Source organism: Martes martes (assembly GCF_963455335.1).
Source record: "Martes martes genome assembly, chromosome: 4".
Taxonomy (NCBI): Eukaryota; Metazoa; Chordata; class Mammalia; order Carnivora; family Mustelidae; genus Martes; species Martes martes.
Window position 1 is genome coordinate 86,216,343 of NC_137891.1, and position 60,948 is coordinate 86,277,290.

The 60,948-nt window shown below is 49.8% G+C and overlaps 4 protein-coding genes across 10 annotated transcripts; 2 read left to right on the plus strand and 2 right to left on the minus strand.

The window, feature by feature from the left end:
- The first annotated feature begins 6,061 nt into the window (after positions 1-6,061).
- RFX5 (regulatory factor X5) lies at positions 6,062-12,462 on the plus strand. 5 transcript variants are annotated; one of them, XM_080802042.1, is made up of 10 exons: positions 6,062-6,143; positions 7,028-7,156; positions 7,431-7,464; positions 7,895-7,977; positions 8,284-8,403; positions 8,601-8,720; positions 8,859-8,940; positions 9,202-9,403; positions 9,645-9,745; positions 9,888-12,462. In XM_080802042.1, exons 2-10 carry the CDS (start codon positions 7,041-7,043, stop codon positions 10,887-10,889), a joined length of 1,860 nt encoding a protein of 619 aa, XP_080658168.1. In that variant the 5' UTR covers positions 6,062-6,143; positions 7,028-7,040; the 3' UTR covers positions 10,890-12,462. The 5 variants fall into 5 exon arrangements, with proteins under 5 accessions (XP_080658168.1, XP_080658171.1, XP_080658169.1 ...); XM_080802043.1 differs by having other exon boundaries at positions 6,101-6,203; XM_080802045.1 differs by lacking the exon at positions 8,601-8,720.
- Positions 12,463-21,245: 8,783 nt separating this feature from the next.
- On the plus strand, positions 21,246-49,244 carry PI4KB (phosphatidylinositol 4-kinase beta). Of its 2 annotated transcripts, XM_080800838.1 has the most exons (12): positions 21,246-21,628; positions 30,400-31,336; positions 35,772-35,816; positions 38,398-38,625; positions 40,091-40,318; positions 41,908-42,017; positions 42,535-42,639; positions 42,839-42,962; positions 43,715-43,980; positions 46,737-46,869; positions 47,115-47,235; positions 48,380-49,244. In XM_080800838.1, the coding sequence occupies exons 2-12, from the start codon at positions 30,428-30,430 to the stop codon at positions 48,559-48,561; spliced, it is 2,451 nt and encodes an 816-aa protein (XP_080656964.1). In that variant the 5' UTR covers positions 21,246-21,628; positions 30,400-30,427; the 3' UTR covers positions 48,562-49,244. The 2 variants fall into 2 exon arrangements, with proteins under 2 accessions (XP_080656964.1, XP_080656965.1); XM_080800839.1 differs by lacking the exon at positions 35,772-35,816 and having other exon boundaries at positions 21,491-21,628.
- Positions 23,817-24,668, minus strand: LOC308341997 (small ribosomal subunit protein eS4-like). The gene has a single exon (XM_080802174.1). It carries the CDS (start codon positions 24,645-24,647, stop codon positions 23,985-23,987), a length of 663 nt encoding a protein of 220 aa, XP_080658300.1. The 5' UTR covers positions 24,648-24,668; the 3' UTR covers positions 23,817-23,984.
- On the minus strand, positions 49,240-58,153 carry ZNF687 (zinc finger protein 687). 2 transcript variants are annotated; one of them, XM_080800836.1, is made up of 10 exons: positions 58,025-58,153; positions 55,403-55,511; positions 52,920-55,048; positions 52,615-52,793; positions 52,065-52,241; positions 51,814-51,976; positions 51,327-51,659; positions 51,125-51,237; positions 50,744-50,885; positions 49,240-50,610 (listed from the first exon to the last, which is right to left on the minus strand). In XM_080800836.1, exons 3-10 carry the CDS (start codon positions 55,029-55,031, stop codon positions 50,113-50,115), a joined length of 3,717 nt encoding a protein of 1,238 aa, XP_080656962.1. In that variant the 5' UTR covers positions 55,032-55,048; positions 55,403-55,511; positions 58,025-58,153; the 3' UTR covers positions 49,240-50,112. The 2 variants fall into 2 exon arrangements, with proteins under 2 accessions (XP_080656962.1, XP_080656963.1); XM_080800837.1 differs by lacking the exon at positions 55,403-55,511 and having other exon boundaries at positions 58,025-58,099.
- Positions 58,154-60,948: the final 2,795 nt, after the last annotated feature.

Consider the following 60,948-nt stretch of genomic DNA (forward strand, 5'->3'; position numbering starts at 1 on the left):
GTATGTGACTCAAACTTCCCTAATTCCTGCCGTATCAATTCTGACCCATCTCTGTTGTACACACACAGATTCCTCCCCATGCCCCAGCCCCAGGCTAGAGGAGTATGAGGAGCAAAACTGAGCTTACTGTGCCAAAGTCTAGTGTGGCACTAGCTGCTTCTTCTAACACCATGGTCACCTCCATAAGTTGGCTTAGGACACTATCTAGAAAGTTCTAGAGAGTTTGCTGAGCTCAGGGGCATCCCCAGAAAAGCTGTAGCCCCCGTACACATGACAAAGGATTGATAGAATCTTGGAAAGTGTCCACCCATCACTGGTCCTTTTAGCATGGTTATCCCTCCTGCCATTGCGATTGGGTAAGTCTTTAAGGATAACCTCAGGTAATTGCATTTATCCCAGGAATTATTGAGGATCACTCTCCTTGCATCTTCCAAGCATTGGATTGCCCCACTCCATGTCCTAAATATCTGCTTCTGGCCATTCTCTGGCACACCATTAGGAGTCCCTTTCCTGACTTACTGATTTTTAAGGCCTAGCAAACTCTCTGATCTATAAACATTACCTGACTTAGAGGAATACGTACAACAGTATGTTAAGTAAACAAATTAAGTTGCAGAGTTATATATATAAGAGAATAGTATAATCCCCATTTTTAAGAAAAAATTGAACAAAAACTTCTGGTTAGGTGGACTTGTGTTTGTATGAACAGGGAAATGGGCATGGAGGATACTTACCAGAAATGTTACCCTAGAGGGGTAGAGGATTTTTTAGGAAACCTCTAAGCTGTTTCTAAAACTAACCTGGAAAAGTAAATTCACAGTGTTTCAGTTATCTCTTGCTGTGTAACAAACCACCCCTAAAACTTAGTGGCTTAAAGCAATGGCAACACTACATTTGTTCACAAATCTGTAATTTGGGCAGGGCTCTATGGGAACCCTGTTCGGTGTCAGCTGGAGCAGCTTAAAGACTAGAGGCTAGAATCGTCCAATGGCTCACTCACTCACAAGCCCAGTGATTGATGCTGGCTGTCACTAGCAACCTACACATGATCTTTCCATGTGGCTGCTTGGCCTCCTAACAACATGGTGGCTGGGTTCCAAGGGTGAGTGTCCTGAGAGAGAGCAAAGAGGAAACTGTATCACTTATTCTAACCCAGACTTGGAAGTCATACAGCATCACATCCACTGCATTCCATTCACTGAGATAGTTACAAAGACCTTCTGGGCTTCAAGGGGACAGGACATAGATTCCATCTCTTGATGGGGAAGTGGCAAAATTCTGGAATAGTCTGTGAAACCAGAAATACTTTTGTGGCTACATGTGAAAAATACAATCTTCTATATGTAGAAACTCATAATGGAAAATGTCCAGCATTAGACATCAAAACACAATTACATTAATTAAAACAGTGTGGGGGGTGCCTGGGCGGCTCAGTGGGTTAAGCCTCTGCCTTCGGCTCGGGTCATGATCTCAGGGTCCTGGGATAGAGTCCCACATCAGGCTCTCTGCTCAGCGGGGAGCCTGTTTCTCCTCTCTCTCTCTGCCTGCCTCTCTGCCTACTTGTGATCTCTCTCTGTCAAATAAATAAATAAAATCTTAAAAAAAAAAAAAAAAACCAATGTGGGGTGGGGGTGCCTGGGTGGCTCAGTCGTTAAGCATCTGCCTTCTACTCAGGTCGTGATCCCAGGGTCCTGGGACCGAGCCCCACATTGGGCTCCCTGCTCTGCAGGAAACCTGCTTCTCCCTCTCCCACCCCACCTACTTGTGTTCTCTCTCTCACTGTGTCTCTCTCTGTCAAATAAATAAATAAAATCATAAAAACAAAACAAAACAAAACAGTGTGGGGTGGAGGAATGGATAAATAGAATCAACAGGAGAGCAGAAGGTCCAGAAACAGACGCAACTATAAAAGGGAACTTAGCATATGATAAAAGTATGAAAGGAAACAACCATAATAAGGAGGAAGAGAGGGGCACCTGGCTGACTCAATCAGTGGAGCTGACTCTTGATCTTTAGGTTGTGAGTTCGAGCCCTACATTGGGTGTAGCTATTACTTAAAAAAAATTTTTTTTAAAGATTTTATTTATTTATTTGATAGACAGAGATGACAAGCAGTCAGAGAGGCAGGCAGAGAGAGAGGAGGGAAGCAGGCTCCCTGCTGAGCACAGAGTCCGAGGCACGGCTGGATCCCAGGACCCTGGGACCATGACCTGAGCTGAAAGCAGAGGCTTTAACCCACTGAGCCACCCAGGCGCCCCTCCCAAAAAAATATTTTTTTTTTTTAAAGAAGAAGGAAATGATAAATATTTTGAAAAGACTGGCCAAAAAAAGAAAAGAAAAGACAGGCCATCCATTTGGAAAACAAACAAATTAAATTAGATCCTATGGAAGATGTTATTGAGGGGCACCTGGGTGGCTCAGTCGTTAGGGTCTGCCTTCGGCTCAGGTCATGATCTCAGGGTCCTCTGATGGAGCCCTGCACCAGGCTCCCTGCTTCTCCCTCTCCCACACCCCCTGCTTGTATTCCCTCTCTCACTCTCTCTCCCTGTCAAGTAAATAAAATCTTAAAAAAAAAAAAAAAGACATTATTGATTGACTGAGCAACCATTCCCAAAACTTTTTCCCTTGTTCACCAGAAGTAACTTACATCTTTAATTTTATGGTAATAATTCTATTACTTTTACTCTTTAGCACATATGTATTTATCCATAAACAATATATTGTTCAGTTTTGCCTGCCATTAAATATTTATACATTGCATTGCACTGTGTGTTTTCTTCTGTTATAGTTCCTTCACTGTTTCTAAAGTTCATCTGTGTAGATGCATGTAACTGTGGCTCATTCATTCCCACTGCCCTATGACATTCCATCATATAAAGATACCACCGCTTATCACTCTGCTCCTGATGGACATTGGGATTTCCAGTTTTTGCTAATGCACACAGTGAGACTATAAACCTTACTGCCTCTATCTTCAGGGCATGTCTGTAGGAGTAGGATTGTTGAATCATAGAATATTCACATATTCAACATTATCAAGTAATTCCAAACTCTTTTCCAAAATTATAGCAAATTGCATCCCCACCAGCAGTGGGTGAGGGCTCCTGTTGGCTCACAGCCCTGTCAGCTCTCAGCACTGCCAGACTTTGTAATTGTTGCCAATTTAGTGGGTATGAAATGGTATCTCATTGTGGTTTTAACTTGCATTTGCTTGATTACTATAGAGAGAGAACAACTTTTCATATGTTTATGAGCCATTTCTGCTTCTTTTATGAAATACCTGTTGATTTCCTCTGCCCATTTCTCTAGTTGGGTGTTTATCTTTTCATTGGTAGAAGGCCTTTATAAATTTCACATGATAATCCTTTGTCAGTTATGTGTCTTGAAAATATCATCTTCCAGTCTGTGGCTCGATTTTACATTCTTTTCATAGTGCTTTTTAAAGTAAATTTAGGGGGCGCCTGGGTGGCTCAGTGGGTTAGGGCCTCTGCCTTCGGCTCAGGTCATGATCCCGGGGTCCTGGGATCGAGCCCCGCATCGGGCTCTCTGCTCTGTGGAGAGCCTGCTTTCTCCTCTCTCTCTGCCTGCTTCTCTGCCTACTTGTGATCTCTGTCTGTCAAATAAATAAATTAAATCTTTTTTTAAAAAAAAAGTAAATTTAGGTTTTTAATATTAATTATCTAAATTTTTAAAATATTTATTTATTTATTTATTTATTTATTTATTTGACAGACGGAGATCACAAGTAGGCAGAGAAGCAGGTAGAGAGAGAGGGGGGAAGCAGGCTCCCTGCTGAGCAGAGAGTCTAATGTGGGGCTTGATCCCAGGACCCTGAGATCATGACCCGAGCCGAAGGCAGAGGCTTTAACCCACTGAGCCACCCAGGCGCCCCTAATTATCTAAATTTATCAATACTGTCTTTCATGGTTTGTTTTATTGTGTTTAAGAATTCACTCCCAATAGGCATTGTACAATAGTTTCTAGAGCATATTCTGAATCCAGAATATGGATTCCCTCACTTACTGTGTAACACTGGGCAAATTATTAACCTCTCAATGCCTTTGCCTTCTCATCTGTCAAATAGGGATAATCACAGTACTTCTCTAACAGAGTTGCTATGAGATAAAGTGGCAACATTTGTGAGGTCTTTAGAGAAATCCTCACCACATATTAAACTCTAGATAAATACTTGCTGTTATTGTGGTGATATTTATCAGATCATTTTTATTGTTACTCCTCAGGGCAAGGTACATTATACCTTATTCAGCGCTATATTCCCCCCCCCCCCGCCCCCGCTCTTAACACAATGCCTGGCATAAATGAATACTTGCCTGCTTTTCCCTTCTTGAGCCTTTCACCCCATGCAACCTCACCTTCTTACAGTGCTGTCAAAATAATGTCCCTTACATAGCTATGATACCTTTTCTCCCTTTACTGAAGTTTCCATTTATTCCCTGCCACCTGCAAATTCCTAAACCAGCATAATTTATCCCAATCTCTTTTTCTAATCAAAGTGCCCTATATCTCCCTTCATACCAAACAGTGGTGGTTGGGGGTATCTTTCCACCAGTCTGTAGCTACCTTTGTGTATTAGTGTCTACAAGTATGTATACACCCAGTCTCGGGCAGTGTTCAAGGGAATGGGCTCTGAAGGCAGACTGCCTCTCTTTGGATCCTGATTCTAGCACTTACTACATATGTAACTGTGGACAAGTCCCTTCATCTCTTGGAATCTCAGTTTCTTTGCCTGTAAAGCAGAAACAATAACTACCTATTTCAAAGAGCTGCCATGAGCATTAAATGAGTTAGGTGCTCAGCATTCAGGATGGTGTCTAGCACACAGTAAACACCAATAAATTTTTGCTGTTATTAGAAAACCTTTTCCAGTATATCCTTATTCCCCCAAACTCTGCAATTCCTTGGGTTCTCCCTGTATCCACAGAAGCCAGTTGCAGGTAATTAGAGGCTATCAAGGCCAAAGGTGACCAGATCTGAAGTGTTGCTGTCCTCTTTACAAAAGTACACTGATGATGAGACTAGAGGATGTATTAGAAGTCAGGACTGCAAATATACTTTTAGGTGTCACAAATACACATTTAGGTGATGTGCAAAGCAAAATATATCCACTCAAAAGAATGTTAACCTGCAGTCCCTGACCTCTGAAATCAGATGCAAAACTTGGCCTGCGTATGCATTTTTCATGGCAAAGGATTCATTGCTTTCATTGGATTCATGACCTTAAAAAAATCCTTAACGAAAAGGGTTAAGAACCCATGACCTATACAGGACAATGTTCTCTAAGAGCAAAGAGTTCCTGTGGGCATCCAGCACCCCCTGGGGGTGTCAGTCAAAATTCCAGTGTTTGCTGAGTGCAGAACTGTGGGGATCCAGATACATTAGCAACTCTGTGGAAGGACATAAAGTATCCACAGAAACCCAGAAACGCTTGGCATTTTAACTAAATGTGGTCCAGCTGCGGAGGTTTTGAGGCCTCCATCAGAGAGGAACGTAAGCCTGTGTTTACAGATTTGTTGTGGAGTGCCAGTATGCTGTGATGACGGCGGGGGGCGGGGGTAGAGCGCTCAACTTGTTTTTCATCAAAAGGAGGTTATGTGAGCTTACAGAGAAACTCCATCACTACTACCCATAATTTTCTAGCTTTTTTTTTTTTTTTAATCATCCGTTGATTTTCTTCCAGTAGCTCTGACGACCGAAGGCAAAACAGAAACCCGGAAGGAGAGGGCAAAGGAAAAGAAAGCTCCAAAGGGAGCCCTAGCGCCCGGTCTTTCGTCCTGCGGTCCCTTTAAGAGAAGAATCTCTTGGGACCGGCAGTCCCAACCGACCCCAGTTTTAACCGAAACCTAACCCGGACTTCCCCCTCTTCACTCAAATAAGACCAACTTTGGATTTTCCCTCCCCTATTGACCAATCAGAATCTGTTACCAGGCAGACTTTAGCTGCCGCCGGTGCGAGCCCGGCGCCTTCTGTCTCCGGGTGGCAGCAATGACCAATGAGAGAGCAGGTCGTCCGAGTATCTAGGCAGATCGGGACTGTTCCAGCCATTCAGAAAAAAGAAAATAAAGCAACGCACGAGCCGGCTGGGCCAGGACCGTGGGCTGGGCTGGAGTGAAGGTGGCTACGAGGTAGTTTCTCTTTCTCCCTCACCTTTATTGTTGCTTGTGTTGGAAGGCGACTGTTCAAAGGTAGGGAGGGGGCAGTATGAGTTGGGAGGAGAGCAGAAAAAGATTTTGGCTGTATTTTCAACAGCTCCTTCACCCATGTGCACGTGCCCCGAATTTGGGACGCCGTTCCCCCAACCGGGTTTCCTACGCCCAGCCCAGGAGTTCGCCGCCCTGAGCCCCCCACCTTGTAGCAACGCGGGACTGATTGCAGGGGGAAGGGAGGGAGGTGGGGGTGCGCCTCAGGATGGGAGGTTGAGGGAGATGACGTAGGGACCGGCGACGTGGGGAGGGGGAGCGGCGGGGGAAGCCGTGGCGAGATTAAGTAATGAGAATTTGGGCCCAGTGTTTTCCAAGGCTGTAAGGGCAGAATGTGTTCGTATCCTTTCTGACCGCCCAGGAAAATTCAGGCGTGAGGAGTAGCTTAGAGAATTGAAGAACTTTGCTTTGTGGTTGTTATTGTTTTTATTTTTATTATTTTTTTTAAGGGGATGAGGGCAGCGGGGGGCAGAGGCAGAAATGGACCTGTCTAACATCGACTTCCATTCCCCCTATCTCTTCCTTTACAGTTTTCCATATTTAGGAGACTGCAGAAAGGTGGGGCAGATAGAATGGGGATGGCAAAGATCTCTTTGGGTATACGTGGGCATGGAGAAGTAATGGGATAATTTCTAATTTTTGGAGAAGGCAAGTGGTGAGAAAAAAAAAAAAAACACAAAAACTCTGAGACAATTCAGAGCCTTTCTTTCTGTTTCTCTGTGTTTCTGAGTAGGGAGATGAGGAGTGCCCTTGGGGCCTCCAGGGAAAGGGAGGTTAAATCTTCATGCCTGGTCTCCTCTCAATTCTAGCCCTCATGCCGGGATGGCAGAAGATGAACCCGATCCTAAGAGCCCCAAGACTGGGGGAAGGGCCCCCTCAGGTAGTACTGAGGCGGGAGAACCCACCACCCTTCTTCAGAGGCTCCGAGGTACCATTTCGTAAGTACTCATCTCCACCTCCAAATCTTGCTCCAGAACGGTAGCACTTCCTCTGTAGATGAATTTCCTCTCCCTGAGCAAGTGCATCTGAGCACTTCATTCTTCATGAGTGATTCTTCATCATTCTGGAAGATTCACCATTCATGAAAGATTCTCCATCATGGGAATTGTTTCTGAGCACCCATTAAGCATCTCATCCCTCTTCCTCTCCCTAATAATAAGACACCAGAGAAAATCTTGTGTATGACCTCCAGCTTTTTCCTCTTTTCCACAGCAAGGCTGTGCAGAACAAAGTCGAGGGAATCCTGGTAAGTGTTTTTGGGCAGAGGGCAGTAGAGAGGTGGACTTGCAGGGGAATGAGGATGATGAAGATAGGAGTAACTGAAAGGCTTATGTGGGACAGGCAGTATAGTCTTCCCCTTCAGAAGGTAACTGGCTTTGCAACTTGTTGCCAGTTTGACCTTGAGCATCTTACTTCATCTCTCTGTGACCTGTTGTGTAGATGCTCAGTAGGCATAATATCAAAGCAGATCCCTGCCACTCCTCCTCTCAACGCGGTAGCTCATAAGAGCACTCCTTGCGCACAGTGAACACAGAGCCCCAAATCACTTCTAAGGTCCTTTTTTAAGTCTGATGGTCTCTAAGGCAGCTAGACTTTGGGGGAAGGATTAGAAGATCCTATCTTGCATCCTTCTTGACCTCATTTTTCTTCTGCCTCTCTCTTCCTCCCTACCTCAGCAAGATGTGCAGAAATTCTCAGACAACGACAAGCTGTATCTCTACCTTCAGCTCCCCTCAGGGCCTAGTACTGGAGACAAAAGGTAGGTTTGGTGCTGGAGTTTAAGATAGCAGAGGGTTCTGTGCTCGCTTCGGCAGCACATATACTAAGATAGCAGAGGGTTCTGGTTCTTAAAGGGAGGCTCACTGGGATGGGGCTGAGTGAATAGGAATCCTCACGACAGCTGTCTTTGGTGAGAAGAGTAGTCCCTATCCTGCCCTGGTTTACCAGGAAAAGCTGGATTCTGGGCAAAGTGATTTGGTCCAGCACTGCTGAAGCGGTGGTCTGGATAGAACCACGACAACCCTTAGGATCTGAGTAAAGCTTGTCCCTTTCACTTCTCTTGCAGCTCAGAGCCAAGTACACTCAGCAATGAGGAGTACATGTATGCCTACAGGTGGATCCGCAACCACCTAGAGGAGCATACTGACACCTGTTTGCCAAAGCAAAGTGTTTATGATGCCTATCGGTGGGTGAATGGGGTGGTGGTGTGTGGGTTGGCGGGCATAGGACTACCCCCTCACCTCTGGAGAGCTCCCTGCCTTGACAGAGTCTGACTTCTTAAAGGGTTTCCCAAACCTGATGCCAGGGACCCTCCAAATCTAACCATGACCTCCCTCTCTGAGTGTCTTCCCACTGTGCACCCCCCGCCAACCACTCACTCAGGAAGTACTGTGAGAGCCTCGCCTGTTGCCGCCCACTCAGCACAGCCAACTTTGGCAAAATCATCAGAGAGATCTTCCCTGACATCAAGGCCCGAAGGCTTGGTGGCCGGGGCCAGTCCAAGTATCCTTGAATGGAGAGGTGGGATTGGAGGACCCAGGGAAGAAAACTTAGGGTGTGGAGGGCCAGGAGTGGGAACAGCCTAGCCTTCCCATGGGACTTCGAGATCCCCACTGTTGGCTGCTCTTTAACTTGCCTCAGATATTGCTACAGTGGCATACGAAGGAAGACCTTGGTTTCAATGCCACCCTTGCCTGGACTTGACCTGAAGGGCTCTGACAGTGTAAGTAACAACCAACCCTCCCATCGCACTCTTCTCTCCAAGGTGGAGGGCTGACACAGCCTAGGTCATTCTGCACATAACTTCTGGTATATAAGATATGCCCTTCCACGTACCCTATGGCTCAGGCAGAGGACGAATAGAATTTGTGGGTTTCTGGGATGAGTCACTCCCATCTCCAGTCTAGTCTTAACTAGGGTTGCCCCTGCTGTCTGAAGGGGGCCAAATTTGGAGTGTGAGTGGGCATGTCCTTCCCCACTGCAGCCAGAAATGGGCCCAGAAGTAACCCCAGCACCTCGGGATGAGCTGGTGGAGGCAGCCTGCGCTCTGACCTGTGACTGGGCAGAACGGATCCTGAAACGGTCCTTCAGTTCCATCGTTGAGGTCGCCCGCTTCCTGCTACAGCAGCATCTCATCTCTGCCCGATCTGCGCATGCCCACGTGCTCAAGGCCATGGGGCTCACTGGTGGGTGGAGACCCTCACATGTCCCAAGAAACTCTCAGCCACTTTCAGCCTCATAGGCCCTCCCACCTACTCGGACAGAGACACCTTGCATTTGTCTTCTGTTCCTAGTGACCCTCATGGGAATTGGGATGTGCCTTAAACCACCTTCTTCCCCCTTCTCCACCCGTCAGCCAGGGTGTCCTCCCTTGGCCATTGTTTCCTCCTCACCCTCGCCCTATTACCTTTTCCCGCACCTCTGCAGAAGACGATGAACATGCTCCTCGGGAGCGATCATCTAAATCCAAGAATGGTGTGGAGAGCCTAGAAGGTGGAGCCCCTAAGAAACCAGAGAGAGCAGCCCAGGTAAGGAGGTTAATGCCCCTGACCTTACTGCCCTGGGCTGGGGGCTTGGTATCCCCTTTCCTGTATTTTCTTACCCTCCTGTGTCTGTGTTAGATCCAACATCTAGGCTTCCCACTTACTGTGTCCTCTCTTTACCTTTTAGCCCCCTAGGGAACTGGAAGCCCGGGCTGGGGCCAGCACCCCTGCACGCGGTGAGCGGAAGAAGAGTGTAGTGGAGAGCCCAGCCCCAGCAGCCAATAACCCACAGGTTAATGCCCTGGTGGCCCGGCTGCCTCTGCTCCTTCCCCGGGCCCCTCGCTCACTTGTTCCACCAGTCAGAGTCTCTCCACCTATCCTGGCCCCCAAGCTTTCTTCAGGCCTGAAAGTGGCTACGTTGCCTCTGCCTAGTAGGGCCGGGGGGCCCCAGGCAGCTATGCCGATCATTAACATGATCTTACCGACTGTTCCTGCTTTGCCTGGACCCGGACCCGGACCCGGACCCGGACCCGGGCAAGCCCTGCCTGGGGCACTCGCTCAGCCGCAGGGCCCAGAGAACAGGGAAGCAGGCATAGGTGGTGACCTGGGACCCCATGACAAGGGTGTCAAGAGGACAGCTGAAGTACCTGTGAGTGAGGCCATTGGGCAAGATCCACCTGCTAAAACCGCAAAGCAGGATAGAGAGGATACAGGAAGCGATGCCAAAAGAAAACGGGGGCGCCCTCGAAAAAAATCAGGTGGAAGTAAGGAAAGGAACTCCCCCCCTGACAAATCACCAGCTGCCATGGACTCAGCCCAGTCCCCGAGGTTACCACAGGAGACGTGGGCCTCTGGAGGGGAAAGCAACTCAGCTGGAGGGTCAGGGAGGCCAGGGCCAGTGGGAGAGGCTGAGAAGGGGATGGTGCTTGCCCAGGGTCAGGAAGAGGGTGCTGTTGCCAGAGGAGGAAGGGGCCCCAGTTCCCGGCATGCCAAAGAAGCAGAAGATAAAATTCCTCTGGTCACCTCAAAAGTGAGTGTCATCAAGGGCAGTAGAAGCCAAAAGGAAGCTCTTCATTTGGTGAAGGGCGAGGTAGACACCACAACGCAGGGTAATAATGACTTAAAGGGGCACGGGCTTCAAAATTCCTTATTCCACGAGGGGAAAGACCCCAAAGCAACACCCCCATGATAGGTATGTGGGGGAGAGTGTTTATAAACACACTAACTCTGCCTGCCTAGTAGAGGCCCCTCTCTGCACTTGCTTCTCGTTTGGCTCTCCTTTTCCTAAGAGAATTCATTCTCATGTCCAGACAGCTGAGGCACTCTGTCTTGCACAGTGTCCGGCTCCTGCTTCTGACCTTTTCAGCTCAATACCCTTGGCTTTAGAGTCACTGATAAATCTGTCGTGACTGTCTTAACCTGGATCTCTGGGCTATCCTGCGGAAAGATAGGGATGGAGTTAAGTATGATGAATGTATAGGCTAGGAATCTTTTTGTTTTAAATCATAAAAAAAAAGAAAAGAACAACCTAACTCAAACTGGCTTAAAAATAAAGACTTACGGGCTCAACCTAACTGGAAAGTCCAGAGTGGTACTGGCTCCCAGAAAAGCTGATGCCTGGCTCAGTGCGTCTCTAAACACCTGATTGATTTCCCCTCCCTGCTGCTACCTTCTCTAGGATCATCTTAAACCTGGGCCACCTAGTGGCTGCCAGAACTCCTGGGGTTACACGTTTTCTCGTTTATATCCAACCAGAAAGGGGATGGGCGGGGGGAGGGAGATCTTTGTGCCAGGCATCCTAGCATAGCCTTAAAATGGACTCTGATTAGGCCAGCCTGGGTCACATGCTGATCCATAACCAATCACTGTGGCCAGAAGGATGGGGTATGCTAATTTGCTCTTTCTACATCAGGGGCAGGCTGGGATCAGCCTCCTCAGCATCACACAGGTCTCTAAAATGACAACTGTCACGGGCAGTTCCTGGGGAGACAGCTGACCCCTGGCCAATACCAGGAAGTCCGTGTGGTTTTAGCTTGCAAGGTTGGGATCAGCTACACCTGTTTACGTTTCCCCTCACTGTCTTGCATTTTCCTTACTGCAGCTGTAGCCTCTTTCCTCTTGCAGGCTCAGAAGGAGTGAGAGGGAAGTCACTCTCCTTTTGGGACTATCTCTTTCATCTCTTTTAGATGACTGTCCCTTACATTTCAGAGATGGAGATCCTTCCCTTTCCTGTTTCTGAATGTTAGTTTTCTCCTCTTTCTGCTTCCCTATCCCCTGACTCTACGGCCACTTTCACCAAGTGGAGTGAAAGATTTCTTTCCTAGTCATTTTATTAAATCCATTCTTTATCCACCAGGTGTCAGTCTTTTGTCATACATGTGTCAGGATTTCAGCCAGGGTTGTGGGGCTTAGGCTAGGTATGCGGCAGGAGGGAGCTCTGCACAGCAGTCGGCACCAGGAAGAAGGGAACCCAGACGTTATCCTTCGAAAAGCAGTAAACCAACCGATATTTACTGAGGACCTACGTGGTCTTCTGCATAAAGGTAGCTTCCGTCAGGGAATCGGCTCTGCCCTGGAAACAGGTTTGCTTTCAGGGAGGCTGCACTCATTTGTTTCCACCACAGCAGATTTTTAAAGATTATAATATGTAATATTTGGTATCTATAAAGAATATATTTAACATGAATAAATTATGAAACATAATATTAAATGAATACCTTTGGCCCATCACCCAACTTATACATTAAAACATTAGAAATACCATTGAGTTTCTTGTGTTCATAACCCCGGTCCTATCCCACTGCCTCTCCCTAGCGGTAACCACTGTCCTTAATTTTGTGTTAAGTTGCCTGCATTTTACACACACACACACACACGTGTGTATATATTTAACCATATATGTATAATATTATTTAAAAATTGTTCAGTTTTGGGACGCCTGGGTGGCCCAGTTGGTTAAGCAGCTGCCTTCGGCTCAGGTCATGATCCCAGCGTCCTGGGATCGAGTCCCACATCGGGCTCCTTGCTCGGCGGGGAGCCTGCTTCTCCCTCTGCCTCTGCCTACCACTCTGTCTGCCTGTGCTTGCTTGCTCTCTCTCTAACAAATAAATAAATTAAAAAAAAAAATAAAAAAAAATAAAATAAAAATTGTTCAGTTTTGCTTTAGCTTTACAAAAATTTTATGCTCTAATAGTGCCCTGAAGTTTTCTTTTTTTCACTTAACATTATTTCTAAGATTCATCTATGTTGTAAGTAGCTGTAATCCGTTCATTTTCCCCTGTGTAATACTCCAGCAAGTACATATGCCACAAGTTATTTATGCATTCACCTATGAATGGACATTTGGGTTGTTTCCAATTTCCTGCTATTCCAAACAATGCTGCTATGAACATTCTTGTACCTGTTAGTGCCTTTTTTGAAGGAAGATTTCTAAAAAGGTTTCCAAGATGGTTCATTTAGTCTATACACCCTTTGAATTGGGGACTGTTCCCTCTTATTCTCTGGAAGAGTTGACATCAGATGAGATGAGCTGTCCCTTGACAGTTTGGCAAAATAGCTGTCAAACCCATCTTTGCCTAGCATTTCTTTTTGAGAAAGACTTTAATCATCGATTCAATTTCTTTAATAATTATAGGCTGTCTGGCCTTCCTGTTTCTTTTGAGTCAATTTAGGTTGTTTTTCTAGGATTTTGAGCATTTCTTGTCTTTCTTTTTTAATGAAATTTTATTTGTTTTATTTATTTATTTATTTATTTTTTTGCCTCTGCTCTCTGGATAGTCATGTGTGTCTTTTCATTTCTACTATTTACTTCTACCTTATTTCCTCCTCATCAATTGCACCAGAAATGGGCTATTTTACTTGTTTATGTAGCTACTACTTTGGACTTTGTCAATCTTCTCCCTTGTGTATTGTTTTCCATTTTATTAACTATGGATATTATCTATAATATTTCCTTCTTCTGCTTTCTTTAGATTAATTTTATGTTCTTCCATAACATCTTAATTTTGACACCTATCTAATTTTCAAGCTCTGTTTTTTTACTGTAAGTTTTTAAGGACCTGTTTCTCTACATTCCCCCAATATATTTTTTCGCTGTATTTTGATTATAATTTCACCCTAAGAATATTTAAATTACCTGTATGATTTTTTAAATTTATGAGTTATTTAGAAAAGTTTTATGAATTTCCAAGTGTCTGGTTATTTAAAATTCTATCTTTTTTATATCCATTTTCAGCTTAACCCATTTGTGCTCAGAGATGTGGTGCTCTGATACTAAACCTTTGAAATTTTTTGGGATTATATTTCTGTAATTCCTGCTCGATATCTAAATGGTTTGTTTTCTGCTCACTCTTGCCTGTGGTAGTTCATTTCCTTATATATTCTCCATTTGGGGATTTTGAGCTTATATTTTGTTAAACTTAATCTATGGTAATTCAGAGAGCCTAAATTGGGGGTACTTTCCTCCAAAGAGGATCTGCATTTGCTTGTGCCAGGAGTCAAATGATGCTCCTGACCTGGGACTGTGTGAGCCCCTCAGGAATCTCAGTTCAATCCGGAAATCTCAGGTTTTCTCCTGTTCCGTGGCTAGGCCCAGGGCCTAGCGCCTGTTCACAAAACTGATATTGGCATTTGTCCCCAAGGCAAACTTATTGCTCCTCCTGCATGTTGCTCGTCTTTCCTATAGGTTTCAGCTTAATGTTATTTTTTTCCTCCTTTCGTGATTTCTCTTACTTTCTAATAAGCCCAGCAATGTGTTAAACATTATGTTTCCTGTAATTTATCCAGGATCCCCTTGTATTTTAATGGGAGAGCCCTTTCTCTTCCCCAGGCTGCCAGAAATAGGCACTACTGCAGTTTTTATGTTTTCCTTCTTGTTTTTTAAGTTCCAGGAACTTATTAGAAGCCAACTGACATAGGCTTGACTTCAAGTCAATAATGATCACAACACAGTGGCAACCTAACAGTTATGTTAGCATTAAGCACAGAGAGCTGTGGGGGCCCAGATGAATAGTATACGGGTTGGACGGGGATCAGGGATGTCTTCCAGTAGAGATGAGTAGGAGTTAGCTAGACAAATCTAACTCATAAGCAAAGACAGGACAACATAAGACATGGTAAAAAGAGTTAAATCATAGTACTCATTCTGCGTAAGAGCTATAGTTCAGAGAGATCACTTTGGGCTGAATAATTTGGGAAGGTTTCATGGAAAAGACATGCTTGAATTAAGCCTTTAAGGTATGTGGAACTTAGGTGAAAAAGGGGAAGACATTCCAGGAAAAGCAGGGGTCAGGGGATGTGAGATGTAGAGATGTGACTAAAGGCATAGCAGAACAACTCCCCCACCCCAGGATGGAGACCTGGCAGGCAGAAGGGGTGTCTATGAACAACACTGAGAAGTCAACTTGAAGAACACACAACTATTATTATAGGTATCTGTTGACTGAATGAATGTTGTAAGGTATAAAGTCTCCATTAGAGGATGAAGTAACTGGAATCAGAAGGAACCAGGCAGGCAGATGGTTCCATGTGGAAGGAGAAGAGGGACTGGGCCAGGCTGCTGACACATTAGAAGTGACAGACATACAGGAAAATAAACCACTGGTGTTAGAATAGATGGAAGCATCCAAGGAAACATAGTCCTTACCTTGGTTGAGCCTGAGGATGTATCCATTCATTCTGGGAGACCAGCCCACCCGAGGATTTGAAATTTACATGTTGGGTGGGGTTTTTTTTTAAGTTTATTTTTTATTTTTTTAGTAATCTCTGCACCCAGTGTGGGGCTCAAACTCATAACCCCAAGATCAAGAGCTGCATGCTCTGCTGACTGAGCCAGTCAGTACCTGCGCCCCTACCATGAGGTTTTTTTTGTTTGTTTTTTAAAATTATTTATTTATTTATTTGACAGACAGAGATCACAAGTAGGCAGAGAGAGAGGGGAAGGGAAGCAGGCTCCCCGCTAAGCAGAGAGCCCGGTGCGGGCCTCGATCCCAGAACCCTGGGATCATGACCTGAGCCGAAGGCAGAGGCTTTAACCCACCGAGCCACCCAGGCGCCCTACCATGAGGTTTTTAAGTAACCTATTTTTAAAACCTATTTTAAAAATCTAACATGAGGGGCGCCTGGCTGGCTCAGTTGGAAAAGTATGCAACTCTTGACCTTGGGGTTTTGAGCTCAACTCCCACACTGGGTGTAGAGATTACTTAAATTATGTAAGTAAATAAAACTTGAAAGAAATGTAATATGAAACAAGTTATAGTTTAGGCAGTCTTCAATTTACTAGATTAAAGGTTTAGGGACTACCTGCTGCTTCCTCTCTACCATTCCTTATTCTCTCCCCAGGACCCTACTCTGTACTTCCATGACCTCACCCACCAAGTGTCATATTTTTTTTATTTTAGCCCTATCATAAGTTGAAGATAATTTATAACTTACTAAAATTGAAATAATCATTTATTAAACCAAGACAAGCTATACATGTCTAGTCTATGGCCCCAAATAAATGAACTCACTGTTTATTTTTGTGGCTAATAAGCAACTTTCTTCAGAAATGAAAGCAAATGCCACATTCACTCATATACTAAACAGGGGACTAATGTCATTTTATATTTGTCTAAATGTTTCATCTCACGTTATGGTTCCTCAGTAGGCCTATCCCTTCTTTGCCTAGGATTGTCCTGCTGGCTCTATACCATGAGATAAAGCTAAGCTCAACATATATAATGTATTATTTAAGAAACGTTCATGAGAAGGTATTTGTTTGCTGGAAAGAGCATGAATTCAGTTCACATCTTCGCTTTACTACTTATGATTTTGAACATTTATTTAGTCGTTTTTCAAACTGTAGATTGCAACCTATTCGTGGGTTGTGACACTGATTTCGCAGGATGCAAAATGTATTTTTTCTTCCCCAAAAAAGGGAAGAAAAAATACATGTTTTCAAAAAAGGAAATTAAATAGAATAGAAAATATTAGAATGCATTGCATATAGTTAGGGTATTATTTCATGAAACCTTTATTTCAGTGAAGACACATTTGTGTGTTCCTCAGTGATCATGATATAAGATGTATTTTTTATTGTGGGTTGAAATAAAAAAAAAAAAAAACGACGACCATTCTGAAGCTCAGATAAAGCCCTCCATAAAATGAAGCTCTCCATAAAATGGTATATCTCTTTCACAGGATTGTAACAAGAAATAAATGAAGTAATGTTTGTTTTCATACACAGTAGAGGGTTGGGCAGTAACTGCTGGCTTCTTATCTTTTCTCTGAAAAAAACTCCAGGGGCGCCTGGGCGACTCAGTCAGTTAAGCGTTGGACTCTTGATTTCAGCTCAGATCAGGATCTCAGGGTCCTTAGATGGAGACGGTGTTGAGCTCTGTACTCAGTGCAGAGTCTGCTTGTCCCTCACTCTCTCTGCTTCTCCCCCAGCCCCCCGCTGCTCACACTCTCTAAAACAAATAAATAAAATCTTTAAAAAATAAATAAAAATAGGTTCAGCGTGGTGAGGAGTTTTAGAGAATATCATAAATATCATGCTTTTAATTTAATATGGGGAACAAAGATAGCATTCAGTGTTATAATCTGACAATTGAGATCAAGAAAAGAAAAGCAAGTAGGAAGGAAAAAAACTAGTCAAAATATTTACTTGTTAATATTTTTAATTTATTAATTCATTTATGAAAAATTCATTTATGAAAAATAAAGTCAGTAAGACAGTTGGCATTGTTTTACATTTTTGGAAATCCCTTTAATGCCCCACTGGATTCTCATATCTGCTTCTGCATTCCATCTGTTGCTATATCAACAAACATAATTTTTTCTCCATGTGGCAGAAACTAAGGATATGGCTAGAATACGAAGATGAATCCTATCCTGTCTTGAGTTTAGACCAGAGGGGTTTGGAGACTTCTAGAAACAAAGAATGAGTGAGTGAGTAAATAAATAAATGAGTGAATCAATCTCTAGAAAAAGTCAGAAAGACCAAGTCATACAGAGATGCAAAGAAACTCACACTTGAGCCCTTAGAGCTATAAACACAGAAGCTCAATACTCTTTTGCTTAATATTGTGTTTGTGAGGGGAGGGCAGGGGAGGTCTCACTTGGTTAATAAAGGTCTTAATAGGTGCACATGGGTGATTCATGTGGTTAATCATCTAACTCTTTTTAAGGTTTATTTATTTAATTGACAGAGAGAGAAACACAGCAAGAGAGGGAACACAAGCAGGGGGAATGGGAGAGGGAGAAGCAGGCTTCCCTAATGCACGGCTTGATCCCAGGATCTGGGGATTATGACCCGAGCTGAAGGCAGATGCTTAATGACTGAACTACCCAGATGCTCCAGCATCCAACTTTTGATTTCAGCTCAGGTTGTGATCTCAGGATTGTGAGATCAAATCCGCATAGGGCTCTGCACTGGGCATGGAGCCTGCCTAAGATTTTTTTCTCTCCCTGTCCCTCTACCCCTCCACCATGCTTCTCCCCCTCTAAAAAAACAATAAAGGACTTAATAACTATCTGTAGCCATAAAAAGTTCCTACTTAAAGTTTCAGCAGAGATGTTCCTGAAATCTTTTGTTGTCGTTGTTGGAAAATAGACAACTTCCTACTATAAAAAGTAGGGCTTTCCCATCCCTTTCCACAATGTTTCAAAAACTGGCCTTAAGGGACACCTGGGTGGCTCAGTCCCTTAAGTGTCTGACTTCCACTGGGGTCATGGTCTTGGGGTCCTGGAATCGAGCCCCATGTCCAGCTCCACACTCAGCAGGGAGTCTACTTCTCCCTCTGTCTCCCCCCGGCCCCCACTCATTCTCTCACTCTCTCTCAAATAAAAAAATAAAATCTTATTTTAAAAAGATTTTATTTATTTATTTGTCAGAGAGAGAGAGAGACAGAGTACAAGCAGGGGGAGCAGCAGGCAGAGGGAGAAGCAGGCTCCCCACTGAACAGTGAGCCTCATGCAGGATTCAATCCCAGGACCACCACCTGAGCCGAAGGCAGATGCTTAACTGACTGAGCCAGTCAGTTAAAAAAAGAAAGAAAGAAAGAAAAAGAAAGAAAGAAAGAAAGAGCGGGCCTTAAGGCCCTTGGGAATCCTCCCCTGAAAGGGAGGAATATGTGACACTTTAAAATCTAGGCTAAAGCAGGATCATCATCTCTTGACCCTTGCCTGACAGCAGATTGGGAGCTGGCCACGAGGTATAGGACCTGACAGGTGGACTGGTGATTTCCCGCTCCAGACCAGTGGTGACAAATTCAAACTATCTTTGGCACTCTTGGCCTCTTTCTCTGCTCATCTTTCGCTACTGTACTCCCGCTTTAACCTAGTTTATCAGCTTGCCCTCTCCTCATGATTCAAGCAAATTCCCATATTTCTATTCTTCAACATACAGTTTTTTAGTCTTCAGAATGCTCTCTCCTCTTTTTTGTTCTGCTGGATCCTGCCCAATATCTCTTCTAATACTTGGTTTGCAGTATTTTTCAGAGGTCTACCACACATTCATTCGCCATATACTGAGTGGCTAGTGGCTAGTGTATTAATTAATCATGCTACTTCTTTTTTTTTAAAAGATTTTATTTATTTATTTGACTGAGAGAGAGAGAGAGATCACAAGTAGGCAGAGAGGCAGGCAGACAGGGGCGCACGGCGGGGGGTGGGGGGCAGGGTGGTGGGGGTGGTGGGGAACAGGCTCCCCGCTGAGCAGAGAGCCGGATGTGGGGCTCTATCTCAGGACCCTGAGATCATGACCTGAGCGGAAGGCAGAGGCTCAACCCACTGAGCCACCCAGGTGCCCCTAAGCATGCTACTACTTTTTATTCTACCTCCCTTTTGCCTCCATGTATTTTTTTTTTAAGATTTTATTTATTTGACAGAGATCACAAGATCACAAGTAGGCAGAGGGGCAGGTGGGGCGTGGGGGAGGGGGAGGGGGAGGGGGAGGGGGAGCAGGCTCCCTGCTGAGCACAGAGCCCGAGGCACAGCTGGATCCCAGGACCATGGGATCATGACCTGAGCAGAAGGCAGAGGCTTTAACTCGCTGAGCCACCCAGGTGCCCTGCTTCCATGTATTCTTAAAATTTCTTCTTTAATTTCCTGATTATTCTGGAAATTCATTCTATTCTTCCTTCCCATTAAACACAAAAGCAGGGACGCCTACGTGGCTCAGTCCGTTGAGCCGCTGCCTTCAGCTCAGGCCATGATCCCAGCGTCCTGAGATCAAGTTCCCCTTCGGGCTCCTTGCTTGACAGGGAGCCTGCTTCTCTCTCTGCCTCTGCCTGCCACTCTGCAGCTTGTGTGCGCGCTCTCTCTCCGACAAATAAATACATAAATAAATAGAATCTTAAAAAAAAAAAAAGCAGGATGTATGACATCCTTGTCTTCAAAAAACAAAACACAAAAGCAGTGACCCTTTTATTTCATCGTCCTATATTATTGTCCCAATAATAGTAATGTAGTGCTATGGTTGTAAAGTGCTATGGCTGTAATTTGCACTCCCTTTTAATCCTCACAAAACCCTGTAAAGTGTTAATATTCCTGGATCCACTTTGCAGACATAGAAACTGAGGTTCAAAGAAGTTACTTCAGTCCTCCCAAATCAAACAGACCTTAAGTGGCAGGGAAGGTGGCATCCAAGATCTGGGCTAGCCTCAGAAATCTAGCCTCAACGACAGTATTAAGTAAGGCCCTATGAGGATTGGGACAGAGGTTCTGAGGGAGAGGGCTCCCAATCAATAATACTGACAAACACACAAAATCCAAACCACAGGTCCAGCTTCAGGGCGTGTTTTTATTTGTTTAGTTGTACATGGTTTGTTCTTGTTTGGAAGAAGGGGTTACGGTCACTCACCTCTCCGGACCTGGCTCTGTCCAGCCCCTCCCTGGAGGAATCGACGTCCGGAGGCTTGAGGCCAAAGCCTACCCAGGCAGACGGTGACCTCGGAGGAAGGACCACGGCCTTGAGTCGCGCTGCTAACGGCGAAAGACTGACGCGGTTGCACCGCGCCATTCCCGAAGCGATAATGGGTGTAATCTTGGCAGCGTTCTTAAACATGAATAGGAAAAGGGTGGTGAGGGTGACCATCTTCCCCGCCCGCTTTCTCTTTCTCCGCTCCCCGCCGGGCCCGCCATCGCACAGCCTAATTCACTAAAAGAGTCTTGTGGAATACAGGGAGAGGGGGAAAGCCACTCACAGCAATTACGGTAACTCGGTCGCTAACACAAACGGGCTCATTTACATATAATTTGCATGTTCAGGTACTTATGGAAGTACCCGACGTGTCTGTACTTCCTTTCTAACAGGGCACCCGCACCCGCCTACGGACCTGCCGCTCTCCGCTCTAGGACAGGAACCCCTTCCCTTATCCAGTAAATTTTACTACCTTCTCGGTTCCCTAGCCTCGCAAACGCTACCTCTTAGCCTCACGAACATTGGCCCCTCCTCCCACCCGTAGGATCCTCCCTTCGTCCTCTCCTCCCTCCCGAGCTTCCAAACGCGTCTTCCCCGCCCCCTTTTCTATTTCTGAACAGGCATGTTTCAGGCAGCTTACCCGACTCCTTAGATTGCTATGGGATTGGTAGGGTCCTGAGCGTCGGAGAAGCAGGAAGGCATATCCCAACAAGGGCTGCTGGGACTCACAAGAATTGAGCCCTCCTGGGATTTTTTTTTTGGGGGGGGGGCGGGGAGGGTCTTGCTTTTGCGGAGGGAAGGCGAGGAAGTTGGGCGGCCCGGTCCAACTTGAGGCAGTGCGAAGGCCCCCTCAGGCGGCGCCGAGGGCAGCCCCTAAGCCGGGGCCTGGCTCAGCCGCCGCGGCCGCTGTCAGGGAAGCGCAGGCGGCCAATGGAACCCGGGAGCGGCCGCTGCTGCTGAGGCGGCGGTGTCGGCAGCCCGACCCCGACCGCCCGCACCCCCTCCGTGGAGGGAGTCCCCAGGAGGTAAGCGACCCCTACCCCGTGAGTCCTCCTGGCCCTGTGAGTTGTGGGGGGGAGTCCCTCTCCCACCCTGTCCCACGCAGCCTGCCCCCGCCCCCACACTTGGGTTTGACTACAGAACTGCCCCCTGGGTGGCAGCTGCACCCCGGGTGCCTTCTCCACCCTTTCTCCTCAAGTCTAGGGTCTCCTCTGCTTTTTTGGCTTCCTCTTCTGTTTAGCTCCTCCCTTCGCCCCGGGATCTCCCCCTCCCCCTTATCCCTGTTGCCTCCGTCCCGAATTATTTTCTCCTAAGTCACTAACCCTTTTCACATCAGGGTACCTCTTGTAATGTCCATCCTTGTTTGCCCTTCCTCATTATCTGTGTTCCTGCCCCAAACCTTTGCCACAGCCTTCGCCTTCATCCCTTTTCCTAATTTTGCCCCTCTCCTCTTGTCTCCGTGCAGCGCCAGCACTGGATTCCCATTTCCCTGAGCTCTCTCTTCCCTGTGGCCCTCAATTCCTCTGTTTCTGATTCCATTACCTCACCGCCACCCACCCAGCTTCTAGCTTCCAAGAATTGCCTGTTCTCCTCCCCTTAAGGAATCTCAGGCCCTCATTGTCATTCCCAAAGTAACACTGGCACTGTACTTTGACCTTAATCCTTACCTTACCCTTCTCTAGAGTGCTTTATGATCCCGGTAACTTTCTTTAGCTTCCCTTTCCCCCGTACCCCAACCTCTGGAGGTTTGTTCCTATAGAAAAGATCTGACAGTGCCTCTTCCCATTCAGGATTTCCATCTCTGGCACCTTCTCTCTTGAGTTTCAAGGATTTTGCTATTCCTGTGACCCTTGGTTCTGCTTTCCCTGTGGTCTTTATGTGTTTTCTGTCACATTCATTATCTCTGCATGCTACTTATTTCAGGATCAGCTAAACCTTGAACTAAGAAGAAAATGTGTTGAGAGGACAGACAGGGGGAGGGGGAAGCCTCAGCTGTTTCACTCAGGTTTTTCTGGACAGAAGTGTGTTTCTGAAAGATGGAGTTAAGTTTTGAAGTTCATATCAGATTACACTTTGTTGACTACCCAGGATCAGCCACTAGGAGGGATGAACAGGCCTGCATGGAAACTGTGTGAGATTGTGAGAAATTTTGTTTTGGATTATTTGATTTTAGGCTTGTACTTAAGAGATCACTGAGTAGAGTGTCTTCCAGATCTACAAGGAGTCAATTTACTGTCTGTGGCTTACTGGAATAGTTTTGGTTGATTCCATAAGGCCTTAGGCCTAGGGTGGGGTTGGGGGTAACTGGAGAAAGAATATGAGACATTAGAAAGAGCTTGGACATTCAGAATCAGGACTCCTGGGTTCAGCATGTGACTTCCTCAGTTGACCTCTAGAGTGACCTTTTTGGGAGAAGGGCCCACTCTGTAGGCATCAGTGCATAATAGGCTACTTGTAGGATGTGGGTTGGGAGAAAATTAGACTTGGTTTATTTGTTTACAAAACATTCTGAGTTTCACAGACAAAAGACATTTTTTTTAAAAGATTTTATTTATTTATTTGACAGAGAGAGAGAGAGCACAAATAGGCAGAGAGGCAGGCAGAGAGAGGGGGAAGCAGGCTCCCCGCTGAGCAGAGAGCCCCACGCGGGACTCTATCCCAGGACCCCGAGATCATGACCTGAGCTGAAGGCAGAGGCTTTAACCAGCCACCCAGGCACCTGCAAAAGGCATTTCTTAGTAGTGGTTTAGCTGACCTGAGAGGTTTTCCTTAATTGTGATCTCTCTGTTGGGTCTTTCTAGTGGACATCTGTGGTAGTAAGGCCATTTGAAAGACAAGCTCCAGGTCTGCTTCCTTTGTCTGCCTTGCCTTTTTTCTCCACTACATGAAGTTGATGACCACCTGTGCTGTTTCTCTTGGACTTGATCCATAACTCCAGATTCTGTGGGTGGAAAGCATGTTTGTGGGAAAGCCTTTTGAGGAAAAGGACTGGAAAAGAGAACTTGGAGTGAAGTGGGGTTCAGGAAACTAGTTGCTCTCTGGTATGCCATGTCTTTCTTGGCCTGTGATAGTGAAGAGGGCATGTGAAGTTGCACTTGTCTTCCAACTCTAGGTCTTTTTGGAAGTAATCATACTTCCTCTTCCCACTTCTCCCTTGTCTCTCTCTCTCTCTCTCTCTTTTTTTTTTTTAATCGTGCTGTATGACCTTTAATTAGGTATAAAGACTTCCAGTCACGTCACCTAGGGACCATTCTACCCGCTGCTCTGTTTGGCCGCCAGTCTCTTGTCTCTCTCTTCAGCAATGGTGAAGCGGATACTCTTTCCATGGGGAAGAGAAATCCATGGTTTGTTGCCTTTGCCAGTAACAAAAATGTTGGAGAGTCAGGTGGCAAAGCTGTTGCCATTGGCATCTTTCACGTGAACCACATCAAACGAACCAGGGTGTCTCTCTCTGTTGGTGATCACACCAATTCGTCCCAGGTTAGCACCCCCAGTCACCATACACAGATTACCAGTGTCAAACTTGATGAAATCAGTAATCTTTCCGGTTTCCAAATCAATCTGAGTGGTATCATTGACCTTGATGAGGGGATCAGAATAGCGGATGGTGCTAGCATCGTGAGTCACCAGATGGGGGATTCCTTTTGTCCCCACAAAGATCTTTCTCACTTTGCACAACTTGTACTTGGCCTCCTCGAGTGTAATCCGATGAACAGCAAAGCGACCCTTGGTATCATAGATCAGACGGAAATTCTCTCCGGTCTTGTCAATGCTGATGACATCCATAAAACCAGCAGGGTATGTTATGTCATTTCGGACCTTGCCATCAATCTTAATAAAACGCTGCATACAGATCTTCTTTACTTCATCTCCTGTTAGGGCATACTTAAGTCTGTTCCTTAGGAAAATGATGAGAGGAAGACACTCTCTCAGCTTACGGGGACCAGTAGATGGGCGAGAAGCAAACACACCAGTCAATTTATCCAGCATCCAATGCTTTGGAGCTGCTACACGCTTCAGATGTTTCTTGGGACCACGAGCCATGGCTGCGCTAGGAACAAAGAGAGACCCTTGTCTCTCTCTCAACTGTTACCCAGAGTACAGTCTCCTCATCCTCCTTTTTAGGAGCAGTTTCACTCCTTGGAAACACCCCCAAAGAGAAATTATATTTCCCCTAGTTTCCCTGCTTCATTCTCAGAGCTGGGTCCACACTGCATGAGAACATGTTTCCTGAATGCCATCCAAAGCAGCAAATTGAGATTCTTTGATTTGGGGAAGAAGTTTGGGAGGAACCTTTCAGTAATTGGCATGAGACAAGAGAGGGCCTAGTCCAAGCACATTTGGGGCTTGCTGTGGGGAGGAATAGTTCAGAGCGAGGTGAATGCACAGGTTACTTTCTTTGCCATCTCTCTGTTTCAGCAGGGGCTCCCATAGCTGGCTTGGGCTGTCTGACTGGATCTGCTTATACCAGCTCCTGTGGCCCTGCACAGAGACTTCTCAGCTTGATTCAATATTGACTTAACTACCCTGAGACCACTGCCTTCTCTACTTTTCTGCTGCTAGCTCTAGAATGCCCTCTTCCCTGTTGCCAGTCCCCCACTGGGGTCTCGGGGAAGCATTCACATGATTCCTGCTAGGACCTGAGCCTACTTCACTATTTGGCCTCAAGTTTCTATGAGGAAAAAGTAGTACTTGATCTTCACTTTGTCCATTGAGGTCAAGGGGGAAAAATGAGCTGAGACCCTTTTAACAAAAGGTTTGAGTTAGACTTTAAGATACGAGGAGGAACTTCTCAACAGCCGAACAAGCAGCCTAAGGTGATGTGGTATCTCTTTGGAAGAGCAGCTTCTTTTTAAAAATTATCATCAAAGGTGGGGTGCCTGGCTGGCTCAGTTGGTGGAGCACACAACTCTTGATCTCTGATTCGTAAGTTCAAGCCCCATGATGAGTGTAGAGAGTACTTAAAAAAATAAAATCTTTAAAAGAAAATTATTATCAAAGGCAAACATGCACTTGGTAATAAATCCAATGATACCTAAGAGTTTATGGTGGAATCAGCAGTCCCTTTCCATTCTGCCCAGTCCTCCTTTAGAGTGAACATCTTAATTATCTCCATGTTTATTTCTGAAGGTTATCACCATAGCATTGGATAAAATGTTTGTGCCTCTATTTCTTGATTTATTTATTAATTGTTAAAAAAGATTGAACATTAGAGGATTTATACTTCTTGTTTATATAATTGTCATTATTATTTATTAGAAGCCCGTGTAATTTTAAATAACATATGTGAACTTCTCTTTCTTTTCCATGAACTTGTAACAGTCTCTTTTAACTATCCACCTTGTAGGATGAAGATAGTGGCTTCACTATCCTTTTTTCCAACTCACACGATCCATCTCAAAGGGAGGAAAATTGAGCTTGCCTATCTGCTTGGAAATCAGATGATCTCTTAAGACAATTCCACAAAAGTACAGGAACCTTTAAAAACACGAGGATTTGTCTGAACCAGTTCATATTTTTCTAGTCCCCCAAGAAGGGCATGGTCATTAGCCTGGTGGGGGGATTGATTTGGGGCTTTCTACTATCTTGTCTCAGCAGAGACCAATCCAGGAAACCCTTTAATGGAGATCAGTGGGGGGTTGGAGGGCTCTTTGCCTAGAATCTTTTGAGGTGACAAGAAACAGAAAGCCAGGTTAAATGTCCCCTCTCCCTAGAGTTTTTGCAGACATTTACTTAAATGCTAAGTCATACAGAACACAAGCATGTACACCCTTTCTGTCCTCTATAGCCACTGCTATGCTCAGCCCTGAACAGCCCCCTGGTGCATGGATGAGGATTCCCTACATTACCCAGACAATTAGCTGTGGAGACCAGTCAGTTGTTAACACTCCTTCACTCTCACCCCAGTGCCTAGAAGCCAGCTGCTAGGCTGGGGTGGGGAAGGCCTCTAAGGGTTCCTTCATCATCCAATTGGAAGACCAGTTTAGGCCCCCAGTGTGAAATGTGGAGCCTCAGTTGTTTGAATGTTCTTGAGAGCATAGGAGCCATTTGATATTAAAGGTTTGGATTGTCGTCTTTCTTCCTGTTCTCTTGCAAGGGGAAGGGTGATGAATATAGGACCTCTTCCTTTTTTCTTTTGCTTTCTAGTCCTTTCGCTTTCTTTAGAATGGTTCCTTACCAAAGCTATATTGTCTTTGCTTTTGAAAATGAATGAATTGATGTTGAACATTGTATTAGGACTTAGGTGTTGCAGAATCCCTTTCCTATTTCTTATTGTCTAAATTGGCAAGTCAAGACCTCCTCTCCCCATGACTTGTTTCAGATGTAGCCATTCCTTGAGGCTCAGGGAGGCGAGGGAGGTCCAGCTCCAATTTGGTAGGTTTCTAGTGGCAGAGCCACTAGAGAGGAGTCCACCTTCCCTGCATCTCTTGACACCATCTGGTTCCCTGGGGAATAAGGACTGTGAGATGGGGGTCTGTTCAGTGGAAAAGTCCCCTGAGTGCTGTGATGGGGGATTCCTGGTTAACCTCTGGGATAAGAAATAATAATAATAATAATGGCATCCTTCCCTCCCCTCCTGGTGTTAGTAATAATCCCAGTAGTGATCAGTTGAGGCAGGCATCTGCTGAGGATCCTGGGAGGTCTGAGGTGCTGTATATGGGAGGCTATCTGAACTTCATGTCCCTTGGAAGTTTTGAAAAGTGGATTTCAGGAGCTTTTGATAACTTGGAAGTCTCTGGAGTAGAGGGAAGGGGAAAGATCTGCCAAGCATAGAGACACTGAGGGAAAAATAAAAGCTGGTTGTATAAAATGACTGAGGCTATCATGTGAGTTTTTCAGCAAACCTAAAAGGTGATGGTCTCAGTTGAATTAGAATGACCCACTGGTGCAGAGTGCTCTATTGTGGCAGAGTTGTGGCAAGGAGTGATTAAAGCTTTCTTATTATTTCTTTTTTTTAATTTAATTTTATTTATTTATTTAACAGAGAGAGAGACAGAGAGAAACAGAGATCACAAGTAGGCAGAGAGGCAGGCAGAGAGAGACGGGGAAGCAGGCTCCCTACTGAGCAGAGAGCCCCATGTGGGGCTCCATCCCAGGACCCTGAGACCATGACCTGAGCCAAAGGCAGAGGCTTAATCCACTGAGCCACCCAGGTGCCCCTTATTATTTCTGTCTAACTTAAAGTTGGCGAGTAGAGACACCTCCACATAGGCAGCCATGCTGGTTCTACTACTCAGAGGGCTCTGCCTAATTTTAGGAGAGAGCATGATGAACGAGTTGCCAAATTTTTACTGATACCAAGCTTAAGCTGCATCAGAGAAATTAAATTCATGGATGCGAACTTCTTGTTTGACAGAGTGGGGAGAAAGATAAGCTGAAGTAGCCTTTTTTGGTGATCTCTGAGAACAGAAGAATTCCCCATCTGTCTTCCTGCAAGACTTTAGTAGTGACTGCTGGGAGGCAGGGAGCTAGACAATAGTATGGGTAGAGCAGAGTAACTGACTTTTTTTTTTAAGATTTTATTTATTCATTTGACAGAGAGAGAGAGAGCGCAAGTAGTCAGAGCAGCAGACAGAGGGAAAGGGAGAAGCAGACTCTGCTGAGCAGAGAGCCTGATGCGGGGCTTGAACCCAGGACCCTAGGATCATGACCTGAGCCCAGGGCAGCCCCTTAACCAACTGAGCCACCCAGGCGCCCCTGAGATTAACTGACTCTTAACATTTCAGAGGTGCAAGAAGAGGCACTGGAAGGGTGGTGGTGGGAAATGGGGCTTCCCGCAGTGATTAGAGAACTTGTATCTCAAGCCTCCTTTCACCAACCCGAAGTTATATGCACTCAGACTCACATCAAAGGCAGCATCACTAATAGTTGGAAACTACCTGCATTTCAGCTCCACAGTAGATTCTGCCTTCCTCTTGCTCACACTCTTGAGTTAATCTTAGACTCACTCTCATTTGTGTTTTTGTGAAAAGGCCTCTGAGCCTGTTGTTGACTATAGTCAGGCTCTGGAGCTGGGTTGATCTGACATCAACAATGTGCCTCTCCCAGTCTTTGCTTTGAAATTTCCTTCTGTTCTACTATTCTAATCCAAATTTGGTGGGGCTCAGGAGAATCGTTCTAGGAGGGCAGTGGCTTTTTGTCAGCAATGTTCTCTCACCCCAGAGAGGGATTCTTGGTGATGTGATTCCTGTTCTTCCCTGTTCTTTGGATGTTATAGACCCATGAGCTCTAGCTGAATTCTTTTTGCCTTCTCCCAGCCTTTCTAGTTCTTGGGCTGTGTGTATGGTAATGGAGAAAGTAGTATAGTAGAGAGGGGTGTCATGGGAGATTCTTAGACAACAAGTTTTTGGAAGATTCTTAGTCAATAAGTGTAACTCTGATTGACTTATTTCCTTATAAACAGTGTATGTGTGTGCACACACACACTCGTACACATAAACACTGTTTCCTGATTTGTTAGGTGATTAGGATTCACCTAATATTTATTGAGTACTACTGCGTGCCAAGGACTGTGCTAGATCCTACACTCATGAAGTTTTCCCACACAGCAGTAATAAGTAGATGTGGGGGAAAAAAAAAAAAAGAAGAAGTAGATGTGTTTTTCCCATTTTGCAGTTGAGGAAACAAACTCAGAAGATACATGGTTTGCGTAAGTTTACACATCTGATAATGGCGGAGCTAGGATCTTGAATCCCAGCGCATTTGACTCCAAGTTCAGGAGTCTTTCCACTATACCTAACTGCTACAGCACTAGAGAAAGGGGGAATGACGTCATGAAGCCAGACAAGCATAAATGGCACACTTCAGCAGGGGTGTTGATGGTTGTTTTAGAGCTGTTTTCTTCTCACTGAAGCCTGGATGTTATTTGCTGGCCCTTATTCCTTGGGAACTTTGAGTATGAAGGGAAGGTAAGAAAGTATCTGTGTCTAGAAAAACATATCAGGACTTGGATACCGGGGGCATCTGGCTGGCTCAGTCGGAAGAGCGTGGGACTCTTGATCTCAGGATCTTGAGTTTGATCGAGCCCCACATTGGGTGTAGAGATTACTTAAATAAAAATAAACCTTAAAAAAAAAAAGACTTTGATACCAAATGGAGGTGAGATGCTTAGGACCTGTGTCTGGAGTGTTATAGGAGTAAGGAAATATGATTTAAAGAGGAAAAGAGAAAGGTATTGGCAGGCATGTCAAGGGAAACACAAGACCACAAAGATAGAAAAGCATTTGAAGAGTGAGAGACAAGGGAATAAGACCAGAATTGCTTCCCAGTCTACCTGAAGAATTTGTAAACCTATGTAAACATAACGTATAAAGCAGCATTTTGCAAATGCAAGTTAGGAACAGAGGCTAAGCAGATAGCTAAGTGCAGAAGGAGGGGAGAGTACTGTGGTGATCAGCAGTGGAGGTAGTCAGGGAAGGCTTCCTGGGAGATGACTTCTCATCTGATTTTTTTTTTTTTAAAGATTTTATTTATTTATTTGACAGACAGAGATCACAAGTAGGCAGAGAGGCAGGCAGAGAGAGAGGAGGAAGCAGGCTCCCTGCTAAGCAGAGAGCCTGACGCGGGACTCGATCCCAGGACCCCGGGATCGTGACCTGAGCTGAAAGCAGAGGCTTTAACCCACTGAGCCACCCAGGTTCCCTCTCATCTGATTTTGAAGGAGTCTAAGAAGACAAAAGAGAGGAGGGGCCGGGGAAGTTTTCATGGTAGGCGAAAGGAAGACCTGAGGATGGCACTACTAACCATTGTATGTATGTCTCCCTTTCTGTTCCTTTCTCCCTCCTTCCTCCTGTAGCTTGGAAGCTCAAAGTCTGGCTGTGGCCATGGGAGACATGGTGGTGGAACCTGCACCCCTGAAGCCAACTTCTGAGCCCACTCCTAGCCCACCAGGGAATAATGGGGGTTCCTTGCTAGGCGTCATCACAGAGGGGGTCGGGGAACTATCAGTGATTGACCCTGAGGTGGCCCAGAAGGCCTGCCAGGAGGTGCTGGAGCAAGTCAAGCTTTTGCATGGAGGCGTGGCTATATCTAACACAGATACCCCACTGGAGTTGGTCAATGGGGATGTTTTGGACAATGCAGTCCGTTGCCTGGACGATCCACCTGCCCAGATAAGGGAGGAGGAAGATGAAATGGGGGCCACTGTGGCCTCGAGCACAGCCAAGGGAGCAAGGAGGCGGCGGCAGAACAACTCTGCCAAACAGTCCTGGCTGCTGAGGCTATTTGAGTCAAAACTATTTGACATCTCCATGGCCATTTCATACTTGTACAACTCCAAGGAGCCTGGAGTACAAGCCTACATTGGCAACCGGCTCTTCTGCTTTCGCAATGAGGATGTGGACTTCTATCTGCCCCAGTTGCTTAACATGTACATCCACATGGATGAGGACGTGGGTGACGCCATCAAGCCCTACATAGTCCATCGCTGCCGCCAGAGCATTAACTTTTCCCTCCAGTGTGCCCTGTTGCTTGGGGCCTACTCTTCAGACATGCACATTTCCACTCAGCGACACTCCCGTGGGACCAAGCTCCGGAAGTTGATCCTCTCAGATGAGCTGAAGCCAGCTCACCGGAAGAGGGAGCTGCCCTCCTTGACCCCAGCCCCTGACATGGGGCTGTCTCCCTCTAAGAGGACTCACCAGCGCTCTAAGTCCGATGCGACCGCCAGCATAAGTCTCAGCAGCAACCTGAAACGAACAGCCAGCAACCCTAAAGTGGAAAATGAGGATGAGGTAAAATGCCTGGGAGGGGCAGCGGGGTAAGATGGCATGGAGACAGGATGTCTGACATACAATTCCTCTGTCCTTTTCTCTCCTTCCCTCTGTTTCATTTCACTGATAAAAGCATGGGATGTCAGAGTGGAAAAAGACCTTAGAAATCATGTATCCCAACTGTCTCATTTTACAGAGGAAGAACTCAGAGACCTAGAGAGATAGAAGTGACTTGCCTCAGGTCATGTAGCTAACAGCAAGGCTGACAATCCTGACTCTCTCCAGTTGTTTTTACTCAACTTCACTGCCATTCCATTAACCACTTACTTACTGAAAACGGTGGCAGAGACCCTCTCCACCCTGACTTGAGACCTGGGATATCTACCAGAACCTCTCAGAGTAGCAGCCATCAGGGAGGAAAAGGGATGATGTGTGTGCTGGGGGGAAGGGTATAAATAGAGCCTTAACTTCATTCTCCTGGTCACTCCTCATAATCCTCTGCCCCACTCTCCAAAGATCCTGCTTTTTGTTGACTTAAGAATAAGGTTCCTTCCCTATCACTGAGGTATCTGCAGAATGCCCTCATCCCTGCCTTTCCTCGGGGAAGGGATGTCTTAGCATTTGGGAGAAGCACAAAGGGAAGAGGGAACCGGTCTTGGTGTAGAGGAAATCTTGGGCATGTCCAGAGTCTAGTCAGAGACCTGAAAGCTGGAAAGAAGAGGAGGCCACAGGAGCATTTGAGGGTGTCCAGAGCAGGGAGGAGATAAGCACATCAGTAGATTATGCCCACCTTCCATTCCATATCTGGACTGATAGCTTGGAAGTTGCCACTGGACAGTTGTCAGTGACCTGGTGTCCTAGCCAGACAATGATGCCCCAGTCCCCCCTCTGACTCACCACTGGCCCAGCTCTCATCCTGGCTGCCAGCCCAGCCTGGGAAAGAAGGGAGAAAAGAATAAGGAATTTGCACTTGTTGGAAAATGCATATTGCTGTGGTGGTGGCATCTACCCCATGGGGCACATAACCCACCTACGGTTTTGATACAATGGGACTTCTTTTCAACTTCTTTGAATCTGAGTGACCAGGGAAGGGAAAAGGCAGGACAGAGGGAGACTACAGAGCCTGCTTTCTGGGAAATTTGGGGTTTTGTTAGGATAATAATAATGAAGCTAAAAGAGCTGACATGTATTGGGCCCCTCTTAAGTGCCAAGCATCATGCCAAGTACTTAACGTTTCATCCTCAACAGTCTTAAGAGACAGGGATTATTTTACCATTGAAGACACAAGCTTAGAGAGGTGAGGTGATTTGCCCAGCATCCCTCAGCTGGGCCTCACATCAGGTGTTGCTCTTAATCATTCAGCTGAGCCATCTTGCTTATTTCTCAGCATCTGCATTCCCAGGTCCTCAGCTGTCCACTTGGGGAAGAATGGCCAAAGCCCATCTAGGTTTCCACAATTCCCTGCACAGGCAGAAGACCACAGACGTTCTCAGAACCAAAATGGACCATTTTCTTTTTTGGTTGAGCTTGGCAGGGAAGTTCAGAGTCATGAGGGAGGTTGTTGTAGAACAAGAAGAATCATCCACATCTGGTGGGACTAAGGTCCTGAAGGGTTTGGGGCCCCTTCTCTTGGGGTCAAGCCTGTAGCAGTATATGTGTGAGCAGCTGCAAGTGAGCCCCTTAGTGCTCCTGTCAGGCATGGCTTTTCTCTATACTCACTTGGTAGTCACCATCTTAGGACCGGAAAAGCTGAAGCCTCGGGCCTACTCTGTGCTGGTCCTTGGTCCCTCTTCCTTGGATTTAACTCCTTCCAAGGATGGGATTATAGGTGACTGTGAGACACAGGTATTCTGTGAGCGCTAAATCCTCTGGGGTGGCTTCTCTGGCTGCCATTCTTCCCTGGCTCCTTATCATGGGTTATTAGATCCAGGAAAGGAAGGAGATACCATATCCCTAGGCATTCCTGGCTTATCTGATGCCAGCAGAATGAGATACCCGAATCCACTGTGTGTTCTTAGGAAACGTGAGAGCAGGAGTGAGCGAATAAATATGAATATCTCTGGGGTCTGAGCATTGGAGTCTTCAGCACAGAGGTCTGTCTGAACCCCTTTGGCAGTTTGAGGATTTGTCTGTCAAGGCTTTTGTTCCCCACATACCAAGGGAATTGGTTTTCCTCCTTCTGCTCCTCCTCCCCTGTTATGCAACATTCATTCACTCAACAAATGAGCTTGTACTGTGTACACAGTGCATGCCAGAGGCAGTGAGGGATGAAGGATGAAGTGCGGCTCTTCCCTCCAAGAATTTGTAATGTGGAGACCCCATTTTATCTACAAGTCTGTGTAGTGTGTGACTCTCAATTTTGTATACTGAAACTTTACAGAATTTATCTGGTGGGGTTTTTTACTCTCTTGAAAAGCTGTTTCCTGTATATAAGGAGGAAGTCTACAGCTTACTAAACAAAGCACGTCATTATCTAAGAAGAAGTTCTGGAGGGTAAAGTGAGGCCACCGAGAAGAGGCCCCTGCTCACTCAGCTCTCTTCCTGCCCGGAGTCTCCCTGCATGGTCCTTTTCTGCCCAGATCTCACACAGGGGTTCTGTTTTCTTTTAATGGCAGATCTTTCACACTCTCCACAATAAGCCAAAGACTCTAGCACAGATTTCTCCCAGCCCCCACCATTTCAGCCCCCAAAGCCTGCTGCTTCAAAGCAGATTTTGTCAGCCTAATTGGAGGAGTCTGCTCAGGTAGCAGCCAAATGGTAAACATTTTGGCCTAGAATGGGGGCCCAGGGAGCAGAGATGATTTAGCTACCGCCCCACCCCCCCACCCCACATCATGACACTCTAGTAGATCAGCTCTGTCTTTTCAGGACTATAACCTTTGTACAGAGAAATCTGTTGTGTGTCACACTTGAAGCCCCAGTGGGCCTTCCAGCCTGATGTGGTATGATGTCAGCTTCTTGGCCTCAGCTTTTCTCCTGGAGCTGACTCAGTATGAGTGACTCAAGCCTACAGAGTAGGAGAGAGGAAAAGATCATGATATACCTCCCTTCCCCCAAGGCTACTAATGAGTCAGCCAGGCCCTGTCTGTGGAAGAATCAGCTGGAGCATTGCTCATGGAGCTGGTACCCTTCCTGCTGTTCCTTCCCCAACCACTTCATGGATAGAAATTGAACCACTAAGTCTGAACAGGCCCTGACAACCTCACTGCCTCAGTTCTTCCTCCCACCTCTCGCCAAAGCAGAGGAGTTGTTGCCTTGGGATAGTATTTGGCCTGCCTTCTCTAAGTGCCCCTCTTCTCAGATTCTTCAAGGAATATCCTGACTAGAGGACCTCCACCTAGAAGAGAATGTAAACTGTGGAATAGAATTAAGTAGATGCTTGAAATGCTAATTGTGGAGTAGAAGCTCAGTAACTACTGCCCTCCTGCCCTGGGAGCTCCCAGGACTCTGTCTCTAAGTCCAGGCCCCTGCCCTCCTGCCATCTGTGCATGCATATTGCCGCCTTCTCCCTGCCCTGGGAGACCTTGGCAGACAGAACTCAGATTGGGCCCATGCACAAGCTGTAGTAGAGCTGCTGACGGCAAGTGTGACCACCAGCCCTTTCCCAGTAAGACACGGCTGGGTGAGATTCAGATAAATCTCCTAGGCTGGGACCTGGACAGTTGCTGCCCTGCTGCTCAGCTTTCTCAGGTAGATGGACCTAGGACCAGCTCCACAGCCGAGGTCCAAAAATTATAATGTACTGAGTGTGGCATGAAACAGATAGGAAGCCTGGGGAGGTTAAGTAGATAGGAGAGTTAGCCATCTTTTACACCTAGCAATATCTAGCCCAGAGGTGTCATGCTCATGGATCTGGGGTGTCCCTTCTCACATGGCTCAAGGTTGGGACTGGTCTTCCCAGGATGATAATGAGACTGGTTGGAAAGGAGACACCCCTGGTACTGAAGTTTAGCTCTTTAACTTCCACCCCGACATTTGCAAGAAGCTGGAGGAATGCAGGCATTCCAGTATGGGGGCCATGCAACTTGTTAAAATAAGTTTCTTTGTGGTAGCTTCCACAGAGAAGGGTTTGGTTGGGAGCATGAGAGTGGCTGAAGAGAAAGGGGGCAGCTAGGCGGTGCACTTACTGCCCTGAGGCACCCAGCTGTAGGGTATGTCCTGGAGGGAGAGCTTGGTGCAGGCCAGGAGAGAAGGGGAGAAAGTGAAAAGCCCAGGCCCTCTGTCTCTTCAGCCCTTCTGACCCTATGATCTGAGCCAGCCCTCCAGCATCTCCCCCAAGTTTCAAGAATTTGGGCAAGTGGTGTTTCTGGGTTGACTTTCTCTCATTAAAGCAGCCAGGTAGAGGTACACTGAGAGAAGCAGTTATGATCCAAGTTGGAGCTAAATTCTTTGCCTTTGTCTCTCTCCCCTCCCTCCCTGCCCTTCCTCCTCCCCTTGCCCTCTGGCCCTTTCCCAGGAGCTCTCCTCCAGCACCGAGAGTATTGATAATTCATTCAGTTCCGTAAGTGGGGCCAGGCTGGGACTGGGTGGCAGGCTCCCCTCTGTGGCCGCATTTCCTCTCCGTCCCCAGGTCTTCTGAGTCCCCAGGCCAAGGCTGGAGTTAAAAGGTGTCTTTTCTTCCTGGGAGATCAGCCCTTCCCTCCCAGGACTTCCCAGCCTGGAGGAGTCCCCTGCCCTTTGTCACCAGTGCCCTGAGCCTGGGCTTAGTCCCGCTCAATCCTTCCCAGACGCAGCTGGGATGCAGTGCGACTCAGCCCCCAGTTCCGGGTCTCTAGAGCAATCAGCTGGGAGAGAGGTAGAATTTACCCCTGGATTGGAGCCAAGAATTGCTTGGCAGAAACCCCCCGGGATCCTATTTCTCCCACCCAGAACCCTTTCCCCATGGCTTCTGCCATCAGACCATCAAATATTTATTCGGTTCTTCCAAATGCTAGGTGCTGTGCTGGGGAGCAGACCCCAAAAGCAAACAGGATTTGGCCTGAAGGAAAGTTTTACCTCCCCACAGCCAGTTTTCTTTTTTAGTTTCAACCATCTTTCTTCCAGGTCTGAGTTCTTCCCTTTCCCAGCTCACTGCCCAGGAGGTTCCTTAATCCGCATTCTCCTTTCTTGTTCCCTCTGGACTAACCCCTGACCCTCTGGTCCCACAGGGTCTCAGACCTTGTTGCTGGGCAGAGACGTGAGAGGAAATGCTGGACCCTCTGGGAGTTTGGATGACTTTTTTACATTTTCTTTTTTATTTATCTACCCAATCAGTTTTCTCACTTCTGTGCTGATCCCCTTTCAATCATGATTCCTATCTCCTCCCATGTGGCAGAGCCTCTCTCAAGGCCTGGGGTCACATCTCCAACTTGCTGAAGGAACATAGCTCCCCCCCCCCCCGCCCTTACCCAAATGCTCCTTTGAGGATGGGAAGGAATTCTGCCTTTTCTATTCTGAGTTGAGTATGAATTGGTTGGGGTGGAGGGTCCTTGGAACAGTGACCATTTGCCTCCTGAGTGGGAAGATTAGGGATCAGGATAAATGAAGAAGTGAGTTTCCAAATTTCCTCTTCCTTTCTTTTTTCTTTTTTTTTTTTTTTTAAGATTTTTTTATTTGACACAGAGAGATCACAAGGCAGAGAGGCAGGCAGAGAGAGTGGAGGAAGCTGGCTCCCCGCTGAGCAGAGAGCCCGATGCAGCTCCATCCCAGGACCCTGAGACCATGACCTAGGCAGAGGCTTTAACCCACTGAGCCACCCAGGCGCCCCTCCTCTTCCTTTCTTATGCTTTCTCCGTGAGGCCCCTGGGATATTTCCAGGGACCACAGAAGCCCAGTTCTGCTGTCTTCTTTTCTTGATCTCTTTTCAACCCTGTCTCCCAGGGCATCCCCATTTGATTCCCCATATCCTGTTTCATTATTATGTGGGACCCTGAGCCAGTGCCCAGTGAGGCAGAGGCTGAGAAGTTAGCTGTTCCTTTGAACCTTGGCTCTTTGCATATGCAGAGATGGGCCCGGTACTACCCATCTTCCAAAAAGAAGCTCTTTTTTGCAGTGTGAGGGAGTGAGGGTAGAAATTCTCAGTTCTCAGGAAACTAAGCAGGACCCACAGAGAGGAAGAGAAAGACCTGGTGAGTGAAATGCTGTTTTTTATAAGAAGAGGAAATATTGTTCTTACCTAGCTGAGGGGAGCTGGGATAGGGATGCTGGTGGCTACCTTGATAAAGTACCCCTTAATGGTAGAAGGACTTAGGCTGAGAAAAGGGCTCTTCTTTGTGTCCATCTTTTCCCCCACCCTCACCTCACTGCCCAGATGGACTTTGCCCTCTCTGGGAATAATGAAGTGCCCAGTCTGAGGAGCCAAGCTCACAGCAGGGAATTAATATGGGGAGTCTGTCCCTGAGAGGTAGGGAAAGAGGACCCAAGGAGGAACCACTGAAGGAGATAGACCTTCAGGGCCCTTGTCAAGGGCTGACAGGAGCTTTCTCCACCCACTCCCCACACCTACCTCCCTCTGTCTGCTTTTTCTGTCCGGGTTGATTGTTCCCTCATTAACAGATCCCCCTTCAGATCCCCTGCATGTGCACTGACACCTTGTAAGAGATTGTGGGGTGGATAGGGGGATGCTGTGAAAGGTAACAAAAGTCATTTGAATGGATTAAGTCCTTCTTTGAAAGGAGATGTAGGGACTCAGAGTACCCCTCCCTAGTCTGGGGCACTGGCAGAGGCCCTCAGCAGAGTGCCCGAGGACCTGAAGATAAGTGAAACGCATCAGGTATAAGCAGCTCTTCTCTCTGGATGTTGTCCCCCCACCCGTCTTGAAGCCTTGGAACAGTTCGTAACAAATTCAGGTCCAAATGAAGAGGGCTATCTCCAGTGACACAGGTTCCCACCCACCTCACCCTCAAGAATCAGCCTGTGGAGGAGTATGCTGCCTTTTCTACCTTTGCCCAGCTGATGTCAGGAGTGGAATGGTGGCATGCTGAAAGATAGCTCCTTCCCTAGCGTTCTCCAGACTGGGATCCATGGCTAGGAGTGGCTGAGTGGGTGGGCCACTTTTTCTGTGGTTTCTTCACCATCTTTTACTTTGCCCCAACCCCCTGTAGCCCGTCAGACTGGCTCCTGAGCGAGAATTCATCAAGTCCCTGATGGCGATTGGCAAGCGGCTGGCCACACTCCCCACCAAGGAGCAGAAAACACAGCGGCTGATCTCAGAGCTCTCCCTGCTCAACCATAAGCTCCCTGCCCGAGTCTGGCTGCCCACTGCCGGCTTTGACCACCACGTGGTCCGTGTGCCCCACACCCAGGCTGTTGTCCTCAACTCCAAGGACAAGGTAGGTGGGCTCTGGCCCATACCCTACCCCCTATTTGACTCTTCTCCTGTGGTTGTCAGGTTCATGCGTGCACCCAGGGATGCTTCACCAACATCCTGGCCTCCACAGTTCATGTGCACATGTCGGTCTAGACTTTACCTCAGTGCTGTTGTGATTCTGAGGGCCTTCTTGTCCCCCTTTTTTGGGCCTTGATTTTCTGGACCAAAAGAGGCCAAACTTTTCAGCTTGCCTCTTCTTCCCATGTCTCAGCAGAGAGTTGCTCTCCAGTCTCCTTCCGGCCCTTTGGTAGGTCTTCCCCAGCCTTCCATAACTCTTAGGCTTTCCAGATACAGTGACAGTGGGAGTAGAGACATCTCTTATTTCTAAGACCTTTGCTGATCAGAGTGGGAAGGTAGAAGGAGTGAAGGATGCCGGATTCACGTTGGAGAGAATTAGCTGTCTGCTGATTGGAATGAGTACTAATGGTTCAGATTCTTCTTTCAGAAGAAGTATTGAGGATTAGAACCCTGCTTGGAACAGTGCCTGGCTTTTTCCCAGTCTGTCTTTGGACAAGCCCCCAGATGGGTTTCTAGGCCTCTCTGAAAGTGGTAATTGATAGTTTTGCCCGAGTATATCATCTGTACATGTTGAAGCTCAGCTGAAACTTTTTTCTTTTTTTAAAGATTCTATTTATTCGGGTCACCTGGGTGGCTTAGTGGGTTAAAGCCTCTGCCTTCGGCTCAGGTCATGATCCCAGGGTCCTGGGATCCATCCCTGCATGGGGCTGTCTGCTCAGTAGGGAGCCTGCTTCCCTTCCTCTCTCTCTCTGCCTGCCTCTCTGCCTATTTGTGATCTCTGTCTGTCAAATAAATAAATAAAATCTTAAAAAAAAAAAAGATTCTATTTGTTTATTTATTTGACAGAGAGAGACAGCAAGAAAGGGAACACAAGCAGAGGGAGTGGGAGAGGGAGAATTGGGCTTCCCACTGAGCAGGGAGCACGATGTGTGGCTCAATCCCAGGACCCTGGGATCATGACCCGAGCCAAAGGCAAATGCTCAACTGACTGAGCCACCCGGGCGCCCCATCAGCTGAAACTTTTTTTTTTTTTTTTTTTAAGATTTTCTTTATTTGAGAGAATGAATGAGAGGAGGGGCAGAGGGAGAGCAATGTGGGACTCGATCCCAGGAACCTGGGATCATGACCTGAACTTGAAGGCAGGCACTTAACCAGCTGAGCACCCGTGGCACCAATTGGCTGAAACATTTTAAAGACCTATGCACTCTCTTGCCCAAATTCTTGAAATGTATGTTCACAGAACAAGTTCCTCCCCTGAATGTGGCATTCATAGTATCAAGGGACTGACAGGTGAGGGTTGGAGCTGGGAGTGGGCAGCTGGAAGGACTATGTCAGCTGAGTTGAGATTTGGGGCATGGTGGTGGAGGGAAGTTGGAAATACTGTTCTCATATACACACTGCTCCTCCAGGCTCCCTACCTGATCTATGTGGAAGTCCTTGAATGTGAAAACTTTGACACCACCACCGTCCCCGCCCGGATACCCGAGAACCGAATTCGGAGCACACGGTCGGTGGAGAACCTGCCTGAATGTGGTATCACTCATGAACAGCGGGCAGGCAGCTTCAGCACTGTGCCCAACTATGACAATGATGACGAGGCCTGGTCGGTGGATGACATCGGCGAGCTGCAGGTGGAGGTGAGGGAGCTCCCGGGAGGTGGTACTGGGGCCCAGCACCTGTTCTCCAGGAGCTTTCACTGTATTTGAGACAAGGCAACACACCCTGAGGCAGGCTGAGGCAAGTGCCCATGGGGACGAGAGGGAAAGCTCTGAACACCGCTAGTCTGGAATATTCAGGTGGAGCTCACTTTCCTGCAGAAGGAATTTAGGTTAAATATAAGGATGAACTTCTAAGCCCAAGGGAGTGAGGGAAACTTAAAATATTTCTTGAACATCTGCTATGTAAAGTTGTCTGAGGAAAGTAGAGAATAAGTCATACATTCATTCCTTCAAGAAATATTTATGGAGAGCCTTCTTTATGCCAGCCTGGAGTGCTGGGGACTAGTGAACAAGATGGCCCCTGCCCACAAGGAGTTCATGACCTAAAGAGAAAGGGAACAAAGCCAGTTAGCAGGTAGCTGTAGTATGGTGAGATCCAGGTTGTGCTGGGTCATTATGCCACACCTGAGGGTCGGGGTAGGACAATCTCCAGACTTGGGCCTGGGCACACCGTAAGTGATTTCCTGAGGAGCAGGTATGTCAGCGGGGCCCTGAAGATGGGTAGGAATTCGCTGGACAGAGCATTCCCTGCAGAGGGAATAGCAAATGTGCAGACTGGAGGACAAGACAGCTCAGCTCGTTTGAGGAACCAAAGGACAGTACGTGTGGCTGTGATGTGCAGTGTGGGTGAGAAGTGGTGAAGAAGGAGGCTGGAAAGGTTGGCGTGAGCCAGATTGTAGGAAGGATTCTGTCAACTATGGAAGGAGATTTGGACTTGGTGCTGGGGTTGTGAAGAGCCAGAGCTGCATTTTATGTAGGACTGTGACACAAGCAGATGTCACTTTGTGAAGACAGACTCTCTGTCCTTGAGCTTACAGTCCAGTTAGGCAGATTGGATGCAGACATTTAAGGCGAAAAATCTTTTTCCAGGATATACAACAAGGCAGTGTGCAGTAAGTGCGTAGTGGAGCTGAGAAGTGATCTTCTCCAGAGGAAGAAGAAGGGAAGGGCCTTGCTGTGGATCCTGGGGTCTGTTGGAATATTTTGTATTTGAGAGAGTTGGGAAGATTAGACTGAATGGCTGAGACTGAAGAAATGGTCAGAGGGTCCTAGTTGTGGACCTTGCAGGAGAAGGCAGCTGTAGCCAGGGAAAACTCATAGTAGAAGGCTGAAAGTAGAGCTTTCTCTGGAGGTCGTGACAGTGGTGTGCAAACCTGAGCACACTGGGGGTCTTCTGGAGAACTTGTTACAAATCCCATTCCTGGTAATTCTGCTACAGACTGATGGCAGGATATGGTAATCTGTCTTGTAGCAGCATCCCAGGTGATCCTGATGAGGTAGTTTACACTTAGGGAAGCATTGCTGTAAGGCCCGTGTGAGTGCCCAGGCGTTTGGTGTCCATGTGGTGAGGATGGCGTGGAAGCAGGGCAGGCCTTCTGGAACAGAGTCCAGAAGTGGGGGGCTGTCATGCAGAGGCGACAGCAAGCGTGCAGAGTGACTGGAGGAGCAGGTGACGGAAGTGAGGCCTGTGTTTGGCGCTTCTGACCTGTGGTCCCCTGCTCTCCCAGCTCCCTGAAGTGCACACCAACAGCTGTGACAACATTTCCCAGTTCTCTGTGGACAGCATCACCAGCCAGGAGAGCAAGGAGCCTGTGTTCATAGCAGCAGGGGACATCCGGTATGGCCAGACTGCCCTGCCCCGCATTCCTCCTCCTTCTCAGGCACTGCCTGTCTCTGTCCTTTCCTGTCTGTCAGCCTCTCTTTCCCTCTTCTCTCTCCTTACTCCATCCTTGTCCTGAGGCCACCAAACTTGAGGCGGTGAAGGTACAGGTTGAAAAATTACTGGGCCACCACAGAAGGAAGTTACATTTAAGAGAACTCCATAGGGAGTAGCATTTCTTGCAGTGGGTCTGAGGATTACATGTATCAGAATCAAGGGAGAGGGAGGAGAGCTTGCTGGAAATGCAGATGTGGAGCCACACCTGATCTGAATCAGAGTCTCTGTGCAGAAAAGGGCCTAGTAACCTGCATTGCAACATGAATGCGGAACACCAGGTTAGCAAAACTCTCAGCCCAGGTTTCTATCTCTGTGTGCCCAGAATCAAGGAAAGAGTGCAGGAAATGCCGGCATAGACAGGGACATGAGGCTCTGGGGTAACCTCCTCCAAGCAAATGATACAGTTTCTTCCTGCTAGACGGAGGCTCTCGGAGCAGCTGGCTCACACCCCCACAGCCTTCAGACGAGACCCGGAAGACCCTTCTGCTGTTGCTCTCAAAGAGCCCTGGCAGGAGAAAGTAAGGTGAGTTGGATGGGTGTGGTTTCCAAAGCTTGGAGGTGGCCTCAGGTACTCACTGCCCCATCTGTCTTGTCTGCCAGTCTCTCCCAAACTATCAGGCTCCCAGGTGTCTGAGTCCTTGCCTCGTGGGGAGTTTGATTTGGACTTCAGGCGGAAAGCAAGGTCTGTCCTCAACCCTTTGACACCTTTTGTTTCTTCACAGGCGAATCAGAGAGGGCTCCCCCTATGGCCACCTCCCCAATTGGCGGCTCCTGTCAGTCATCGTCAAGTGTGGGGATGATCTTCGCCAGGAGCTCCTGGCCTTCCAGGTGTTGAAGCAACTGCAGGTAAGAGAGAGAGGGAGGAGTAAGGGGAACTCGGCCCAGCTGAGGTGAGCATGCAGGTTGTTAGGAAGGTTGTTCCACAGGGAGCTCTGCTAGGGACCAGCTTCCTACCCAGGTTTAAATTGGACACAGACCCTGCGCCTTCCCTGGTGTACGTCCCCAGGAACTACAGCCACAAGAACAGCTCCACAGCGACCCCGCGTGGCCCTTTTGTGACCTGCGCCTGCTGTGATCTCTAAACTCTGGGAGGCTAGATTTGTCCTTTTAGTCTAACTGGTCTGTGGCAGCTGGTTTGCAGGGTGCGGAGATGTTGATCCCCTGAACCTTTGGACTGGTCGCCTGCAAGCAACTTTACTTGTCAATCCTATTCTTTCTATAAATACTGTCATTTTCTTAAGAGGATTTCTCTGGACCTAAATCCTTTCCTGTTTTCTTCGTATTATTTGAATTTGGATTAATGGCTCACATTCTCTAGGCCTGTGAGGTGTCAGTGTGGTTTCCTGTCCTCCCTGCCTTTTGGGGGCTTTCTACCTATACGATGCCTTTCTCACGTACTTCCCTATATCTTGTCGAGCCCTGGGCTTGTCTCAGAACTCCCTGGTCCTCAGGGGGATGAATGGGTTTTACTCACTTGATGGCCTGGAATCCAAGGCCACAAGGATGGGAACTGTTCGGGGTTGGGGACAGAAGGGGATTTTTGCCTCCTCCCCTAGTTCGGAAAGATGATAGTTGCATGCCTCTGTGTCTCCTCACAGTCCATTTGGGAACAGGAGCGAGTGCCCCTATGGATCAAGCCATACAAGATCCTTGTGATTTCTGCTGACAGTGGCATGATTGAACCCGTGGTCAACGCTGTGTCCATTCACCAGGTGAAGAAGCAGTCCCAGCTCTCCTTGCTCGATTACTTCCTGCAGGAGCACGGCAGTTACACCACTGAGGCATTCCTCAGTGCACAGCGCAATTTTGTACAAAGTTGTGCTGGCTATTGCTTGGTCTGCTACCTACTGCAAGTGAAGGACAGGTGGGTGAACTCCTTATCCTAACCTCGTCCCTTTGTGAGAGTTCTCACTTAACTCTTCACCACCTCCCATTGCCTAGATATAAAAGTGGAATGAACGACACATTTTAAGCAAAGATGTGTTTGTGTGCCGTTAAGCAGGGAGGCAGGCCCGTTAGTGCCAGGGTACAGGGGCAGAGAGGTGAAGGACTTCAGCGCAGAGCAAGGGTTTGAGCAAGGCGGATGAGGACAGAGACACCTGTGAGGGGAAGGATGCTCCAGTTGAGAAGGCAGCTCAGGGTGCCAGAAGATCAGGCTACCCTGCCAGGCCGGTAAGCAGGCAGCAGCTCCACTCCGTAGGGGAGCTGAGGTCAGGTCAGAAGGGCCGTGGGTATGAGGCTGAGGGGCTTTATTTTGTAGGCAGAGGAGTGATGAGAGCCAGCCTGTGTTTAGTGACTGCCCCCAGGGCTCAGAGGGTGAGAGTGGGTGTACCTGGGTCTTCCACAAAGCAGGAGGTACTGAGGCCTGGCCTGATGGTAGCTGTCACCCGCAGAGCAGAAAAAAGAAGATGGGTATGAGGAACGTGCTGGATGTACAGTTGTGCTCCCAGCCCTGAACTCTCCTTCTTGTTCCAACATGTGAATTTCAAAACTTTTAAGTATATCTCTTGTTTTGCCCAGAGCTGTCATTTCTTCCAATATCACATTGACCTTTGTGAGCTCCAGCTTCATATATAGGTGAGCACATCAGACAGAGAGAATGATACCACCTGGGGTCTTGCTTTCTAAGACCGTCTCCAGAGAGTGACTCAGGGTCAGCGCCCTGAGTGCTCCTGTGAGTCGTGCCTCTCACCAGGCAGAGGGCAGTCTCCTGAAAAGGCCGAGACGCAGTGGCCTGTGCTCCTTCGGTTCCTAGTGACATGGCAGCACATGCAGACCTAACTCACAGGGCTGCTTATCAGAAATCTAGTATCAGTTAAGTGCCTGCCATTCTTTTTTTTTTTTTTTTTTTAAAGATTTTATTTATTTATTTGAGAGAGAATGAATGAGAGAGAGCATGAGAGAGGAGAAGGTCAGAGGGAGAAGCAGACTCCCAAGGAGCTGGGAGCCTGATGCGGGACTCGATCCTGGAAGTCCGGGATCATGACCTGAGCCAAAGGCAGTCACTCAACCAACTGAGCCACCCAGGCGCCCAAGTGCCTGCCATTCTTATATGAAAACCCTGTCAGGCAGGCATTTCCTTGTGAGGGAAGTAGGGGCCAGGGAGCTTTCAAGACCTGTGGTTATTCTCTGCTGCCCAGCCCTGTAAATGAGCCCCGCAGCAGCTCTGCATGCGCTGGCTGACGGGAAATATAACTATTGATAAGGAGTTTGGTTGCAAGCTTTAGATTGTCCCTGAAGAAGCAGGGTTTTGAACCCAGGGCTGAGGGAGCCTAGACCTGAGCCCCAGGTTGAGTAAGTGGGTGGCATGGAGGCAGGGGCTAGTCAGGCCTCTGGGCTTTCCTGTAGAAAACCGGTATGTTGGGAAGGTTAGAGTCCGTCCCTTCAAAGAGGGAGAGGGTACTGCAGCTGATAGACCTTTTATAGTAAGTCGGAGAAAGAACGGATGTGGTGAAGCCAGGAATGGAATCTGCCAGTGGAAAGAAGTGGCAACAGTGAACGGGCCTCAGACTGGAATCAGGTGCGGGGTCTCCTTAACTGCTTCAGGATGAGCCCCAAACAACTATGCAGCTGGAGCTAACACCAGCAGTTAGGAGAGAAGCTGCCCCTCCGTAGCCTTGGGACCTTGTGCACAAAAGTCACTTTTCCTCCCCCGGCCTCTGTTTCGCCACCTGTAAAATGAGACGTTGGACGAGGACATCTAGAACCTTTCTTGCTCCCAAGACTGTGTCTTTGTTGGTAAATTTGTAATGCTTTCCCCAAGGGGAAAGGACTGAGTAGGGACTGGTTCTCTCTCCATCCCCCTCTTCTGGCCAGTCAGACCAAACCTAGAGAAGGTGGCTTCAGACCTGGGGCTCTTAGCCCAACAAAGCCTCTCTAGACACAGAGGTGGTCTCTTATGCTGAATGGGCCAGTCTCACATGCTTAGCATTTTAATTGTTCTTTCTTCTGCTGGCCATTCATGTGGGAATCACAAAGACCTGGGATTTATCTCCCTCTAACTCTTCTTCCTGCAGCTTCCCCCTAGTAATTGCTTCCTGAGATATTTTACATAAGTGATCTTACCAAATGGTTAAAGCCTACTCCTCTACTCCTTGGAGCCCCCACACAGTAATTAACATTTAAACTCCACTCAGCCCGCTCTCTTGTGGAGGGTCTCTGCTCTGCAGCGGGCTGAATTACCAGTAAAACTCAGGTAAGTAGGTTCGGAGTGGAGGCCTCCCACTGAGCTGAGGGCTTGGCCTCTGAGAGGATTGGCCAGAACTACAGAGTCCTTCCCTTGATTCCAGATTCTCTGCTCAGTTGGGATCAGTTTGGTTGCTAGAAACATGATTTTTGGAAAATGGAAATATTCTTAAACTGGTTTTAAGTTGTTAATAATGACAATTTCAGCAAAATCATAATGATGGCAATTTCAGGCCCCAGCGCCTTTGACAGCAGTTTACTTTTCTGATTTTCCTTCTTTGCTCTGATTAGCGTTAGGTCATAAGAGGTAGGCAGCAACAAACCTGGTAGGAAGCTCACTTAACCTGGTATCACGTGGCCAGGGTGTTGCAGCTTGAGGCCCCTGCCTCAGTCAGACTGACGACTGCCTCTTTCTCTCCTCTGCCCCCTCCTCAGACACAATGGAAACATCCTTTTGGATGCAGAAGGCCACATCATCCACATCGACTTTGGCTTCATCCTGTCCAGCTCACCCCGAAACCTGGGCTTTGAGACGTCAGCCTTTAAGCTGACCACAGAGTTTGTGGACGTGAGTCAGGAAGGAGAGGTGCCTCACTGTGTTCTTTCTCTGTCATGGGAGAGGGAGCTGTGGGCTCCCCCCAAATTAGGGACCAACAGAACAGAAATGGCAGCAAGTCATGGTGAGGCTAGGTGTCCTGGGAGGCTTCCTGCCTGATAGGAGAGTGGGGAAGCCGGAGTTTGGCATGTTTGCCCCGATGGAGGAAATCCTGGTGGCTTGTGAACCCCCGTGCACACATACATCTCCCTTTGCAGGTGATGGGGGGCCTGGATGGCGATATGTTCAACTATTACAAGATGTTGATGCTGCAGGGGCTGATCGCTGCTCGGAAGCACATGGATAAAGTGGTGCAGATTGTGGAGATCATGCAGCAAGGTGAGTGGGGAAGAGGCCATGTGTTTGGGGACAGGGCAGTGCCCACAGTGCTTCAGGTTTCCCACTTGATGTTGGGGCCCCAGGGCATGGAACCTTCAAAAAGTGGATTCCACCTCAAGACTGGGGGCAGTGTTTCCCAGAGGGTGCCATTTGTCCTTTGGGAGTCCTCCTGACTCCTGACGGAGCTGGGTCCCAGGGATGGGAGGGGTTGGGGGGTACAGACTGCGGAAACTATCCCTTAGGCACCTTTAAGGAGAGAACAGCTCCATCTCCAGTCTCCTGGTCCCTGTCTATCTCCTCATCCCTTGTCCACCTGATTTTTTGTTTCCTTCCATCCCTCTGGCTCTGCTCTTTGCCAGCCCAGGTGTTTCCAATAACCACTTACCTCCCTGTTGGCCCTTGACCACTGACTGCCCTGTCCCCAGTGCACCTTCCCTGTCCCCATACTTACTCCTCCCTGTGAGCTGAAAGTATTTCCTCTCCGCTCTTCTTGATCTATTCTCTGAGCCATTTCCTCACTGCCTTGCGACCTAAAGTCTCTTCTCTCAGAGCTCTTTCGGGTCCTCGTCTCCATTCCCCCCTCCTCAAGGCTGCCGTATATACACTTGGGCTGAGCTGCCAGTCTCCTCCTCCTCCTCCCCCCATCCCTGCCCCCGCCCCACAGGTTTTCGCCGTTGCTCGGGAGCATCCCCGTCTGGCCCCGTGATGACGGTGGCCCAGGTCATCTGTGAGTGTCAGACGTAGCATAGGCAGAGGCCTGCAACCAGATAAGTGCCCAGCTCAGGGCTCATTCCCCAGAACCTCTCCCCAGCCTTCCCTCCGGGTCCTGAGACTCTGCTCCCTCTGCCCTTACGGGGAGGCGGGGGTGGGGGAGCAGTGTAGTGCCAGCCCTCTCCCCTTCTGCCTTCACACCCTCACCTAGAGGGGCTTAGGAGTATGGGATGAAGATGCGCTCAAGACAGGGCCCCCCCCAACACCGTCTTCTCTTCCCAGGCAGAACGGCACCCACAGTCGGGGAGCTCTCTGATGTGGGAGGGAAGGGGCGCTTCAGACATCCCCAGTTCTGTATTAGCCGCTGTGGCTGCTACCACTGCCCCTCCCCACTTTGCACTCCATGACCCTGTGCCCTCCCCGCTTCCCCCAGGTTCTCAGCTTCCTTGCTTCCATGGCTCCAGCACCATCCGCAACCTCAAAGAGCGGTTCCACATGAGCATGACCGAGGAGCAGCTCCAGCTGCTGGTGGAGCAGATGGTGGACGGCAGCATGCGCTCTATCACCACCAAACTCTATGACGGCTTCCAGTACCTCACCAACGGCATCATGTGACACCCTCCTCCTCAGGCCTGGGAGTGGTGGGGGATTCAGAGGACCCTCCCTGGGAGGGCCCTTGTCTGAGAAACCCCAAACCAGGAAACCCCACCCACGGGCAATGGAAGGCAAGAAATACAGAGGATCATGTGGTAACTGTAAAGCTTGCGGGGGGAGGCGGGTGGGAGAGCCAGCTGTGGGGCCGACTTGCGGGGGCTTCCCTGCCCCCAATGGTGTCATTGTCACCATCTGTTAAGACTGCGGGACTCACTGCCCTCCAGGGAACAGAGGTGATAGATGTGAGGGGCACCGGGGCCTGCCTTCTCACCAGGGTCCAAGAGGTTCTTTCCACAGGCCATCCTTCCTTTGTTCTGGGTCCCATGAGTGGGGGGAGGGGGAAGAGTAGGTTCTTGGTACTTGGGACTTGATCCTGTGGTTGGCTTCTGGCCGTGCTGCTGCCCAACCCCTCCCAGCAACTGGCCTAGGCCGAGTTCCCTTGTTAGGTGGACTCTGGCATAGGGTCCTACACCTACAGAGGTTCCCCATCCCAGGGGCAGGGAAGGGAAGGATCACAACCCCTCCAGTGAATGAGGCTATCAGCCTGGTCACAGGGAATTCCTTGGCCTGATTCCTTCCCCACACCCAGGGAAATAGCTCTCAACTTTTTAATTTTTGTTTGAAATAAAGTCCTTAGTTAGCCATCTGTGTCATTTCTGGTTGTATTTTTTTTCAGGACTTGGGGGGTAGGTGAGGAGTAAGGGCAGATGCTTCAGTGTCCTGGATGCCAAAGGCAAAGAACTGGGTTGAGGAAGACTTGCTCTTTCCCTGCCTGTCTCAGTCAGTGTCACCTTGTCCTAGGAACGGCCTCCCCAACTTTAACTCTTGCCCTCTCCCTGCCAAGCCCACAATGTTTAGGTCACATAAAAAGAGAAGCCTGAATGGGGATTAAACCACGAGCAGTTTTAATGGTCTGGTTTTCTCCCTCCCATTTCCCCACTGTTAGTATTATTATTACTACAAGAATAAAGGATTCCTGAGAGCCTGTCCCCCTCCTCTCCCTCGGGTCCCCCCCTGACAGGACTCGTCCCTACCAAACCCCCCTGGATTTTTGGGTTAAAAAAAAAAAAAAGTGAAAGGCACTGCAGGGGTGGGGTGGGGGGCTCAAGTGCCAGAGAGTTGGAGGTGCAGGGGCAGGGCCAGGCCCTTGAGGGTTGAGAAGCGTCCTGAGGGCCCCAGCAGAGGCCTTCCCTGGGCCCAGCTAACAGGCCTAGGAAAGGCCCTCCTCCCACCCCAACCCACTTTGGGGTCTGCAGCAAGAGGATAATTAGTGTTGGGCTCAGAAAGGAGGAATGGAAGGCCCACTCTACTAGGACCCAAGGGCCAAACCCAAAGGGGGGATTGCAAATCACTATAATCCTCAAAAGCCTGTTGTGTTTGGGGGTTGGAGGAGAGGAGCTGAACAAAACGTGAATTAGAATGAAATCCCTAGCCTGGGGACAACGTCAGCAGCAGTGACCCAGGCTCCCAACAAAGAGGGAGGGGAGGAGGCCGGTCAGTCCAGGTTTGGGCCTAGTTGTCCCCACTGCCCCCTTGCCGGGCCCTGATGAATGCCATGCCGTGTGTGCGGAAATGGGTCTTGAGGTTGAGCGGGCTGTCACAGCTCTTGCCACAGACCTTACAGGTCAGCGGGCCTCCAGAAGCAGGCAAGGGAGACTCTCCACCCTCTGGGTCAGACCTCAGTGGAGGAGGGGCCTCTTCTTCCCCATCACCCAGGCCCAGGGCACTGGCATTACCCGCACCCCGTTTCTTCTTGTGGCTGATGAAACGGTGCCTGCTCAGAGAGCCAGGAGAGGCGAAGCACAAGCCGCAGTCGAGGCACTGCTGGGCACCACCATCCACCCTCAAGCCCACCATGAGGCTCTGCTCCACTGAACCGCTGCTCCGGTAGCGCAGGGGACCATGGCCTCCAGAGCCAGGCCCACCCCTAGGGGACTTGGCTGGAGGTGTCGTGCTGTCTGGCTCTTCACTACAAGAGTCAGAGGACTGGCGGCGTTTCCGTCCTGGCCCCTGGCGATGAGAGGAAAGAAATGAGGCCTCCCTATCACCCCACACTGACCCTGGCATCCCTGCCTTGCTTCCTGAGGCCAGGGCCTAGAACCCTGCAGTTTCCCAGTCCCACAGCCCAAAAGAGCAGGCCTACCTGGGCTCTGGCACTGGGGCCCCGAGCCAGGGTGCTCCCCCGGCCAGGGGACTGGGCCCCAAGCGGCAAGCCATGCCGGACCTGGACGTGCTTCTCCAGGATCAGGCGGCTGCTGAAGGTGCGCTTTCCCTCTGTGCAATACCTACAGGGTGAGAGTGGGTAGTGTGGGTGCCGGGAGAACAGCCCAAAGACCAAGGCCTGTGGCTTGAGGTTGCAGGGTTTCCCAGGCCAGAGGGAGGCCTCAACCTTTGGTCCATTCACACAAGTCACAGTTGGAAGGTGCTCAGTGGGGCTGGGGACATGAGGAAGGCAGGTCACTTGCTGCTCAGAAAGAGGAAGGGGACATGGGAGGAGAGGTGTGGGTGAAGGGGCAAGGGTTACCTGCATGGGTAAACTCGCTTGATACCCTCATGATTGACTCTGACATGGCGCCTCAGGCTGGGGGCGGAACAGAAGGAGCGCTCACACAGGCGACAGGGAAACTTTTTCACTGACTAGGAGAGCAGAGGGTAGGGAACCTCAGAGCCAGGCTCTAAGACCCCCACCCCCACAGCCACCCAGACCAAGGGGACGCCCCACTCACCTTGCCATGCTCTTTCTTCATATGAGCCACATACTCGTCTCGCTCAGGAAACCAGGAGTGACATAGGCCACAGGTCCAGCCTCCAGGGCCCCCACCCCCACCCTTGATGCCTTTGTTCCCTAGTTCCCGTCGGGGCCGTTTGGTTGTGCGAGGGGGCTCAGGAGAGCTGGGCAGTTCTTCCTCTTCTGAGGATGAAGATGATTCCTCAGTAGGGGCAGCTGCTCCTCCCCGGGACACAGCCAAGTCCTCAGGCTCAGCCTTGGGGGTCATGAGGGCACCCGCAGCCCCTTTCCCAGTTGTCTCCTCCCCGGGGCGCCCGGACTGATGGGTGTTCTGTGAGAGGGAGACAAGGGGGTGGCCACTGTGGGGGAGGGCCTGGCTCTGCCGGAGGCCTCACTGCTCCCCCACCCCCACTCCGAGGGTTATGTCACCCCAGCCCCACGTCACCATAGCGAAGCACCCCACCTCTGTCCCTTAACTCCTATACCTTAAGATGTTCCAGCATGGTCCTTTTTTGGGCAAAAAGCAGAGGACAAGATGGGCACTTAAAGACGCTGACACGCTGGGGCAACAGATGCTGGTCGAAGTGTGAGGAGAGGAGGGGTTTGTGAGTGAAGACCGTGTCACACATGGCGCACTTGTAGATCATCCTGTGTGGGTGGAGAGGACAGTGCAGACACCCTGCCCATCAGGGCCCCAAGCCCGCTCCAGCCCACCCTACTCCCTGCCAGGTCTCACTTGGCTTGCTGCGTGTGGAAGCTGGGATGCTGGGTGTACAGGTGGGCATGGGCGCTGGGCGCAGACTTGAAGGCCATGGGGCAGATGGGGCACTTATGGAAAACCTCGCAGTGCGACGTCTGGATGTGGGACTTGATGGAGTTCACACCTCCGAACACCACCGCACAGCTGGGGCACCTAGGGGGCAGGGGGCGCAGAGGTGAGGCAGGGCGTCTCTGGCCCGTACCCCAGCCCTGTCATTCCTGGGAACTGCTGGACTCCAGAGCTGATCGACGGCAGTAGTGCATGACCAAGGTGGGGACAGGAGGGGTATGCAGAACCTGCCCCTTGACGGAGGCTTGCGGAGGCCAAACTGGAGCTCTCCCCCCTAACCGTGGGGGCAGGACACAGATCTCCACTGGGGTTCAGCAGGAGAGAGGGGGCTCTCCCTGACCGGCCAGCCAGAAGGCTGGCGCTGGGACGCAGGGGGCCATGAAGTGCTGGAGGGGTAGGAGACTGGGGAGGGACGCGGAGGATCAGTGGCAAGGCCACGGGGAGAGGCAGGAGGCACCTGTATCCCACACGGCGAGACAGATGTAGACAGGCCTCCCGCAGGTGGGTCTGAAAATTGGCTTGCAGGAAGTTGCCCCCACACTCAGGGCAGACATGGGGAGGCCGGTTCTTATGCATGCGCTGGTGGGCACTGAAGCTGCAGCGGTTGGGGAGCATCATGGGGCAGGTCGGGCACACCTGTTGAGGGGGTTCAAAGAAGGCTGGTCAGTGAGGAGTAGCCCAACCCCCCCCCAACACCTTCCCAGATCCTACTCCCACGGCTTCAGGCTCTACCTCTGGGAAGGGCCAGAGGAGAACACTCACAGTGCTGTTGGCCCCCAGGGCAGAGGGCCCGAGCTGCTGGAAGTGGGCAGCCATGCCGGCCTTGTCCCGGCACTGCTCCTTGCACTCCAGGCAGCGAAAGCACGTGTAGGCTGAGGTGGCAGGGGCGGCAGGCGGCTCAGACGAGAGTGGCAGCACTGGGGCCTCAGCAGCAACCACGGTGATGGCGGCGGCAATGGCGGCCCCATCACCCTTGCCCAAGGCAGGCAAGGCGGGAGGTCCAAGGGCTGGCGGGACGGCCAGCAGGGGCGTGATGTCCGGCTGGCCCACCATCTGGTCCAGGGCGACGGGCTTCATGACCAGGTGCGAGCACTGCATGACGAGCCCTTTGTCCTTGTGTTCTCGGGCGTGCAGCAGCAGGCTGCATTTGTTGAAAAAGACGAGGCGACGGGCACAGTGGTTGCAGGTGACCTCAATGCGCATGCTCCGGCGGTCATAGTGCCGCGCCAGACTCTTCTCCAGCGAGAAGGCGTCCCCGCACTCAAGGCAGCGGTAGCCCGTGGGAGGCAGGGCCAGCCCAGCCTCAGCTGGCGGACTCAGGTTGGGCCGGTAGGCAGGCAGCAGGTTCTTGCTGTTGAGGATCTTGTTGAAGGCCTCCACCAGGCTGGACTGCGTGCGCGAGATCACTGTGCCACCCCCAGCCCCTGGCCCAGTGGCCGGCTTGGAAGGCTGCACCATCACCACGGAGGCACCATTCACCTTCTGCCCCCCAGCCCCCAGCCCTGCCCGCCCCTCCACCTTGGGCAGGGCTTGGGGCACCAGCCCTAGCACATTCTTAGCCATCGTCTTAGGGCTGGTGGCAGCGCCCCCAGGCAGAACCACAGCTTTTCGGGCCACGCTGGCAGCCATCAGCATGGCGGTACTGGCGTTCTGGATGGTGGCCACGGGCAGCACGGTGCCCTTTAGCCTTGTGCCATCCCCCAGCTGGACGCTCACTACCTTCGGACCCTCAGGGTTAGAGGTTGCAGGGGACAGCTTCAGGAGGCCAGCCTCAGCCAGGAGGGTCCCCTCAGCCAAGGGGGTAGGAGGATCCGGGTCTGAGGGGACCCGGGTTACCGTCCTTGTGATATTCCCGCAGGAGGTCTTAATGGTCTTGATCCGCACCTTGAGAGGCCTCGAGGAGCTGGAAGAGGCAGGGGAGTCATTGCTGTCCTCATCTGCAGCCTCAGCTCCACTGGAGGGACTCTGGGGACTTTCAGGGGAAGGCTTATCCACCGGCCCCTCCTCTTCTTCTTCCTTCAGGGGCTGACAGCGGGGCACTCTGGGGGAGGCAGCAGGGCTCTGATGCCCTGGAGACTGCTTGAAGAAGGACAACCCAGCAACCTGGGGAGGCGAGGCACCGGCAGAAATGCCCGTGGCCTCAGGGCTCACGCCAGAGCCAATTCCGGCTAGGCCCTGAGGATGAAGGGGGCTGCAGCTATCTTGCTTCATGGTCCCCAGTGGTGGGGGAGAACCAGGTGGCAGCAAGGCTGGGCCATTCTCCCGGGACAGCTCAAAGGGAGAGGGGAAAGGAGGCGGGGTCATGGCCCCTTCCCGAGGTGGGGAGGGTGCAGAGGGAGGGAGGGGGTCAGGGTGCTCCCCTGGCTCAGGCCCAAAATGAGCAAAGAGGTCCAAAGGAGCTTTGCCTTCCATGGCTTTTTCTTTCCAGGTATCCCCACTGGGAGGAGCTGGAGAGTGGGGTGTACCTGGAAGAGATGACTCAGGGCCCCCAAAACCATTTTGCATCAGATGAGGCCCCACAGGTACTTCCTTAGTCACCCCCTCTGCCCGGACCCCCTCCCCTCCTGAACTCCCAGCTGGGGACTCAGGCTGCTCAGGACACACGGTGTTCTTGACAATAACGCTGACTGCTGAGATGTCTGGCGGCGGCGGCAGGCCATGATCAGAGGCCTGGGCTGGAACCTCGGGGCCATCTCTGGCAGCTGCTGCCGTTGCTTCTCCAGAGTCAACTCCTACACTGGGTTCCGGCTTTCCTGGGCCACCAGGCCCTTCGTTTTCTTCTGGCCCGGAGTGGATGGCTTCGTTTGTGTCAATATCGGGGATGTCAAAGGCAGCAAGGAGGTCATCAAAATCAGGGGTCTTCATGTCCCCCATGGCAGCAGGTCCCAGATCTGATAAAAAAGGAAGGAAATAGCATGAAACTGAGCCCTCTGGAGGCAAGAACCCTGGCCCTCCTCCCCCGGGATCTCCATATTTATCCTCTTAGGACCATGCACAGTCTGAATTGGCTACACTTTTACCACACAGCACAAATCCTAGAGCTGGTGGAGACACCTGGTTTGCCCCTAAAACTGAAATGTAGGTTAGGCACACATTCCAGGGAAGACACCAAGATAGAAAGCAGAAGAAAAGGAACTTCTGAGAGACAAGGGTTATAGAGACGGAGGGAGTTCAGTGAACATCTTGGTTAAAACCACCTTGCGCCCCTCCTCTGCCCAGCAGAGAACCCATCAATTAATCAATACCACTATTAAGGAGGAAGATGTACACGATGCTCTGGGTCTAAGGGCTCATTCATGGCAGCGTGGGATCCATTCATAATTCTTCATGGATCTTCTGGGTATCCACAGAGATCTGAAAGGTCATGTGTACGAAGGGACAGTAACTTAAGCAAAGATGAAGAAATGATTCTAGTTGCAGCTGCATCAATAGCCTGATGTCCACCGCCTTACTTTTGAGAGGGGAGGCAAGTAACCCACACATCACAGGGTGATTCTGAGCACGATATGAATCATAACCCTGAGAATCAGAACCCAGAATAGGATTTATTATTACAGCTGGGACAAACAAGGACATGTCAGGTCAACGAGGAGCTGGGAAGCAGTAAGCACTGGGAATCTAGGCCTGGGGTCAGGCACAAGAGTCAGGGGTCAAGTCCAGAGACTTGAGGTCATCACTGGCACCTGGAGATCTAGCTTGATTAACAAGGAGAAGTGGATTCAGGGAAATCACCCAAGAGACCAAGATGGAAAGAATAAGACACAGGAACAGAAAGAGACAAAAAGAAAAAGACAGGGGAAAACCGTGACGGCAGCCTGGTCACAAGGGCCCCAGCCTAGGCCTCTCCCGTCACAAACACCTGCCGCTAGCTCACCTACCTTCCCCAGAGTGCCTCTGCCCTCCCATGGCCCTCCAGGGGCCAGCCCTTCCTCTCTCCCTCCCTCCCCATCTTGCTCTCTCAGGGCCAAACTCCAGGGTAACTTATTCAGCAGGGCTGCCGCAAAGGGGAAAAGCCAAGCCCCCTCATCCCTGTCATTCCTGCTCTGAGCTCCTAACTCACACTCCTCACCCTTTTCATTTTCCTTGGCAACACCAGTCCAGGAAGTCTTGCCCAACCCCAACCTGGCCCAGTGCTTGCGCCTGCCACACACACACACACACACACACACACACACACACCACAAGATGCATGTGGCACTAACCAACATGGCCAGCCCGGAGCTTGTGGGGGACCCAGATCTGTTCCTCACCAGTTTCTCCCCCCAGGTGTTTCTAGATCTAGGAAGAAAAAACTGAAAAAGTCTCTGTCACTACACATTCTCTGCCCAGGATGCAAGCCATTTCTCAGGGCCAATTCTCTCACCTCCTGCCAGCCTTTAGACTGAAACTGGAGATAGTCCCAGCAGGTGGCAGCTGGCAATGCTGGGACGAAGGTAGGGTGGAGGAAGAGGGTACCAACAAGAGGAAGAAAAGGAAGTTTCCCCTCACCAGTCCCTACTTAATTCTGCAGTCTCTGGGTTTAAACAAAGCCTTCCACCCTTTGCCTCTGGCCTGATGGAGAACTAGGGCCCTCCCTCCTCTTCATGCTTCTCTCCCCACCAGGAGAAACCCGAGCTACCTTCCACCCCGGCCCTCGGAAAAGTGGGCTGGTGGTGGACTAGGGGAAAACATCTGCCCACTCGCCCTCCCCAAGCAACTCCCCCCTCGGCGTCCAAGTGACTTAGAGGTCATGCGATAGCCAGGAGCGGACAGTCCAGCAAGCAGCAGAAGCTCAAGGCCGAAGAGGCTTCCCCCACCCCACCGCCGAGGCCTTTCTGCGGCTGCTGTGCCCAGACTCTCGGGCTCCGGCCCTCCCCCCTTTCCCTTTGCTCTTCCCCAAAAGCCAAAGGAAGGGGCTGAACAGGAAGAGGGTGAAACTGGCCTGGGTCGGGAGGGGGATTCCACTGCTCTTTGCCTAGCCGGGGGCCTGCAGAGCAGGGCGAGGGGCCGGCGGCCGGGGGCGATTAGGCTGCCGCCAAGCCGGGCAGCGGGCGGAATTAAGTCCCTGCCATCTGCCGTTGGCCGGCGCCGGGAGCATGTCCGGGGTTGAGGAGAGGGGGCGGGGTGTACAGAGAAGAAGCCACTGGGGAAACTGAGGCGCACCGCGCTTCTCTCGCTCCCACCGGCGTGAGAAGGGAAGGACCGGCCCCGGCCAGGCCAGGCCCCTGGGGAGCTGCCGCGCAGCACCTCCCCGCTCAGGACTTCACCGGAGTAGGGGAGGCGCGTGGAAAGAGAGGAGTGGGGAGGGGACAGTCTCTGCGTGACTCGCAGCTCTCCGACCGGGGTCCGTCCCAACTCCGACCTCCTCCCGTCCCGTCCCGGCGCGGCAGCCTCCTCCTTCCGCAGACTCCCCCGGCTCCCTCGAGACTGAGGAGTGATCCGAAGGCGCGCGGCGGCCCGGGGCACGAGCCCGAGTCCGGCCCGGGCCCGGACGCTGACCCGCGCCTAGTCGGGGTGCAGGCTCCGCTCCGGCCTGGCCGAGCTCCCCCGCCCCCGCCCCCGAACACGGACACCATTTTAGGTCGCGACATCCCGCAGCTACCAGTCACCGGGCCGTGCTTCGGACGCCTCTTGGACTCGGGGCGCCAGGACTTGGGGACCCCGACCCTCCCTCCACGTTTACCCGGCTAGGGGCTGTGCTTTCAACAGGCTGGGAGTTTCGCCCATCCGCCTCAAAGGATGGAGGCAACGAAGGGGCCTTCCTAGAAGCCGCCCCAGGGGGGCGGCGCGGAGAAGGGGGTAGTTGACCAAGTGGGGGAGGGGCGGGGGTATTTACCCGCCCCCCAGGGGGCGGGGCCAAGGGCGGGTATTACCCCAAGCGCGCTTACTTGTTCCACTCCAAGTGCGGGCCGAGACCCGGCGGTCTCTACCCTGCTCCCACCGCCACCGCCACCGCCGCCGCCCTCCCCGAGGCCGCCGCTACTTCCTGCTTCTCTCCCGTTCGGCCTCCCCCTCCTTCAGCTCCCTCCGCGTTCCAGGTCTGGGCTGCCCGCTTCCGCACTCGCCATTGGCCAACACCCCCGTCCTTCAGCACTGCGCCCCTCCCAGGGCCGCACTGGGTTGGCCGTAAGCACTGCCGCTCGGAACTAGCCCCGCACAGTCCTCCCGGCCTCATTGGGCAAGGAGCCTAGTCCTTCTGAAGATGCCTCTCCCCATTGGTTGTGCCGGGTCCACCTGCCCCATCAGGGCATCTCAAAAACGACTGGCTTCCGCTACTGTCGCTTAGAAAAAAGCCAATCTGATGCCCGGCTTTCCCTCTAGAGGCGGTGACTATCCCAGGTGCGTCTCCGCCCCCTCACTCCCTATTGGCCGCAATCTTTGAAGCCCGCAGTTCACTTATGCAAATTAAAAGAACTCTCAGCTTCTATTTGGTGGGCACTTTGAGGAGAACCTCACCGACTCTGAACGAAGCCCGGATGCATAGATCCGTTTGCCCTGTTTTCTCAAGCTAAACCCCAGTGTCAGTCATGCTGTGCAGAAGTCACAAAATGGGACGTTACCCAAAACATTACGTCATCTGGTTGACCAGTTCCTTGCCGTTTTCCCACTGTCTAAATCGTCCTATAATCTAGATGGATGGGGTTCTCGCGCGGACCAGTTCCTGGGCGATGGCGTCACCCGCACCTTCTCCCTCTGCAGGAGGGCTTGCAGGAGGGGCGGGATTAGTTAGGAGTGTGGAAGGAACCGGCACCGGGAGCCCGGGACGGCCCTGCAGACCGGAAGTGGAGGAGAGGTGACGTTAGAGAGCTGGCGTGGCCTGGGCCATTTCCAAAGGGATCTTAAAGCGGTACGCTGGTAAGCTTCCTAAGCACGCAGATAGGGTGTGAGCTGGCTCTCGCTTCCCATTTAAGAGCTCTCCTTTTCCCCCCGCCCCAGCACGGGGTGGGGGGTGGAGTCGAAGCCGGTTTTCCCGCGCTTTGTTGCCACGCCCCCTGGAGGCGGGGGAAGGGGAGGGGATGTTCGGCCACAGAGTTTCGAGGATAATCGGAATACATTATGCAAACCCAGCATTCCCCCTCGGTTTACCGGCTCTCTCGTTTGCGAACCTCTACAGTTTGCGGCGCTCGAAACCGTTCACCACCGGGATGCGGTTATTAAAAGTGGTCCTGGGGCGCCTAGGTGGCTCAATGGGTTAATGCCTCTGCCTTCGGCTCAGGTCATGATCTCGGGTCCTGGGATCGAGCCCCACGCTGGGCTCTCTGCTCAGCAGGGAACCTGCTTCCACCTCTCTCTCTGCTTGCCTCTCTGCCTACTTGTGATCTCTGTCTGTCAAATAAATAAAATAAAGTCTTTAAAAAAATAAGATAAAAGTGGTCCTGTTACCCTGCCCAGGGGTCACTGGACCTCTGGACCTCTGGACCTCTGGATCGAGAACTCTCTGGCGCACCCTGAGAGCATGCATGAGTAAGAGCGACGATATTAAGATGTGAATCCGAGTCTCTGGGCGGAAATCTTGGGAAATCTGTGGTTCCATCGGACAAATCGCTCGACCTCCCTGAACCGGTTTTCTCATGGATAAAATGGGGATTGTAATACCAACCGACAGGATTGTTTTTGTGAGGATTAAACGCGTGTAATGCACGTGTGTGGCTCGGTGGGTTAAGCGTCTGCCTTCAGCTTCTGTGGTGATTCAGGGTCCTGGGGATCGAGTCCCGCGTGGGCTCTCTGCTCAGCGGGAAGCCTGCTTCTCCCTGACCCCTCTGCCCCTTCTCCCTGCTCGTGCTCTCTGTCTCAAATAAGTAAAGTTTAAAAAAAAAAAAAGTTTAGAACGTAAGGTGCTTTGTAAAGTGATGGGCAAATGGAATTAGTGCCCCCCCTTCTGCCACCTTCTTGTTGTTTGCCTGCAGTTACTCCAGCTCCTAGCGCTCTTAACCTCTGAACCACTAACTAGAGTAGCTTCCTGGATGTGGCCAACCGGCATTCCGTTCCCTCCTCTGCATCTTCCTGGGTGGAAAAATAGTTATTACTGATGCACACGTACTGTTGTGTGGGACCCATTATAAGAACTTCATGTATATTAACTTACATAATCCTTACCGCAACCGTATGGGGGAGGTATTAATATTATCTGCATTTTACTGGGGAGGAAACTGTGGCACAGACAGGTTAGGTTAGGTATTAACCAAGGTCCAAGGCAGTGGAGTTGAAATTCTAAGGGTCTAGAAAGCTAAACACTGTTTCACAGATTACTTTTGCCAGGAGAGTTCTGAATAGAAGTTTGTTCTTCAATTAGAGGCACTATTCACTCACTTAAATATTGTTTTAAAGATTTTATTTATTTATTTGACAGAGATCACAAGTAGGCAGAGAGGCAGGCAGAGAGAGAAGGGGAAGCAGGCTCCCCGCTGAGCAGAAAGCCTGATGCGGGGCTCGATCCCAGGACCCCGGGATCATGACCTGAGCCGAAGGCAAAGGCATTAACCCACTGAGCCACCCAGGCGCCCCCACTCACTTAAATATTTTAATTCTAGGGTGCCTGGATGGCTCAGTGGGTTAAGCCTCTGCCTTCGGCTCAGGTCATGATCTCGGGGTCCTGGGATCGAGCCCCGCGTCGTGCTCTCTGCTTGGCGGGGGGCGGGAGGGGGGGTGGCTGGCCTGCTTCCTCCTCTCTCTGCCTGCCTCTCTGCCTACTTGTGATCTCTCTCTGTCAAATAAATAAAATCTTTAAAAAAATATTTTAATTCTAACCAATATTGAGCACCATCTATAAGTAAGAACTGTTGTAGGCACGCAGGATACAGCAGTGAACAAA

What these genes read in the sequence shown, in the direction of transcription:
- RFX5 (XM_080802042.1), top strand. Translation starts at nt 7,041, where the DNA reads ATGGCAGAAGATGAACCCGATCCTAAGAGCCCCAAGACTGGGGGAAGG. An exon ending in AGGCTCCGAGGTACCATTTC is followed by an intron (nt 7,157 to 7,430) that starts GTAAGTACTCAT and finishes TCTTTTCCACAG; the next exon opens with CAAGGCTGTGCAGAACAAAG. An exon ending in CAAGGCCATGGGGCTCACTG is followed by an intron (nt 9,404 to 9,644) that starts GTGGGTGGAGAC and finishes GCACCTCTGCAG; the next exon opens with AAGACGATGAACATGCTCCT.
- LOC308341997 (XM_080802174.1), bottom strand. Translation starts at nt 24,647, where the DNA reads ATGGCTCGTGGTCCCAAGAAACATCTGAAGCGTGTAGCAGCTCCAAAG.
- PI4KB (XM_080800838.1), top strand. Translation starts at nt 30,428, where the DNA reads ATGGGAGACATGGTGGTGGAACCTGCACCCCTGAAGCCAACTTCTGAG. An exon ending in TCGGCGAGCTGCAGGTGGAG is followed by an intron (nt 40,319 to 41,907) that starts GTGAGGGAGCTC and finishes CTGCTCTCCCAG; the next exon opens with CTCCCTGAAGTGCACACCAA. An exon ending in CCCTGGCAGGAGAAAGTAAG is followed by an intron (nt 42,640 to 42,838) that starts GTGAGTTGGATG and finishes GTTTCTTCACAG; the next exon opens with GCGAATCAGAGAGGGCTCCC.
- ZNF687 (XM_080800836.1), bottom strand. Translation starts at nt 55,031, where the DNA reads ATGGGGGACATGAAGACCCCTGATTTTGATGACCTCCTTGCTGCCTTT. An exon ending in CCCTGGGGGCCAACAGCACT is followed by an intron (nt 52,794 to 52,919) that starts GTGAGTGTTCTC and finishes CCCCCTCAACAG; the next exon opens with GTGTGCCCGACCTGCCCCAT. An exon ending in TTCCACACGCAGCAAGCCAA is followed by an intron (nt 51,977 to 52,064) that starts GTGAGACCTGGC and finishes CCACCCACACAG; the next exon opens with GATGATCTACAAGTGCGCCA.